Consider the following 69,382-nt stretch of genomic DNA (forward strand, 5'->3'; position numbering starts at 1 on the left):
AAGGTGAAAAAGAGCCATTAGACACTGGGGAGAAGAGAGAACCTTGGCAAGGGGGGTCATTACTATCTCTTAGCCCCACCCAGGGACACCTGGCTGAAGTGAGGCTACTGAGGGTCCTTCCTAGTGCCCTGAAAAGCCTCTCCTGAAGGCTCCTGTGCCTGGCCCGTGCCACACCACAGCTGCAATTTCTTCTCCCTTTCTGGAAAAGGAGTTCCATCCAGACAACTTCCCAGAAGAGACCCTGAGCAAGCTTTACACTCTGAGGCCTGGGAATAGACACCACACTTGTTCTTGTTAGTGCCCTTTATAGGTTCAAAATGGTTCATAATATTTATTTCCAAGGAGTTTTTCTTTGGTGGGGAGGGAGGGTGGATGGGGTGGTGCGAGTGGAGACTCACTTTTCACTTTATAACTTTTCTGGACTGTTTTATTTATTATTTTATAGAAAGCATTTATTCCTCTTATTTTTTTAAAGGACAGTTTAAGATTCTGGAACACAAACATGGTGCTGGCTGCCAGTGCTGATTTGATTAAATCAGGCACGCTTGCTAGGAATAGAGACATGAAGGGCTCAGATGAAAAGCTGGGAAAATGTTTGTTTTTGGTTTTTTTCCTGGATTCTTTTCAAAAAATGCAAAAATGTCCTCAGAACACAGCGTTTTCCTGAGTTTTCAGTCTTCGCTTTTCCATCTGATCTCTGCTGAGGCCAGCCCTTCTGGCCTAGGGCCTGCACAGGGCTCCCTGCCATCTTCTTCACCCAAGCAGCCTCCCTGCTGGCTGAGGCTGGTCTGTCTTCACCCTGCCCCTCACCAGCAGAGGTCCTATACACCCCTTCCCCAAACATAATATGGTATGGGGCTCAGGTCCAGCTTGACAGTGATGCCTGGGCTCTGGGAGAAACAGCTGTGAAGGACAGGCAGCCTGCCACTGGACTCTGCCAAGGCCCCTGTTACAAGGCCTCACTTAGGCTCTCCTGTCTGCACACCTTACCCGCCCTGTCCCTCACCACTCGTCCAGATGCTCCTGTCCTTCTGGCCCAGCCTCACCTCCACCAGGAAGCCTCCATAGATTGGATTCTTAAACACGCTGTTAACATTAGATAGACCCTCAGAGAAAAGCCCCTCAATTTTTAGATGTGGGAATGGATACTCACCATGGTGCAGTACTTGTCCTTGGTCTCAAAATGGGAGCTGGCTCCCTATAACATTTCTAGAGCTGAGGGTCAGCGCTGAAGGTGTTTTCTGACTTTTTCACGCATGCTAACTCTCATCTTCCCACCTGGGCCATGAGTTCCTAGAGACTGTGTCCAACAGGCCCCACGGCCTAGCCCAAAGCTGAGCGCACCACCCCAACTCACTTCTTGTCTCTGGATGGGCCTCATCCCCTGCACTCCCACCCAACCTCCTCTGCAAGGAGGGAATGTGGCTGTGTCCTTTCTGCTGGACACCATCCCTGTGTGGTGGCTCCTACAACTTGGACAAAGTGCCAAGGTGAGGTTCAGGAGGCCACCTGAAGCTGTAGGAACTGGCCTTGAGATTATGTGTTGGCTGAACGACTAGATGATTTCTCCCAGAATTACTGGGCTGACTTCCTGCAAAAAAGATTTGGGGTTCAGTACTGTACCCCTTTTAGACTCAGTAGACACCAAGCCCCAGTGCAGAGTGAGCTACATCACTGAAATCATAGCCACCATCCAAGGAACTGGTACTTGAGTCTGAGTCACCACAGGACAGAGGGGCTCTGGTGGCAGTTCTGCGTGCTGGCATATACACCCGGCCGAGGTGTACAAGTTTAACAAGCACCTCCAGACCCATGAAGAGATTTCATTTCCTTTACCAACGTCAGCCAGAAGAGGATTTGGGGGAGTGGGTGTGGGGGGCTGACTACCCTATCCACACTGATCCTTCCTTCCTTTTCTAAAATCTTAAAGACCTGGTCCTAGACCCCTCACCAAGGTTCACCATAAACAAATCCTGTCTCCACTAGCAGGCTGTAACTCTGCAGCCAGGTGCTTCTGTGTCCAACACTTCTGGCTCCCTAGTGCTTGGTGAAGGGCCTGATGCAGACCAGAAGTAATGTTTGAGAATAAATGCTGCATGCTGTAGGCCCTCCTCTCCTTTTTCTAGGAGGTACTGCCCAAACGCTAGGGCATGGGGAGTGGGGGCACCTGCATCACAGCGGCAGCCCCAGGCCCAGAAGCACCTTGCCTAGAAAGAGCCTGGACCACTGAGAGATGGGTATCTTCCATCTGGATAGAGTCCACCTGGATCTTTCTGAAAGATGTGTGTGGCTTCAGGAAAGCTTCAAGAGAAGCTGAGGCCTGGTGAGAGAGGGAGTGAGGAGGAGGGACTGAGGAGGGAGCTGACATTTACTGAGTGTCTACTACGCGCCAGGCTTACCATGCAATGATGCTATTGTGAAATTCTAGTCACCCTAGAACTGCCCACTGTGTCAAGCTGTCAGAAAAGAAGGTTCTGGGGCTGGCCCCGTGGCCGAGTGGTTAAGTTTGCGCGCTCCGCTGCAGGCGGCCCAGTGTTTCGTTGGTTCGAATCCTGGGTGCGGACATGGCACTGCTCATCAAACCACGCTGAGGCAGCGTCCCACATGCCACAACTAGAAGAACCCACAACTAAGAATATACAACTATGTACTGGGGGGCTTTGGGGAGAAAAAGGAAAAAATAAAATCTTAAAAAAAAAAAAGAAGAAAAAAGAAAAGAAGGTTCTACCAGCCTTTCTCCACCTGATTCTTGACAGAATTAAGCCCCACTGCTCTAAGGCATCCACTGTCTACAATGACTTGACTTCTCTCTTGTGCACCTAGAATGGTCCTGGTTACAGCCCATCCTTGAGAGAATGGAGAAAACAGTCACTCCAATCAGTTTCTGTGTTCTGTGGCTCAACTGCAAAGCCCTGGCTGAGAAAAGCTACAACACACCTCCTCATTCAACCTCCCAACCACCGTGTGAGGGAGAAAGCCCAGCTCCCTCGTGCAAAATCTCAGGGCTAGTGGCTGAGCCCCATTCTGATTCTAAGTCTGTGTCTGTCTCCAAAGACACGAGTGGTAAGCCTGAGAGGACAAGGCCTGGGTCCACTTTGTTCAGCAGGGCATCCCCAAGGTACACTGCCTGACAAACGTAAGGTGCTCTATCAACATGTGGTTGAATGAACGAACCCACTCTGGAGGGACGCTGAGAAGGGCACCGGGAGTGACCAGGATGATTGCTTCTGCTCGTTTCTTTATTTCTGGACTTCAGAGAAGTCCTTAGTGGAGAACACCCTTGGTGGGACACATGCAGAGAGGTTGCAAGTAAGGACTACACTGACTGGCCTGAATGAGGACCCTCAGCTTTTACTCCAAGTCATAAATGGAAGTCAACAGCAGCATCCTTCATTCCTGCTCACCAAGCATCAACTGGCTCGTAAGTGGGTCAAGTGGTTATTTAAAAGGATGGTGAGAGCTAAGTTTCACCTGCGAAGAAGTAACCTAAAACTCCCTGAGTGCCGAAAGGACTCAGACTGACTAATGCCCTTTACTGAATTTATAACAAATATAAAGCTCTTGAACTCACTTCTTCTCATTCAGCAGTGACAGTGTGAGGGACACACCAAGATGAAGAGGACACAGCTTTTGCCCTTCTGGAGTCCACAATCTGGGGTAGCTGAGATAGGTGCACACAGCACAAGAGCCGTGGGAGGAATGAAGACAGGAGGGGAGGGGAGGGGAGGCCTGGGGAGGGCTTCGAGGGAAGCAGGGTTCCAAGAGGAGGGGAGAAAGATGGGCAAAGACCCAGTCAGTAAGGCCCACCACAGCTCTGGGGCAGGGGGGCACTTCTGCGTAGCTGAGGTGAGAGGGACCTAAGAGAAAAGAGGCAGAGTTAGGTTCGAGCTCTGCCAGGAAGGGCCTTGAAAAACACACTTGTTTTCACTGGTTTAGCAATGTCTTCCCATGCATTTCACAGGTCCTGGCTGTGCTCGAGCTTTCTGTGACTCTTCCTTGTTTTCCCACCCTACTCTCCACCCAAGCTCCAAGCATGGGGTTTATTTCAGGCTCCAAGTAAACACATTAAATAAATACCTCATGGACTAAAAAACCCAGCCACGCTCTCCGGGGGGCAGAGAGTCACCAATACTTTGGAACTTCTGTGAAGTCCTATTTGCTTTGGAGACATGGCTATGTGTCATAGAACAAGAAAGGGCAATCAGCCCCAGACTGGCCAGTGGCAGGGTCTCACGTGCAAAAAGAGCACAGGTAACCTTGGTACTCTCTGACCCGGAATCTGAGAATCCATCCTAAGGAAATATGACAAAAATGTAAAAATCTGTATCTGCAAAGATATTCATTGCATCAGTATTTACAAGAGGAGAAAAAAGCAAGAAATGATTTAAATATCCAATGTCAGTGAGCTCAGTATGTTTTGGTGCACATCCCCTCGATGGCCTGAACAGCCATTAAAATCACACCTATGAACACAGGGCAGAATAGGGAAAAGGCTTTGTTACATGAATACCAAATGATGATTTTGTCAAAAGTACCCACATGAAAAGAGACTGGCAAGAAAACACATCAAAATAACAGTGGTTGCACAAGACTGGTAGCAATACGGATGATTTATTTTGTTTTCCAAATTTTCTATATTGTCCTTATGTTATCTTTACTTTAAAAACACACATACACATATATTTTTTTAAAAGAAAGTCTGAGAACCCACCAAATGAGCAAGGTGCACTCTTGGGCCTGCCGCCCTGCCACAGCAATGATGCACAGACCTGCCGGGAAAAGCGAGTCTGCACTAGCTGGCCTGGCGTTCAAGGCCCTCCATCACCCGGCACGAGCACTCTTTTCAGCACAGTCTGTCCTCAGTCAGACTGAGCCATTGCCATCTCCTTCCAGCTGCGTCTGTTTACTCCCTACACAAAACCATTCCACACCAAGTGTAGGGCCAGGGCATCAAGAAAAAGCCTTGGTCCCTGCACCCAACAAGCAAACACTACAGAGAACAAAACAGAAGCCAGGGCAAAAGTGATAGCCCAAGGGCCGGCCTGGTGGCGCAGTGGTGAAGCGCACACATTCCGCTTCAGTGGCCCGGGGTTCACTGGTCCGGATTCTGGGTGCAGACATGGCACCGCTTGGCAAGCCATGCTGTGGCAGGCGCCCCACATATAAAGTAGAGGAAGATGGGCACGGATGTTAGCTCAGGGCCAGTCTTCCTCAGCAAAGAGAGGAGGATTGGCAGCAGTTAGCTCAGGCTAATCTTCCTCAAAAAAACCCCCCCAAAACAAAAAAAAGACAGTGATAGCCCATGATCAGTGCTGTAACAAGGTGAGTGCTGTAACAGGGTGAGGGCAAATACAACGGGGTCACAGGGGAGGGAGGGACTAAGCTGTTGGGGAGAGTCAGGGAAGGCTTTACAGAGGCGGCATCTGAGTTGGATCTTAGGAGACGAAAGAAGTTCAGCGAGCCCTAAGGAGGGAGGCAAGAACAGCATTTGCAAAGACACAGCATCTTTAAAAAGAGCTTACATGTGTTCAGGGAACAGGAGAAGGTTCTGGGGGCTGTGGAGCAGTGTGTATAGAGAGGAGCCAGGAGTGCCAGGGAAGCAGCCTGAAGAGGAGGCCAGGCCAGCCTACAGGAGTTTGGACTTTACCTCAGGGGCATCGGAGGACAAGTAGAGATTGGGAGCAGGGAGTGCCAGGGTCATCTCTGCCAGCAGGGAGGAGAGTGCAATGTGCAAGGAAGGAGGATGGTGGGAAGACTGGCTGGGACACAACAGTCCACTGGGTGACAGTGCAGACTGAATTAAAGCATAACAGCTGGGGATGGAGAAGAGGGGATGGACTCGAGACCCTTCTCAGGTAGATGCCACAGGCTTGGCCACTCTCTGGTTGCTCAGGGTATGGAGTTACTGCAAGGCAAGAGAGAGGGGAAGGGAAGGGAAAGGAAGGAGTTGAGTGTCTGGGGTTGCTAGCTTGGCTAACAGGTGAACAGTGCCCCCACTGAGCAAGTGATCATGGGAGAAGAGAAACAGGTTTTTCAGGAGTGGGTGTGCAGGAGCAGGGAGAGGATCCAAGAAGAGCGCGCCTTGGAAATGCTGGTTTGAAGATCAGGAGACAGGTGAAAGCCAGAGTTCTAGATCTGGGATCGCTGGTATGTGGATGCTATTCTGAAGCCATAGAAGTGGAAGAAATTACTCAGAGTATACACTAAGAACAAAGTCAAGGACGGAACTCCAGGACCATCCCTAAATGTATGAGACAGCAAGTGAAACCAGGCTGAAGGAGGTGAGAGTTACCAGTGTTAAACAGGCCAAGGACAGAGAGCCTGGCTAAACGAACATGTGTGTCACAAGAAGCAGACATATCTCAGGCCCATGGCTCCCGAAGAGACCACAGGATCTAAAAGTGAGGAGGTGCCTGAGGCTGTGGGGGCGACAGTGTGCACAAGCGATTTTTGTTTCTTGGTGCTCCTTTACCTGAAATATCCTCTCTTCCCGGCGGCCAGGCTTTCTGCTTTCGGCCCAAGCCCCATCTACTACAAGACTCTGCCCTTCCTCCTCAGATCCCTCACAGCTCCTTTAGGCGAGTTTTAACTGCCTCTATCGTACCCACAGTCTTGTCATGATCAGCAAGCAGATCTGGCTTAGTCTCCTGCGTGGGCCCTCAGAGCAACAGGGCTCAGTGATGTGCACTAATGTGTCAGCATCTCAAAGGGGCACTTCTGGATACTCACACCTTGCTAATATGCATGGCACTCTTCTCTGAACGACTGGCAAGTACCCCTTGTTTGTCCTGGTTAAATATTACCATTTCTCCGAACACAGGATTATTCTACACCAAGTGGCTCCAAAGAAAACTTAACAGAAGGGTAGGGTCAAAGTTCACCTATGTCTCTGGCCAAGAACTTTCTAACACCCAGCTTGGCTCCAGGTGCCAACCATAAAGGCAGAGAGATACCCTCCCACCTGGGCAGCTGTCTGGAGTCAGTTAAACTGTATGAACATTGCCATTTTCAAATTTCTTGAGTCAATGCTCCTGTTCCACAGGGAAGTTCTACCACTTCCATCTGGTGGTTTTGAGAATTCCCAAAGTTACAGTCAAGCTGGAGCCGATCCTCTCTGAGAAATGGCAAAGTGCTTAGTGTCTGTTCAGGGAACTTCTTGTAACTTTGTTCATACCCACATCACGTTTCTGCCACCACTTTCTCCTCCCACAGGACAGAAATGTTTTAAATCCTTGGGAAGCAGCCAGGCCACTAAGATTATCTTGTAACTGCGAGGAGGCAACATGTGAGAGTGACATTGTGTAATCTGGCAACTCACAAACACTGAAAGGCTTTCTCTGTTCAGCACCACCAGCTAGTCCACTCCCCCTCCTCGAGATCGATGCTGCCTGCCTGGGTAATCCGGCAGAAAGGCCAAGGACAACAGCAGCCCCAGCATCTGCCTGGGTGATCTGCTTGTTAGTGGACAGCTGGAAAATAAAATGCACAGTACAATGCCAACCTATAGCCCTCTACCTCTTCATCACTCAACAAGACATAACGAGAAATGTTCGGGAGCAGACAGGTTGGAATCAGTGCAAAGCAGGGACCGACATACCCAAAGGGTACAAAGCAGATGCGCCATTGTTAACAGAACGATGAGGGTGTGCCAGTGGAGGTTGTGAAACTGCCAACACTTGGCTTGCAGTTTCCTGCTTCCTCTTAGGAGTTGGTAAAACCTCTGCTGCACTCTTGTGACTTAACTCTCTACTCACAGCTCTTACTGTGCAGGAAGTTTTCTAATAACCCCAATTATAACTATACACAAGGGAGAGGTCATAAAATCCCATGCCCACAGTGTGGGGTCGGGATGGGAGTGAGAGGTGGGTAAAGAACATGGGTAAGGAAGTCAACTTAAAGGCCCACTGGGAGTTTCAGGGGATATTACAAGAGTTAACAGAAAAAGGATTCCACAGTTGAAAAACTCTTAGAAATGCTAGATCAAATAAAGTTGAGCAAATGTCTTTATTGTAGGATTTCTCAGAACCTTTACCCAACAACAACCCTTTTCAATCTTCAAGAAAAATGGAGGGGATGGCCCCATGGCCAAGTGGTTAAGTTCGCACGCTCCACTTCGGCAGCCCAGGGTTTCGCCCGTTCGGATCCTGGGCATGGACATGGCACCACTCATCAGGCCATGTTGGGGTGGCGTCCCACAGGCCACAACTAGAAGGACCTACAGCTAAAAATACACAACTATCTACTGGGGGGGTTTGGGGGCAAAAAGGAAAAAAAATAAAATCTTTATAAAAAAAGAAAAATGGAACTTATTTGACCCCAGAACCTTGAGCAGCTTTCAAGACTGGTATTACTCAAAACATGTGCTGCTATAAAGTACTGTCTTTAAAAGCACAATACAATCTGCATTATTTCATCCCCACCCACTGGGAAAAGAAAAACTGGTTAGCTAATACTAATTTACTAGTTTCACCACTACCAGTACTCTCATTTCAAGAATGATGACAGTGGTGAAGTTACATTCTTTCCTCAGCTGACCTAAATAACCCCAAGGCAGTTTAAGACCAATATCTGAGCTTCAAAAACTTTTAAAACAGCACTGGCCTGGGACTGAGACCCAGGTCTGGGCCCCTTCCTGCTGCTAATTAGTTGGGGACTCTAGCATGTCCCATCCTCACTGGGGTCTTGGTTTCCTCATCTCTAAACTGAAGGGTTGGAATAGATTTCTGAGGATGTTCCTAGCTCTCATAGTCCACCATGGACTCGGAACACTACGTATATTTTCGTAACCCACCATGGAGTGACAGAAAAAACAACTCTGCTCTGAAGGCTGACTAGATGTGACAGTTTCTGAGCCTATCTCCTCCCTACCTGCTCTCTCCTGAGCTCTGTACCAACACCCTGGGTGAATGAAGCTGGGCTCACACCCAGTCACCCAATGTCCCAGCCCTGGCAGTCAGGGAAGCAGACAATACCATCACAAGGAGAGCGAGGGCAGTTTTCCAGAAGGAGCCTGGTGGCCTCAAGTCCAAAGCTCCTTCTCCACAGAAGTGTGTGCCAAGAGGAAAAACCCAGCCCAGGGTAGAGAGGAGGAAAATCGTAGGCAGCCAGCCCTCTTCTCCTCACACAGAATTCCCACCAGATGTTGCTGTTTACAGGACCACAGTTGCTTCCTGTCCTGCCATATCCTGGGGCTGCGTGATAGACAGACTCTCTTGCTTGAACGCAGAAATTACTTCTACCACAGTTTGCACAATCATTTCTGGGGCTGAAGATGTGGTTTAAGCCTTTCAAGCTGCTATTAATACAGGGCAGAACTCAGGCCAACTATCTTGCCCACTGCTGGCACTGGGGACAAGTTCTCTGCATCATTAGACAGCATACTGCCTATGACTTTCAGATAGGGGAAGACATTTCATTTCTGACTCTGACAGAATAAAAATTAAAAAGGCAAATCATCACAGAGCAGACACACCAAAAGGCTACTAGATCCTTACTAAAACTCAAACTCCAGTATTATACAGCAGTATTGTAAAAAGCAAAACAGTTACCAGAAGACACTGGCAGGAAGAAATTCAAACGTTTTTTCTTTACTCAACTACTAGAGATGACTGCATTACATAAGAGCCGAGGTCTTGCAAAGGTTCTGTCAAGAAGCATTAAGCTACAAGAAGAACGTCTGGAATTCCCTGTTGCAAAGAACAAACCACCAAAATTTGCCTTAGCCACTTGGCTAAGTCACTTTGACACCAAGAAAGCAGCAGACATTTTTCACTCTCCTGACAGCACATAATTGTTTCAGTTAAGTCTCCTTTGTCTTTGCTCTGACCCTTGAAGGGATTTAAGGTGGGAAAGCTAATGCTGTGAGACACAGGAAGGACCCCTCCAAGGACTTCCTCTGTACCTGCAGGAAACTTTGAAACTGTTAATGACCAAAAGAAAGTACAAATAGGATAAGTTCATGTGCCTGGTGACATCCTGACAGGGCAGAAACCTCGGGGCTCATAAATCACTAGTCAGCACAAGCAAGTTTCCCTAGAACTGGTTTCGAGCAGACATGAAACGAGAGGCACAGGAGCTTTGGAGCTAACAAGAGTCCCAGTCCTACATCAGGAAAAAGGAATACCCCTGTGCGCTCAGCTCAAAGGCAGAAAGGTCTTGGCTTTAAGTAGGAAGATTGTTTCTTTCTCGATCACTTGTTCCAAAGGTCAGGCCAGCTCATAAGTGACTGCACCTCAACTACCCTGCCACCACACACAGGCCCATCAGACCAACATTACCTGTGCTTCAAGACCCTCAGAGCCCCCTCACTTCTCTTCTCTTCCTAATCTGGGCTGTCCTGTCCGGCCAAAACCCAGTCCAAACTAGACCTATGACCAAGGAGTGGAATTCTTATCAAGGCCACTCTCTCAGCTTGGCTTACCTTCTCACCCTCTCCCAGCCTTCCTTTCCTGACAAATCTCAAGGACTCTCTTATAGTTTACAGGTCAGTTTGGCTGTTGGGTGGGTGGGTGGGGGGTGTCTTGGGATTTTCCCACATTTCTCCATCCCACCAGAGGCTTCCACTTCCTCATTATGTTGGGGTCACTCCCTCTCGTAAGGTGACTCAAGGCAGGTGTCTCCCCAAGACTGCGGGATGTGGTAGCCACACTTCCCCATCAGATGAAGTCGCTTCTCTCCCTGACACTACGGGATCTCCCTGACCGTACCTACTCCAGTCCCCTTCCCCAGCAGTGTCTAGTCAAAGGGGCTGCGTCCCAGGAGCTGGAAGATCCCGCTTCTTCCCAGGCTACAGAGCCCCGCCCCTCCGCAATTCCACCTGCTGCTAGTACCGCCCTCCAGACGCTACGATAGGCCAGCCCTCAGAGCTCGCTGTCCCATTGGACAGACAGCCCATCCCTCCTACGCCACGTCTCCCGGCTCTGGCGAAAGAGGCCCGGGCGGTGGCCCTCGGAACTAGAGAGAGCTGTGAGCTGGTAGCTCTACCTGGAAGGGGTTTACGTCCACTGGGTCCGCAAAGGGGTTGGTATCGAAGGTCGACATGGTGGTCGGGGGCCGAGGGGCGAGCTCCGCAAGCGCTTCTGCCTCCAGGCACCCAGAGCCAGCGGCACTCCTCGGACAGACCCTGGACTTCCGGGAGCTAGGCAGCCGTTCCAGCGCAGGCGCAATGCCCTCCCAGAGGGGCGGGGTCATGCGACGACACAGAGGCCCGCTCCGCCCCCCTTCCCACCCCACTGCAGAGCGGCGGTAGGCGTTTGGTTTCCATCCGCTTCTTCTATATTCCTGTGCTTCAAAGTGGAGGCGGCACAGAGGCACTAGGCAGCCAGAGATGGAGCCGGAGCTGGAGCCGTTCCCAAATGCCTCGGTCTGATAGCTTCCAGCTTTGTGTTGGAAACTCCCCAAAGTGGAACCAGAACTTAACCCCTTCACTTCTCTGGAGGGCAAGTTTGGAAGGTCGCACTGGTTCAGGAAGGGGCAGGACGGTGAGCCTACTTCGGCGGGAGTGGAAAATGGAGTTCCTAATCTGAGAGGACTTCGATCTAGGAAACGGTTCTGGTGGTAGGGGCCGAGGAGAGGGGTTCTTTTCGGAAGAACCGGCCGTGTAGCCGTCCCCTACACTAGCTGACCCCTGCATCTTTTAGGCCTCGCCCCCTGATGCCAAGTTTTATCGTTTTAGGGATGAGCACCCCTGAGCCCAAACAGGTTTAGGGCCTCAGCTGGGATTTGAATCTGGGCATCAAGCATTTATCAAGTGAACGAAGGAATTCAGCAATAGAGCCATCAGCCATGGGGAAGGTGGTTGATTCGCTCCCCACAAACACCTTATTTATTCATATCTCTCTGGCTTTGCTCATCTCCGCTGCCATCGAACCCAGCCACTGTCATTCCTTACCCTGGACTGGTATAGGGCTGCTAATTGTCCTATTGTTCATGTTGTAACCAGAAATCTATGTAAAGGGGACAAAATTATTGTGGGACTTTCGGTTTAAAATCGTTCAATTAGGGGCTGGCACGGTGGCGCAGCAGTTAAGTGCGCACATTCCGCTTCAGCGGCCCAGGGTTCCCCGGTTCGGATCCTGGGTGCGGACGTGGCACCGCTTGACAAGCCATGCTATGGTAGGTGTCCCACATGTAAAGTAGAGGGAGATGGGCATGGATGTTAGCTCAGGGCCAGTCTTCCTCAGCAAAAAGAAGAGGATTGGCAGATGTTAGCTCAGGGCTGAGCTTCCTCAAAATAAATAAATAAATAAAATGATCTGTTTATAAAAAAATAAAATCCTTCAATTATTTTTCCATAAAGGCCCATATTCTTAGTTTGGCCTTAAGGTCCTGCAGGATCGGCCCTCCACCCCCCACCCCCCCCCACACCTTCCCACCCCTTCCTGTGCCCCTGCATACCAGCCTTCCTAGTGGCTTTTCAGTTCCTCAAACTTCCCGTGTTCCCTCCTACCTCTTTGCACATGATGTTCCCTCTTTCTGATACACTGTTAGCCCATGCCCTCATCATCCCCTAGTTAACTCCTACCTATCCTTCAAATCCAAGCTCAGATGCCCCTTCCTCAGGAGTGGCCTCTCACCACTCTATAGGTTAGACCAGCCTCCCCTCCCCCAAACCCCGCTGCTCCCACCCCCCAAACTCTCATATTACCCTGTACTTTTCCTTCATAACACCTCTTGCAGATTGCAATTACACACTTGTACAGGGGGTTACTTGTTTATATCTGTCTCTCCCACTAGACTATAAGCTCCACAAAGGCATGGGTGGCACTAATATAGTACCAAGCACATAACAGGTATTTAGTAAATATTTATTGTTTCCCTCATCCATTTCCCTTACCTTCCTCTCCCCTGGGTAAATCTCAATGATCCTTTAGGGTCCAGCTCAACTTTTCTCCAGGAAATGTCCTCAAGTGGGAGGATGGGAAGGGATCCATGTTTGTGTCCCCTTAGCATCCACCTACCCCTAACCCCTCACAGCCACCATCAGAGGGCAATGTAAAGAAAAACTCTTGTGTTTCTCCTTTGCTACTCACACAGAATACTTCTGTGACCAGACATGTGGATTTTTTCCCCACACTAACCAATTCTCTGACAGTAGCTGGGTATCTCACATTCAATTCAGTTCTGATACTATCTACCTGGAGTTAGTGTCAGATCCTACAGGTTAAGTAAGGGCTCAGTCCCACAAGATTGCTCCCATCTCACATGCCAATTGAAAGCCCCAGGTTGTCACCTATACTTCTGTAAATCAGGGTCCCCCACGACCTCCTCCTCAGGTTCAATAATTTGCTAGAATGGCTCACAGAACTCAGGGAAACATGCTTACCCATTTATTGTATAATAAAGGATATGATAAACGATACAGATGAGCAGCCAAATGAACAGATACACAGGGTAAGGTCCGGGTCCTGAATACAGAAGCTTCTGTCCCCGTGGAGTTGGGGTGCACCACCCTTCCGACACGTGGATGTGTTCACCAATCTAGAAGCTCTCCAAACCCTGTAGTTCAGGGATTTTTATGAAGCCTTCATCACATAGGCATGATTGATTAACTCAATCTTCAGCCCCTCTCCCCTCCCAGGAGGATGGGGAGAGGGGCTGAAAGTTCCAACCTTCTAATCATAACTTGGCCCTTCTGGTGACCAAGCCCTTCCTGAAGCTATTGTAGAGGAGGAAGACATTTCCTCTTCCCAAATGTGGGTTCGTCTGGCCGGAGAATGAATTAAATTCACATGAGACAGAATAGCAAGAGAAAATTAAACAAAGTTTTATGAGGAACTATGGCCCGGGGCCTTTCTTCCCAAAGGAAGAAAGGGCACTGAAGAAGTGGGGTACACAGAGTGGTTATATACCCCCAAACAGGATATTTCACATATGATTGAAATGTCCCTCCCACAGTACTCACAAGATTGCCCTGTTGGCACAGCTCTTGATGGACACAGCAGGTAGTGGGTCTGCTATCTTGGTGGGTGTAGCAGGAGGCAAGTCTATTGTCTGGAGCTGGGAGGTCACAGGTGAACGCAGCAATCAGTTCCTAGCCTAAGGAAAGATGCTTAATCCTTAAAGAAATGCCAAAGTTGGGAGGAGGAGGGAAGTCAGTTACAGGAGGTTACCAGACAAGCACAATAAACAAATGCAGATTTAAGTCCTTGCCTTTGGCATTGATTAAGAGTTTCTAGAGAGAAGGTCATCTCCTCTCTTCTTCCTGGTACAGAGAGGGAGGCACCTTTTACAGATAGAGATTTACCTTACAAATGTAAATGTGTCCTAACAAAGGGCAAGTTCCATTCCTCAGAGCCTCCTTCCCTGTCCCAGTTTGTCAAAAGCAATCAGCCTCAAATAATTCTGATGCCAAAGAGACATATCTTGGGGTGGCCATTTCCAGGTCCCCACACTATCTAGGAGCCCATGAAGAGTTGCCTCATTATGGGGCCGGCCCCATGGCTGAGTGATTAAGTTCACGTGCTCTGCTTTGGCGGCCCAGGGTTTCGCCAGTTCGAATCCTGGGCGCAGACATGGCACCGCTCATCAAGCATCCCACGTGCTTGGGATCCCACATGCCACAACTAGAGGGACCCACAACTGAAAATACACAACTATGTACCGGGAAGCTTTGGGAGAAAAAGGAAAAGTAAAATCTTTAAAAAAAAAAAAAAAGAAGAGTTGCCTCATTCAAACAAAGATGCTCCTAGCATCTTTATTGCTTAGGAAATTACTAAGGTTTTAGGAACTCTGGCGAGGAGCTGGTTATTATATCCCAATATCATAGGCAGCATACAGAGATCTTTGCTGTCTGCAACCTGAGAGAACAGTACACATGACATGAGGCTGTCCTGCTTCCTCCTTGTCCACTCCAGCCTAGTACAGTGCTTGACTAGTGAAAACAGAATGGAACTTGATATCACCAATGTGCAGCCTGCCCACCCATCTGTCTCTGAAGACCCCTGGGATCTGTCTATTTTCCTATGAAAGAGACATCATGCATTTATTCACTCATTCACTTATTCACCAAGGGAGAAGGTATAGCAGATTGGACGCCTATGCCCTTGGACCAGTTCCTTCCCCTCTCCAAGGTATATTTTTCCCATCTCTAAAATGGGGCTAATGACAGTGCCTGCGTCATAGGGTTGTCTTGAGAATGAAGTGAGAGAATTCTTGAAAAGGGCTTAGCATAGTATCTAATGCATAACAGACAGTAAATTTTAGCTGCTATTATAGCCTGAGCCCTCAGGTGGGCACTGGCAAAAATGTGAAGCTGAATTAGACATCTAGTAGGGAAGAGAGAGAGGAAAGCAAATCATCACTAGATAATAAAGTGTGACCAGTTCTACTAGACATAGACAAGAGTTAAGGGTAAAAAATTCTAGATTTTCCAAACACCCTAGTTTCCCTTACAGATATATTTTTCTATGTGCAGGGAGGGTGGTGTGGGTTGTGGGCTCTGCCTATCCCAACTGTGAAAATTAATGAACAGAAACCTCATTTAAAATGGAGTTGGGGGGCCGGCCTGGTGGCACAGTGGTTAAGTTCGCACGTTATGCTTCTCGGTGGCCCGGGGTTCGCCGGTTCAGATCCTGGGTGCGGACATGGCACCACTTGGCAAAAGCCATGCTGTGGTAGGCGTCCCACATATAAAGTGGAGGAAGATGGGCATGGATGTTAGCTCAGGGCCAGGCTTCCTCAGCAAAAAGAGCAGGATGGGCAGTAGTTAGCCCAGGGCTAATCTTCCTCGGAAAAAAATGGAGTTGAGAGGCCAGAAAGGGGACCTCTCACACACCTACCACTCAAGGTCAACACAGACCTCAACAGGAAGAGACCTACCTTGCATCTCCAGTAGGAAGTGATCCTACTTTACTACCTCAGAAGGAGAAAGGAGATTTCTCCTTGCTCAGCAACAGCTCAGCCAACGAGTGACTGTCACAACTCAGCCAATGAAAAGCCGCTATACTGCAAACTCCCAGTCTCCTCCAATAGATTCTTCATTTATAACAGCACCTCCCAACTCCCCCTTCTCCCCTATAAAACAACATAGCTCTCCTTCGTTCTCCAGATTTGCATGTGGTTCATCATAGATTGCATGTTTCAAACTGCAATTCTTGGCTATTCCCAGATAAACTCATTTTGCTGGTAAAATAAATGGCTGTTTTATGTATTTTAGGTCAACACAACCACCTAAGTTCTTCCTTCCGTGTGCAGAGATATTATGAGGAAATGACTCTAACTCTGGCTTCAGTGGTGGTGGTAGTGGGAGGTACTCCAAGAGTCTCCTGTGCTTAAAGTAACCCCTCATTGTTCTCCCAGGAGGTTCACATGGCTAGAGGGGTGGGGATGAAGGGAAAGAGAGGATTCAGAGGTAGAAGGTATGTGACAGGTGCTGTTAGTCTGATTCTTGTGTTTTCCACTTTACTATTCTTTAGTGTATAGTGAAGCTTCCTTTGAAAAGCAGGCTGATTTATCTGAGCTAGGGGACCCCAGAGAACGTCACCCTCCACAGCTGGGTAGAACACTACAGAGAAAACAGTACCTCTCTCTCCCTGGGCATGTGTGGTAGAGGCTGTGGGAATCAGGGTGTGTGTGGGGGTGGGAGGGAAGGCATAGTCAGGACTGTAGCCCTTCACTCCAGGCTCCCTGGATCTTTGGTTGCTGTGCTCTTGGACCCCTCCAGCTGGTTACTCTCCTCCTATGCTGTTGACGGAAGAAGTCTGGGTGCCAGCCCGGTGGCACAGTGATTAAGTTCACATGTTCCACTTTGGGGGCCTGGGGTTCACCAGTTTGGATCCCAGATGCGGACCTATGCACCACTTGTCAAGCCATGCTGTGGCAGGCGTCCCACATATAAAGTGGAGGAAGATGGGCACAGATTTTACCTCAGAGCCAGTCTTCCTCAGCAAAAAAGAGGAGGATTGGTGGCAGATGTTGGCTCAGGGCTAATCTTCCTCAGTAAAAATAAAAAAAATAATAAAATGATACATAAAAGATAATAATAATAAAGAAGTCCGAATGTCAGAGCCTTTCTCTACAGGATACAGTAAAGTTACTCCACAGCCAAGGCCCAGCCCAGCCTTTGCCATGCAGGGCTTCTGGTGACTCTCCTGATTAATGTGTGTGTGACTTGTGAGCAGCTCAGCCTGGAGGAGGGGCTAGGGTTTTTTTTTAATAAAACCTTCGTTTTTTTTTTTTAAGATTGGCACCTGAGCTAACATCTGTTGCCAATCTTCTTTTTTTTCTTCTTCATCTCCCCAAAGCCCCCGAGTACATAGTTGTATATTCTAGTTGTGAGTGCCTCTGGCTGTGCTATGTGGGATGCTGCCTGATGAGCAGTGCCATGTCCGTGTCCAGGATGCGAACTGGTGAAGCCCTGGGCCACTGAAGCGGTACACATGAGCTTAACCACTCGGCCACGGGGCTGGCCCCAGGGCTGGGGTTTTGAGTCCTGCTGTACCTAGGCAGGGAGGATCAGAGGAGCATTGAGCACTGACTGCCTTCCTGAATCCCACATCATCCCATCCGACCCTCCAGCAAGCCTGTCATGTGGCATTATTATCCTCATTTTACAGAGGAAGAATCTGAAGCTCAGACAGATTAAGGGCCTTGCATGTGATATTTGTCATCATCGTCAAGCATCAGTGAGTCCCTGCTTAGATCACGGCAATTCTTTGCTCAAATCCGCTAATGACTGAGATACTCAGAGGAAAACCTGAAGTCCTCACAATAGCCTATAAAGTTCTGCCCACTGCCTTTCTTTTCTGATCACTTCACTTCCTCCTTGTCCTGCTCACTCTGGTCCAGCCACATTGGCTTCTTTGCTACTTCCTCCTGAATATGACAGACACATTCCCACGTTCCCACCTTAGGGTCTTTGCTCTAGCTGTTTCTTCTGCCCAGAACATTCTCTCCTCCTCACCTCCAAGTCTGTGCTCAAATTTCACCTTCTCAATAAGGCATACCTAGACAACCTTTTAAATTCTGCAAACTGCCTCCTACTCCTACCCATCCCCCTTACTTACAGTAGCACTTATCTTTCACCATGCTATATGATTTACTTATTTATTATACTTATTTGCCTGTCTTCCTTCCCCAGAATGTAAGCTCCAAAAGGCAAAGGGATTGTTATCTTGTTCTCTGATGTTATCTCCAGCCCTTAGAACAGACTGTGGCATTTACCACGTTCTCAATAAAATGTGTCCCGTTGAAGGAATGAATGAATGTATACTGACCCAGGATTGAGGGTTGGAAGCCTCTGGGTTCAGCAGGGTTCCTCCTGAACTCCTGAACTCCTGGAGGGTGGAAGAGGGACGCCGAACGTGGGGAGAGGCCCGGCCTTTGAGGAGGCGCTCGAGGAACTACATTTCCCATGAAGCTCTGGGCGTAGAGGGGCCGCGGGTGCTGCCGGGAAGGGCATACGTGCGAGAAGGCAGGTTCGGGGCCGCAAGGATGACCGCTCAGCAAGGTGAGTTGTTGGCTGGGGTGCTGGCCAGCGTGTGGGTGAGACGCGTCCTGGGATCTTTCCAGACTTGATAAGCCAGGTCGAACACACCCTTGGGGCTCCGAGGAAAGATGGATGAGCGCTGGGTAGAGAAAGGAGCACTTGCGACAGGGATTGAGCCGTTATTGCAGCCGGCGAAGGAGGTTCTTCAGGGGAGGGGGAGGCATGGAATAGATACCTCCTGTTCGCTCCCCCTCACCTCAGTGCATCTATCTGCCTCACGTCAGCAGAAGATGCCTACTGCCCGTTTTACAGATGGGAACATCAAGGCCTGCAGAGAAGAGTCTCAACTACCTACAAACTCCTTACTTGATTTTGTCCGCCAGCCAAAACCCTCAGCTGTGTCTAGTTTCCCTGGACAGTAGGGTCAGGTGTCAGGAGTGGAGTGGAAGCTGACCCTCTGTCTGTGCCCCCAGTTTTCCCACTTTCCTGTGTGGTGCAGCAGTATGCCTGGGGGAAGATGGGTTCCAACAGTGAAGTGGCTCGGCTGCTGGCCAGCAGTGACCCACTGGCCCGGATCTCAGAGGACAAGCCATATGCAGAGGTGAGACCTGGGCTGTATTTCACCCCACTTTACCAGCAGCTGAGACCAAGGGACGTCTCCACTCGGAGAGCCTGAGGCAAGTCATGTGGATCAGCTGGAAGAGGGGAGGCAGCAAAGAAGAGATCCTCTTGGCTCTTCTTATCAGTGCCTGATGATGAACCCAGATGGTGGCATCAAAAGAAGAGAGGTTTTGTCATAGTGGGCTGGGATTTCCAGTATCATTCTTCCCCCATGAACTGTCAGCACTTAGTGAATTTTAATTCAGCCCTCTTTGACAATTAAAATTTTTACTTTGACTTTTTTTTTTTTTTAGGAAGATTAGCCCTGAGGTAACTGTTGCCAGTCCTCCTTTTTTTTCTGAGGAAGACTGGCCCCAAGCTAACATCCGTGCCCATCCTCCTCTAACTTATATGTGGGACGCCTACCACAGCTTGGTCTGCCACACGGTGCCATGTCCGCACCCGGGATCCGACCCGACCCGGTTAACCCTGGGCTGCTGAAGCGGAACATGCTCACTTAACCGCTGTGCCACCAGGCCGGCCCCAACTTTTACATTTTTAATAACCTAAAATACATATTTCTCCTGCCCTTTAGTAGAGAAAAAACCCAAAGCATAGGAAGACTTTAGCTTCTACTTCTGAGACTGGAATAAATGACTATTAACCTTTCACAGAGCCATTTGAGAGTCAGAACTTTTCAGTGACCTTGACAGTGCAGGTGTCATTCTCCTCATTGGACAGATAAGGAAACTGAGACCCAGAGACAGGAAATAACTAGCCCAAGTTTAGAGGTAGAGCCTGGGTCTCCTGACTCTTGGTGTTCTGCGGTCTGCTGCCTCCCTATATGTGGGTGATGGCATGAGCATTTATACCCAGTCCTGGGAGGCCCATCTCAGGACTCAGCTGCCCCGTGAGGAGCATGGAGTGAGTAGGTTTGGGGCAGGCCAACTGGTACTGCTAGGTTTTCCCCCTTTCCGCCCAAGTTTCCTGTTTTTCCAGATGTGGATGGGGACCCATCCCCGGGGAGATGCCAAGATCCTTGACAACCGCATCTCACAGAAGACCCTAGGCCAGTGGATCGCTGAGAACCAGGACAGCTTGGGTTCAAAGGTCAAGGACATCTTTAATGGCAAGCTGCCCTTCCTCTTCAAAGTGCTCTCAGTTGAAACAGCTCTGTCCATCCAGGCACACCCTAACAAGGTACAGAATCAGACTGGGGCACAGAGGTCAGGGTAGAGAAGAGCTTCTGTCAAGGCCCTCCCACGATTTTTGCTGCTACATTTACCCTACCCATGCCAGGCTCCAGCCCAAAGCTAAATCCAGGCCTGACAACTCCCACTTTAGCTCTGCAAGGCCAGATGCTGGTGACACATGCTGGCAACTAAGTCTAAGTAGACAGGTGAACAGCCTGTGCCAGGGAAGCTTCTCCAGGCTCATTCCTGGGATCTTGTTCCTGGTTTCCTCTTACCCAGCCCAAGACCATTTATGTCTGCCATTTTCCCACCTGGCTCTGTAGGAGAGTTCACTTTCCAGGGCAGGGCAGGTACCCTAGCTGTTGCCTCAACTCCACCCCCGTAGTCTTTGCACACAAGTCTCTGAGTCACAGCCTAAGCATTTGTCTGTCAAAACTCTTCATTTCTAGATGAACAAACGAAGACCCAGAGAAGAATGGGGTTTACCCAAAGCCACACAGCTTGTTAGGGTCAGAGCTTGGCCTGGTGTTAGGGTTCCTTCATTCACAGTCCCGGTCTTTTAAAGTCTGCCCAGCTTTCCCCCAGATTTGGCCCATGTCCCTGCCCTGGGTTGGCTGAACCTCAAGTTTCCGCATTATGCTTTGCCTGGGTTCGTTGCCAGAGGTAAGAAGCCACTGCTGTCTGGTGACTGGGGAGGGTAGAAAGCAAGGGCGGGGTGGGACTTTCCAGCTAGGTGAGGGCTGCACCTTGACCATCCTCCTCTTTCCCTGGCCACCCCACAGGAACTGGCTGAGAAGCTGCACCTCCAGGCTCCACAGCACTACCCCGATGCCAACCATAAGCCAGAGATGGCCATTGCCCTTACCTCCTTCCAAGGCTTATGTGGCTTCCGGCCAGTTGAGGAGATTGTGACCTTTCTGACAAGTAAGGTTGGGCAAAATGCTGAGAGCATGCACACTGGGCCTAGAATGCATGGGGGACCCAGGCCAGAGCTGAACAGTGGCAGAGAACAGAGGCTGAATGCCACAGGAACTGAGGGGCTGGTTGGCCTTATGAATTCTTGGAGCCACTGGGTAGGCCTGTGAGACCAGGCTCAGGTACGGTTGCCGAAGTGGGGAGTGGTCAGTTTTCACTACAAAGTTTGCTTAGCATTGCCTGGCTCCATGGTTAGGGATGGGACGGGGAAGATTCCTCCAACTCCCCACTTCTGTGGGTTCCATCTTGCCATTCCTGATGTGGCCCTGGCCTGGCCTTTCTGCAGAAGTGCCTGAGTTCCAGTTTCTGATTGGAGATAATGCAGCAACACAGCTGAAGCAGAGCATGAGCTGTGACTCCCAGGCCACGGCGTCTGCTCTGCAGAGCTGTTTCTCTCACCTGATGAAGAGTGAGAAGAAGGTGGTAGTGGAGCAGCTCAACCTGTTGGTGAAGCGGATCTCCCAGCAAGGTGAGTATTGTCATAAGCCTGGGTGCAGTGCTCCCTCCTGGGCCCCCAGCACAGACACTAGGCTGTGGGGACAGGGTTCTCAACCCCTTTGCTCAAGTGGAACATTAAAATGGGCCTGACTTAGATGGCCTGTTAGCAACTTAGCATTTCTTTCCCAGTCTTTGTGGAGCAGGGCCCTAGGTTGAGTGCTGCTTCCTAACTTGTCATCTTCTCTAGATGGCTGGAAGCAGACTGGCCTAGAAGTCTCTTAGGATATCTTCCACACAGGCATTCTGAGACTTCTCCAGCCCTACCGCTGCTCCCCATGGATGGATTTGTACTTTGGGGCTAGAGAGCAGGAAGGGGACAAAGAGATTCCCCTCTCCTCCAAAGGGCTGATGCCCAGAATTCTCAATTATGAGATCTTTCCTTAAATACTTGCTCTGTGCCCAACCTTGTGCTAACTAAGGAAAGTTCAGGAAATGACTGTGATGGGTGTGGTCCTGTCCCCTTTGGGTTAGGGAGTCAATACAAGCAGCGTAAAACACAAGGCAGTGGACTCCCAGGTATGACCTTATGTGGCACATGGGGCCCCAGCCCTTTCTCCAGGCAACTCCAGAGCTCTTCTGGTTCTTTCTCTAGGCATTTCCCCTGCTACCTTTGAGGCACAAGGAACTATTTACTTTACCCAAGCATACTGTATGTTTTCTTTGCTTGCGTGTCTCTCCCTTTAGGGCTTCTTGCACTCATAGCAGAACCGATTACTCCTGCCCGGAGCTCCCATAACACCCTGTTTGTATGTCAGGTATAGCCCTTAGCACCTGTGAGTCTATATCATCAGGTACACACTTGTTAAAACTGGGGTTATCTCCAGGCCAGGGACCTGTCTCCTTGACCTTCGTGTCCTCGCAGTGCTTAGCACAGAGTAGGTATTCAGCAGTTGCTGTATGAAGATTCAAAACCACCCTCCAATCCAGACCAGCTAGTGTCTTCACTGTGGCACTGATACACTATGTTTCTACTTACAAACACCCTCCCCCCTTCTCTGCACACTGCAGAACACTCAGCGCACTGACCTCCCCTCCGACTTCCCATAAGCCTTCCTTCACCACTCTGGCCCAAGCTGAGCTCATCCTCCTCTGGTCAGTCTCCAGGACACATTTTGGCCATTGGAGCATTCTGCCTCATGCTACCTGGGGTGACCAACCACCTCAGTTTGCCTGGGACTGAGAGATTTTTTGAGACGTAGGCTTTCAGTGCTAAAAAAGAGAAAGGCCTGGGCTATCTGGGACAGTTGGTCACCCTACATGGAACTCTCAGATATCTCCCTAACTAGATTTTGAGTTCCTAGAATAGTGGTTCTCAACCAGGGGACATTGGCAATTGTCTGGAGACATTTTTGGTTGTCAAAACCTTGCTTAGGGGTGCTAATGGTATCTCATGGGTAAAGGCTAGGGATGTTGCTAAGCATCCAGTGCACAGGACAGTCCCCACAACAAAGAATTATCTGGCCTAAAATGTCAGTAGTGCTGAGATTGAGAAAGACTGTGCTAAAAGGACCACACTTTAGCCCTTTTAGTGCCTAGTATAGTGCTGGGCAGATAGACAGTCAAAATGGGAAAAATGGCACCTCTCTGGGCTGGAGTATCAGGAAGCCTGGCACCCAAAGGACTAGAGGTGTGGCTAGGACATGCTCACCAGTTTCCAGATTCATGTGGGCAGGGACTTCCTAAGAGCTCCCTGGGCAAGGTGGGGCTGTGAACACCACTGTGTGTTCCTAAGTGGCCTTGGGGTGTTCTGTGACCCTCAGTGGCTGCTGGAAACAATATGGAGGACATCTGCGGGGACCTCCTGCTGCAGCTGCACCAGCAGTATCCAGGTGATATTGGATGCTTTGCCATCTATTTCCTGAACCTGCTTACCCTGAAGCCAGGGGAGGCCATGTTTCTGGAGGCCAACGTTCCCCATGCCTACCTGAAAGGAGGTGAGCCACATTGCAGCAGTGAGCCCACTACCATCCCCTTGAGCCTTGTTTCCCCATTGGGACAAAAGTGGAGGAGGGTAGTCAAGCAGACCTTCTTTAAGCTCCCATCCAGCTCTGACATCCCAGGGTTCCTGGGGTCAGCAGGAAAGCAGCTAGTGGGGATGATGAATGCCAGCTTGGTGTTGTACACTGCTTGAATCTTCACACTAACTCCCCTCGTGATACTCTCATGATAAGTCCTGTCAGAACTACAATTTGAACCCAGGCTATACTGGATCAAGGCTGCTGTTCTCCCCAGCATCACACTGCCTTTGCATGTCTGTCCTATCTATCCAGAGATTTTTACATTAAAATACACGTTACCACAGAAGGGTGTCACATTTTGACTGTTGGCTATTTATCCACTTAGGGACAGGATTCTGTGGTAGAAGTGGAGAATACAGAATCTGGGGAGGGCTGGGGCTCCCCCAGGGGTTAACATGACTCCCCTGACAATAGTGGGTGATGTGTCACCTGTTTTCGGTATCTGATGTCTTTGGCTGGCTCTCCCAGAGACTGCAATTCACTCATTTTTACCTACTTCTGCAGGGGGTTCATGGCACTCAGGTTAGGAGGCCCAGCCCTGAAGAGTCAGATTCCAAGGTATCCTTATCCTTCATCAGCTTAGCACATAACTGTCTGTCCCCAGACTGCGTGGAGTGCATGGCATGTTCAGACAACACAGTGCGTGCTGGCCTGACACCTAAGTTCATCGATGTTCCAACCCTGTGTGAGATGCTCAGCTATACATCCAGCCCCAGCAAGGACAGGCTCTTTCTTCCAACACGGAGTCAGGAAGACCCCTACCTCTCTATTTATGATCCCCCAGTGCCAGACTTCACTGTTATGAAGATGGAGGTGAGTGGGGGGCCATGGTAGGTGTTGTGTGGCATGAAAAACCCTGGCAAAGGCTACAATTTGGAGTATACCTAGGGCTGGGTTTCCTTTCTGTCCAGCTCACTTCGTGGGGGATGGCCACAGGGCCTGCTCACTCCTCTCTGTAACAGGGACCAGATGTGGGCATCCATACCAACAAGAGCCTGAGAGGTGGCAGAGCACTCCCTCTCACTGTGCTTGGGGTTGTTGTGGGCCCTGTGAGCTACACTATCCTATTGTTTCTTTTTGCCCAGGTCCCTGGCTCCATCACTGAATACAAGGTCTTAGCGGTGGATTCTGCCAGCATCCTCCTAATGGTACAGGGGACAGTGACAGCCAGCACTCCCACAGCCCAGTCAACAATCCCCCTGCAGCGTGGCGGGGTGCTCTTCATTGGGGCCAATGAGAGTGTCTCATTGAAGCTCACTGTGCCTGAGGACCTGCTGATATTCCGTGCCTGCTGTTTACTGTAGAAGCCACAGCCTTCTGGCTCTCTTCTGCAAGTCACCCTAAATCCTAGTCAGCCACACCTCCGACCCAGGCCAAACCCCTTCCTGCTCTGGACTCTTTGGGTACACCCTGGAAGAGCTGGGGTAGAGGAGTGAGCTTGAAGGTATGACTCCTGAGCAGACCTAGGCTGATCCATCTTCTTCCTGGGAGGAGGGACCCATGTGAGGACTAAGGGCTGACACTCCCCCTTGTATTGTTGCCACACCTGAGCCAGGCTCTCCTCAACACAGGAGGCAGCAGCTCTGTTCCAGCCTATAGCATTAGGCAGGCTGGTGAAATCTATGATTAGCTCAGCATCAGTCACAGCAAGAGGGTAGGTAATTAATTTCTAAGAACAGGGTTCTGGCCCTGAGACTGCCCATTTCCTTAGGTGCAGAGGAGGAGAAAGGGTAAGCGTGTGGACTGATAAATTGTTCTTCATCACCCTCTTGTTCTGTCAAAGCAATTAAAGAACACTTGTGTAGAGGCTGTGGGGTAAAGAGCACTCAGCCTTTGGCATTCTAGTCTCTGAAGTGGGCTGAAAGATGCCTCCCTGGATGTTATCCAGCTTTTGCTTTATTCCTGCTTCACACAGCTTCCTCAAGTGGGCAGGGTGGACTCCAGAGCCCTTTTATGGGAAGGTGTGGGAGAGGCAGCTGGCTTCAGCCTCAGATGGAGAGCTTTCAGACAAGCCTTGGGCCCTCCAACCCTGCAGACAGTGAAAGGTGGGTCTAAAGATACTATGCATTGTCAGTGCAAGCTGCTTCTCTCCAGTGTTTCAGTTGGCTCTAGGGCACGGATCAGCAAGCTAAGGCCAGCAAGCTGGATCTGGCCACACCCATTTGTTTACATCCTGTCCGGCTGCTTTCAGACTATAATGGGAAAGTTGGATAGATGTGCCAGACTATGTGGCCTGCCAAGCCAAAAGTATTGACTGCCCTTCATAGAGAAAGTTTTGTCAAGCACTTCTCTAGAGCACATTCACTCATTCTAGATACAAGGAAGGACCCGGGGACAGGCCGATCCAATTCTCATTGTGAAGAGAAACCTAGCTACTTTTTCTAAACTGGCTGCGGAGTACCTAGGAGAGCATCTAGTCTCCCTTTTCCTACCCTCTTGAGGTGGGACACACCTCCAAAGGAGGCTGCACAGCTGTCTGCTTTGCCACTGAAGTTTCTGACTGGTAGTCTTAGATCCTGTCACCCCAGACTAAGCAGAGACCTAGGCTATTGGCTCCTTCCTGTGAGGTAAGGGTTTAGACTGGCACAAAAGGATCTTTCTGAGCTGCTGCCCACAGTAGACCCCCTGTACAATGTAATTCCTTCAAAAAAGTTCTGATCAATCTGTTCTGTTTTTATTGGCTTCCAAATTTTCTTCAGCTAAAAAATAAAATGACCTGGGAAGAAAGGGTCTGCTAAAGGGAACCCATTTTAAAGAGAAGTGATGTGCAAAGGTCTAGTCCATCTATGGTCTCCAATGAAGCAGGCCTGAAAATGAGGCCCATTGGGAATAGCAGAAAGGAGAGAATGTCCTAGGAGGAATGGTCACAGTTGGGGTTATTAGCCTATTTCTTCATTTCAGAATTCAGAAAGAACAGTGATTTTTGTCTAGGCCTTTCTTAAAAATCCTATTGCAACACAGAGACAGCTCTACTATCATGATTCTATTTATTCTTAGAAACTTACAGAGCTGTAGAAGCATAAGCCAAGAGTTCTGTACTCTGTAAATACCATACAGTGCCACTCCCACCTGTGAGGTAAGCCCAAATACACACCTCTCTCCCCACGGCGGTGTCACTTGCAGAACACCCAGCACTCTGAATTAAGGCAGTTTGGCTCTGGGCACTTTGGTGCCTTTTATTGGTGACATTTTAGGCCGTGGCCTGGGGCCCCAAACAACTATTTCTACCCTGCCTTGCTGCACAGTGTCCTCTGTTCCAGGTTCCTGCAACTTTTTCCACAAAGGTAATACCTCCCACATGGGGTCAACCAGCTCTGAACATCCTCTTCAGGGACAGCTGCAGCCAAATACACCACTGCTGATTTATAGCAACAACTACCCAGAGGGCCTTGGTCTTGGAGTCCTGCTGCCACCCTCCCCCCCCAGCAGCTGCCAAATGTTCAAGCTACTCTGCCTTAACTAACCCCCACAGAAATGTGGCCCCACAGTTAGCTTCCAGAGCCGCTTTCTGGCCCCCACTGGGTTTCCCACTACCACCACTTTTTTTTTTTTTTTACACTGTCCTGCTTCTGAACCCTTTCTTCATGTGCACTCTTCCACATCTGCAGAGACCAGAAAGGCCTGGATGTAATCTCTGTGGGTGGCCAGGGGCTTCAGAATGGAGATGTTCTCACTCCCTGCAGAACTCTCATTCTCATCCGATTCCAGAACAGAATAACTATCTGCCTCCCCTATTCCCCAGACCCCAACCTGAAGTACCTCTGGTCTCTGTTCCCTCTCGCTCCTGCTGTGATGCTGCTAGATTGTAGAATAAAAGTTAGCCACAGCCCCCTGGATACCGTATACTCCTCACAACTTTCTATGACTTGAGAAAAGCACCAAGATAGATGCCAATTGAGCAGTGAGAGGATTATCCTCATGAGGACAGTCGTATGACAAATAAGGCCTTTTTATCAATGTTTTTCAGTCTTCCAATCACCCCATGTGGTAGCGGAAGAGACTGTGCCATCCCTCATATATTCCTGGCAGTCATAGGACATCAAATGAAGCAAAAGACTGGCACTTTCCCATGTTAAGCCTACACCCCAATCCTGACTGCCATGCCCCTTAGGCTGGGAACTCTGTCCACTCCCATTCAGTCCTCACCACAATTCTGGCTGAGGCAAGAAAAAAAGGAACCATTGCAAAACTAAGTTCTAGAAGGAGGCCTGATATAGCAATAGATGTTATCTAGTGGTAATCACAGGGGAGATCATGCCTGTCTTTGCTGTTGTGTTCAGACTGGGGCCTGAGAGAGGCTGTGTTGCACCCAGAGGTTTACTATAAAGCCCAATGCTGAGTATACACCATGAGGCCCATGCAGTGGTCAGAGAAATCTGGAGGGCTGGATGGCATACAATGGACCACACTAGGATGAAGGAAGGCCTTCTGCAAAGGCAAATTATCTCCTCAGGCAGGGGCCTTGGGACCCGGCATAGGTCCCTCTTCCCCATCCTGTCTCTGGGCTTCCGTCTATGTCAAAGCCCACGTAACTGTGCCAGTGTACCTTTCACCCATTGCTAGTCAAGTTTAAAAAGCTAAACAAACAGGAAGGCACCTGACTGCTCCCTACAGCTCCCTCTGCTGGTAATCAAAAACTGCAGGCTTCTGGGTGAGCTCCAGTCCCTTCAGCCAACCTTTAGCTCAAAGAGCAGGTGGAGAACTAGCTAAGACCAAGGCGAAGAATGGTGACCAAGGAAAGACAAATAAATATGTACATAGTGGAGCAGTTTTTCTCTAACTAGGGATGGCCTGACCAGAGTCACTAAACCCACTCAGACTATTGGACCAGTTGGGGATGCCCTGCGTCCAGTGATTCTGGAACCTTGATCCTGGTGTACCATCAAGCAACCTGCTATACTCCCTGCCAAAGTCAGACAGGCACAACCAGATGAGAGCCAAAGGGCCCTGCTTTACGCTCTCTCAAAGGTCAAACATGTAACCCACGTTGGAGCTAGGAAGAGGAGAACACATGGAATTTCTTGAACTGGTCCCAAATAGTTAAATTAGCTTTCAAAGATTCCCAGCTGCAAGTCATAAAGTGCTATTTTCTGCCTCCATATAACACCATCCAGCATAGCCTGGGCACAAAAGCTCTCTTTTCCCCTCCCTAGAGTATGATAACAAATACCAGTCAAGAAGTCTGCAGGTGTTTTTCTTAGCCAACTTTGCCACTCACCATAAGATCCACAATTACCTCTGTTCTTGCCCTTATTAAAGTGGTTTCTCCAAAGTCTGCTCCAACAGCAGAGGAAAACTGCAGAATTCCACCCATCACCCCATGACCCAGATGGGGGCCTCTGGCCTGAGAAGCACCAGGTCACTGACCTTCCCAGAGGGTCAGTGCCTCCAGTGATTCTGGGGCTGACAGTAGTTCCCACTGCACTCTGTGAACTATGAATAATGGCCAACAGGGCTCTGCTGACATGGAGAGCAGGGCCCATCTTAGAGGGTTATGTCTACTGGAGGGTACAGGAGGAAGAGTCCCCAAGACAGCACCAGCAGCAGGAGCACGTTGAGGAGGCCATAGGCTTGGGGGGAATGAGATCCAAGTCCTCATCATCTGGAATCTCATCTAGGTGATACCCATCCTGGAGCAGCTGCCGGCTCACATCCTGGTTCACCTGCTAAGAGCAGGAGAAGAGAGAACTATAAGCCAGGCTGCAAAGCAAAAATAACTGCTACCCAAAAGGCAGACCCACATTCCCTTACCGGAGCTTCCTGTCTATGCTCCCTCCTTAGGCCAACCTGGAGGAACCAGGAGGAAGTAACACCTTTTCCTACCTGTGCCTCGTCCAGCAGTGAGGGGCAATCAGGGGCCTGAGCCAGTACTGTCCAGACTGCACTCCCAAGGGAGATGCTCTCACTAAAGAATCCTGAGGCGTCTGATGTAAATATCAGATCCTAGATTATGTTTGAAAGTCAATGCCCTGACCATTCCCTATGAAGGCTTAAGACTATGGGGCAATGATACAAGAACAATGGGGTAGAAGAGTAGAGGAATCTGGTTATAGTGGAATGGGGTGGGGAGAAGCTTTGTCTGCACTGCCAGTTAGATGTGCCATCCTTCGATGCCAGCAGAGCTCGTTCCCTACAAAGTGGACCCTGTCAGCCTGGCTTCATCAGTTCCACTGAGCAGAAGGAAAATGAGACTGGGAATAGTGTAGTACTTTCTCTGGCTCTTGGCTAATTTTTCTTCTCTTAGCTTTAACAATCTTAGACACCCAGATATTCAAGGAAGATACAGTTTATAAACTGCCTGGGGGCCAGCCCGGTAGCGCAGTGGTTAAGTTTGCATGTTCCGCTTCTCGGCAGCCCAGGGTTCGCCGGTTCGGATCCTGGGTGCAGACATGGCACCGCTTGGCAAAAAGCCATGCTGTGGTAGGCATCCCACGTATAAAGTAGAGGAAGACGAGCATGGATGTTAGCTCAGGGCCAGTCTTCCTCAGCAAAAAGAGGAGGATTGGCAGTAGTTAGCTCAGGGCTAATCTTCCTCAAAAAAATAAATAAATAAATAAAAAATAAACTGCCTCTACTCTCTTTGGCAGAAACTTAGGGGGTGGCCAAGAGTTTCCAAGAGAATAAGGAAGAAATACCACTGGTGTACAATCATGTCCCCAGCACTTCACCTCTGTCAAAGGCAGTAAGCTGCACATGTGAGAACTTTATGTCCCTTTGTTTCTGTCTGGGACAATCACTCTGGAAACATGTCCAAAAGGCCAGCCCAGGAGTATCTCAGTCTGAGTTCCCATAGATGGAACAACTGAAGGAACAGAAGTCGTTGGCCTGGAAGAAAGTAAGCTTGGTGGAGGATGGCTGGGGGAGGGACATGAATGCTGACCTGAGAGAAAGGACAATCAAAAGAAGGGAGACTACAATTACTGTGTGACACTGGAGGGCAGGCTTAGGACCACTGAGTCCAGGCTGCAGGAGACATTTCAAATTAATAATCAAGACTTCTCTAAGAGCTACCTGAAGAAGGAATTGTGCATGTGTGTGTATTTGCGGGAGGGCAAGCAGCAAGGCTTCTTGGAGGTAGTTGAGTACCTAATTATAAGAAGCATTCAAGCAAGCCGAAGCTAGTAAACACTTAGCTCAGATATATCAAGAGGATTCCTTTTCTCAGTAGTGACCTGGACTAGAAGGTTTGTGAGGCCATTTCCATCCCTAAGGTTCTGTGGTCTCCTGGATTTTCAACAGCCCTTCTCAGACACCTATACCTCTGTTGGGGGAAGAGGGCAGAGTAGAAGATTGGAGAACAGACCGGAAGTCTGGCACAGTGCCGTGCACACAGCAGGCACCAGACAAGCATTTGGCAGTGGCGGTGGCGCTGCCTGCAGCCTGGCCTTGCGCAGAAAGGCGCTCTGGACTTGCCTCTGCAGAGGAATACCCGGAAGAGTATCTGGATTCCAGCTCCCCATCACTAGGAGAAGAGGAAGACAGTCAGTTCAGGGGGATGCCTGTGGAGCACAGCTGCAAATGGCAAGGTGGAGAGCATGCAAGGGGTCTGGAGGACTTGTGAAGCAAAGGCCACACACCATAGAATTCAAGCCCAGTATCTGCTGTGAGTACAAACAGCTCCTTCAGTTCGCTCCAGCAGGGAAAGGGTCACCGTCACTAACAGTACAGACATGATAGGGCAGGATGACTCCCCCAGAGAAGGTTGGTATTCCAAATCCAAGAGCAACACGTTCACCTAGGAGTCTGCTAACCAAGCCATCCTGGGAAGGGATAGTGCTCTGAAGACAGCCCTGGAACATGCAGGAAGGGTCTTGGAAGAACAGGGAACAAGCAAAGGCACCAAGCTACCTGCAGTTTTACCCAAGTCATTCCCCAAGGGGTATTTCCAAGGAGAGCACTCACCTGTCAGAGTCGAGGGACACCAGGTTTTCATCTGGACTCTGACTAAGAGCAGTATAGCCCTTGTTAAACTTCACCGACCTGAGGGGAGATGGAGGAGAGACCAAGCATAGATGAAGCACCAGTATTTCACAGGGAAAGCCAAAGTCCTCTCCCTTATGGAAGAAGAAGCGACTGCACTACTCCTGACTTGCCTTCTCCCTGATCACACAGCCACCACTGCCTGCCGTGTACTATCTGGCATTCGCACTTCCTCGCACCACTCCCCCCCAACTGTTCCTGAGGAAAAGCCCCTCCCCCCACCTTACTTAACCAGAGAACAGAAACGGCAAGTCCCTTCACCTCTGAGTTTTACCTCTTATCTGTAAAAGAAGCACTGAAGAAGCTCCAATTCAGCCCTCAGAGTTTACCACTCTGTTAAAAAAAAAATAACAGCGCTGGCTGTTCCCACACTGCTCTCCATCCTCACTCCTGGGGACCCAGCTACTCTGCTCCTCCCTAACTTGGTCAGACAGTGATGGATCGCAGGCACCGACTAAACTCTCTCATTCCAAAGCGCTTTCCCTGAGACCATCACATCCTTAAAGGGAAGGAAAAGCTCGCTCCTCTTCCGGTTTTAAAATAGAGAACCTGACAGGCTGGCGTCATGGGATTCACCAGCCTTAACCGTGAGTACTGTCGCCCAGCCTGAGGACCAGGGCCTTCTCTGGAAAGTGCTTGCACAGGGGAGGTGGCGCCTGCTGGACCTTTTCCCGGAAGAATCGGGGCGCTTCGGCGAGGCCCCCAGCATGCCTTTTCTCCGCAGAACGGCCTTGGCCAGGTCCCGGTGCTTCTCTGGAAGTCAAAGGGCCCGGGTCAGCGGGGTCTTCCCCACTCGCCGTGGCTCCCAAACAGATTTTCGGGGGCGGGAGCGGGCTGCAGAGCCCCTCCGAGGTGGCCCAGAGGGGCTCCGGAGCCTGCCCCGGGACCCGGCAGCCCGCCCAGGCACAGACCCGCTATCGGGCCGCACTCACGCAGCTTGGCCTGAATGGAAGGCGCTCGCGTCACCATGTAGGGCCCCCGCTTCTCCACAGCCGCCGGGGTCCGCTCCCCCAGCCTGGGGACTCCGCTGCCCCTTCGCCCAGAGGGCGGACCCGCAGCTCCTGCCACGCGGGCCGGGGTCCCCCCGGGCCGGGCTGCAGGACTACACGCCCGCGCCGCGTGCACGCCGGGCTCCGCCGTCGCCATGGTCTGGCCCCGCCCCGCCGGGTCTGGGAGCCCCGCCTCATGGCTAACGAGCCGTCGGCCGGGGGTAGGCGGCCTCTCCTTGAGCAAGATGGCGGCGCGCAGGTGCGGGCCGCACTCTTCCGAGCTTTCCGACCCCGCCTCCTGTGGGGTTGGCCCAACTGTTCCGTCCTTCCGGGGGCTGGGTAGTTTCACTCCCTCCTTTCCGGCACACTGCGGTACTTGTAGTTGGCCTGATGCTGGGATGTGGAGGCCAGTTCTGTCTCTAGTTGAAACTGAGTATTGATATTTATGGCAGGCCGCGAGTGGGCGCCCGCGGGCCGGAGGCCGAGCCCTTTACGCCCTGGCACGCGCGCGCTCTCCGCAGTGTCTTCTCGCAGGTCATCTCGCCACAGCTGGAGCTCCCCAAGGACAAACCCGAGAAAGCCCGAGTCGAACCGAAAAGAGCTGTATGAGAAAGGGAGTTATTAGAGCCCTTCTCCAGAAAAGAAAACAGGCCTGAGAGAGAGGTTCTAGGACCTTCTGGAGGTCACACAACTAGAAACCTCCTGTGCTGATCCATCTAACGCCAAACCCGCGTTATATCCAACACCACGCGGTGCCTCAGACGTTTGACAAGGCCTGACCCTCCCTAGGCGTCAGTTTCCACATTTTAAAGTAGAACTGACGTCACTACCCGCCTTAGAGGGACAAATAAGGGAAAAGTAGGCCTTGAAAAGAAGGGTGAAAGTGCGAGGAGTCTGTTTGTGGCAGGGCACAGAGCTGTCACGGCTCTTGACTTCTCTGGCCCCAAGGGATGTGCTTGCTTGTGGCTAGCTGGAAGGAAACTCCAGATCCTCGAGGGAATTGCCAAATCTCACGAGGCTGTCCCAAGGCTAATTTATTGGCCTCCTCAGGGTAGGTCAACATTGTGCAACTTCTGAGCCCCCAGGACCACCCAATCAGTTGAATAGAACTATGCCTTAGGGAAGATAGGAGAAAAGAATTTAGGGCTGGAATTTTTGAAAAGTCAGAAGCACAAAGGAATGCTAACTGTTTTGGTAGATTCCACCCGTGTTTTTGACTTCTAGAAACAGCAGTTTCCTATGGCTCAACTTAATCTTCCCAATGAAGCCAGTTGTTACTGCTGTTATGCAAATAAAGACTTAGACTTGGTCAAATTCACCAGTTAAGTGGTAAACCTTGGAATCTGAACCCCAGCTCCCAGTGGACTCCAAAGAAATGGTTCTTCTGGTGGCTATGCTGCCTGTTAAACTGATGGGGACCCCACCAAGGACCAAAGAAAATGCCATCAAAACCCACTTGATGTCACAAAATCTTTTGTAGTGAAAAGAGTCTGAGTGCCCTCATCTATGCCCCTCCTGCGTCTCCCATCATTAGTTTTCAGTTAATTGCTATGTGATTGAACACGGACCCTGAATCCGGATTATTTGCTCTGCCACTTGCAGGAAAATTATTTAACCTCTTTATGTGTCAGTTTCTTTAGCTGAGAAATGGGGATAATAATAGTATGTATCTAATAGAATTGTGAAGTTAAACTGTAACGTGCTTGGAATGGCACCTGGCATATGGTAAGCACTCAAGAATGTACCCTTACAAAGCTTACACAGTGTTCTAAGGATTTAGTGTTTATTCTCTCACTTGGCTTTACACTCCCCAAGGGCAGACTGCCTTATTCATTTTGTATACGTTGTTTTTAGCACAAAGTCATAGTAATATGTATTTATTGAGTGGCTGTCCTATTTCTCCTCTTAACTTTTAGTTAATTTAGAATCATAGAACTTTGGGGCTGGGAGGGACCTTAGAGACTATATAGTCCAAATTCTTTTTTTTTTTTTTTTTGAGGAAGATCAGCCCTGAGCTAACATCCATGCCCATCTTCCTCTACTTTATATGTGGGACACCTGCCACAGCCTGGCTTGACAAATGGTGCGTATGTCCACACCCAGGATCCGAACCAGCGAACCCTGGGCCCCGGAAGTGGAATGTGGGAACGTAACTGCTGCGCCAGCAGGCCAGCCCCAAATTCATTTTATTAATGAAGAAATTGTGATTGCCCAACTGTCCTGACTTGGGTGTGGGCAGTTCTCTTTTCCACTGAAGATATTATGTTCACTAGGAACCTAAGAAAAATAAATTACTCTTCGCTCCCCAAAACAAACAACAAAGAATAAAATCTAGGTTGTGAGGGGCTGAGTCTCCAGGGCAAGAACTGCCACAGCACACAAGGCACAAAACCCCTCCTGCTCACCCCTGCTACTCAGATCCTAACACAGAATGACTGTGCTCACTCCCCTGATGGGCCTGGGGGTCCTCAGGTCCTCCATTCAGCGAAGGTTTATTCATCTCCTAATGTGTGGCAGGTGCTATGCTAGGCCCTGCAGATCTAATGATGAACAGGACAGATAAGGTCCCTCCTAGTACCTGATTCTCCGTCTTGTTTTATTCTTTGTTGTTTGGGGTAGGGGGTGGATTCTTGGCTGTTAAGAGCAAAGGCTCCCGCCCTGGCTTTCAGGTCTTCCTGCCCACATTGGGGAGTTATATCCTTTATCCTTGGCTTCAGGTCATGGAAATCCCACCCAGTCCCTAACTTTTCTTGGTCCTGGGATGCATGAATCATGATCAGTTGAGAATTCTGGTTCTGCTGTCCATTGGAGCCAAATTCCTTCATCTAGGCAGGTATCTGGGATTAGGCATAGGAAGGGATGGGGGACAGTGGTGAATTTTTCTTTTTTAAGCTTTATTAGCAGGCTTTTTTTGGTGAGGAAAATTGGCTCTGAGCTAACATCTGTTGCCAATCTTCTTCTCTTTTTTCTCCCCAGAGCCCCAGTACATAGTTGTATATCCTAGTTGTGAGTCCTTCTGGTTCTTCTATGTGGGATGCACCATAACATGACTTGATGAGCGGTGTGTAGGTCCGTGCCCAGGATCCACACAGGTGAACCCCGGGCCACTGAGGCGGAGTGCACGAACTTAACCACTATGCCACTGGCCAGCCCCTGAATTTTTTTTAATTGAGGTATAATTGTCATATAACATTATATTAGTTTCAGTGTACAACATAATGATTTGATATTTGTATACACTGTGAAATGATAACCAGAATAAGTCTAGTTAACATCCATCGCCATATACAGTTATAAAATTTTTTTTCTTGTGATGATTACTTGTAAGATCTACTCTCTTAGCAACTTTCAAATATGCAATACAGTATTAACTACAGTCACCATGTAGTACATTACATCCCTATGAGTTATTTATTTTATAGCTGGAAGTCTGTCCCATTTGATCCCTTTCACCCATTTCACCAATCCCCGACAACTGGCAACCGCCAATATGTTCTCTGTATCTATGAGCTTGTTTGTTTGTTTGTTTGTTTTGTTTTTTAGATTCCATATATAAGTGAGATCATACAGTATTTGTCTTTCTCTGTCTGGCATTTCATTTAGCATAATGTTCTCAAGGTCCATCCATGTTGTCACAAATGGCAAGATTTCATTCTTTTTTTATGGCTGAGTAGTATTCCATTGTGTGTATATATATCTTCTTTATCCATTCATCCATCAGTGGATACTTAGGTTGTTTCCATATCTTGGCTATTACAAATAATGCTGCAATGAACATGGGGGTGCAGATATCTTTTTGAGTTAGTGTTTTCATTTCCTTTGGATAAATACCCAGAAGTGGAATTGCTGGGTCATATGGTAGTTCTATTTTTAATTTTTTGAGGAACCTCCGTACTGTCTTCCATAGTGGCTGCACCAACAGTGCGAAAGGGTTCCCTTTTCTCTGCATCCTCGCCAACTCTTATTTCTTGTCTTTTTTATAATAGCCATTCTAACAGGTGTGAGGTGATTTCTCTCTGTGGTTTTGATTTGCATTTCTCTGATGATTAGTGATGTTGAGCATCTTTTCATGTGCCTATTGGCCATCTCTATGTCTTCTTTGGAAAAATGGTCATTAAGTAACTACCCATTTTTAAATCAAATTGGTTTTTTTGCTATCAAGTTGTATGAGTTCTTCATATATTTTGGATATTAACCCCTTATCAGATATATAATTTGCAAATATTTTCTCCCATTTGGTAGGATGCCTTTTCATTTTGTTGATTGTTTCCTTTGCTGTGCAGAAGCTTTAGTTTGATGTAGTCCTACTTGTTTATTTTTACTTGTGTTGTCTTTACTTTTGGAGTCAGGTCCAAAAAATCATCACCCAGACTGACATCAAGGAGCTTACTGCCTCTTTTCTTCCAGGAGTTTTATGGTTTCAAGTCTTACATTCAAGTCTTTAATCCATTTTGAGTTACTTTTTGTGTATGGTGTAAGATGTCAAATTTCATTGTTTTGAGTGTGGCTGTCCAGTTTTCCCAACACCATTTATTGAAGAGACTGTCCTTTCCTCATTGTATATTCTTGCCTCCTTTGTTGTAAATTAATTGACCGTATATGCGTGGGTTTATTTCTGGGCTGTCTATTCTGTTCCATTGATCTGTATGTCTGTTTTCATCCCAGTACTGTGCTATTTTGAGTACTGTAGCTTTGTAATACAGTTTGAAACCAGGGAGTGTGATGCCTCAACTTTGGTTCTTCTTTCTCAAGATTGTTTTGGCTATTCGGGGTCTTTTGTGGTTCCATGTAAATTTTAGGATTGTTTGTTCTATTTTTTGTGAAAAATGCCATTGGAATTCTGATGGGGATTGCATTGAATGTGTAGATTGCTTTGAATAGTATGGACATTTTAACAATATTAATTCTTCCAATCCATGAGCACAGATATCTTTCCATTTATTTGTGTCTTCTTCAGTTTCTTTCATCAGTCTTATAGTTTTCAGTGTGTAGGTCTTTCACCTCCTTGCTTAATTTTTTTTTAAAGATTGGCGCCTGAGCTAACATCTGTTGCCAATCTTTTTTTTTTTTCCTTTCTCTCCCCGAAGCCCCCCAGTACATAGTTGTATATTCTAGTTGTACGTCCACCTAGTTGTGCTTTGTGGGATGCTGCCTCACCATGGCTTGATGAGCAGTGCCATGGCCGTGCCCAGGATCTGAACCAGCAAAACCCTGGGATGCCGAAGCAGAGCATGTGAACTCAACCACTCAGCCACGGGGCCAGCCCCTTCTTGGTTAAATTTATTCCTAGGTATTTTATTTTATTTATTTATTTTTTGGTGAGGAAGATTGGCCCTGAGCTAACATCTGTTGCCAATCTTCCTCTTTTCTTTTCTCCCCAAAGCCCCAGTACATAGTTGTATATCCTAGTTGTAGGTCATTCTGGTTCTTCTGTGGGATGCCACCATAGCTTGGCTTGATGAGCGGTGTGTAGGTCTGTGCCCAGGATCCACACAGGTGAACCCTGGGCCGCTGAAGTGGAGCACATGAACTTAACTACTTGGGCCCGGGGCTGGCCCCTATTTTATTCTTTTTGATGCAACTGTAAATGGAATGGTTGTGTTTTTTTTTTTTTTTTTTGAGGAAGATTAGCCCTGAGCTAACATCTGCCAACAATCCTCCTCTTTTTGCTGAGGAAGACTGGCCCTGAGTTAACATCCATGCCCATCTTCCTCTACTTTATATGTGGTACCACAGCATGGCTTTTGCCAAGTGGTGCCATGTCCGCACCTGGGATCTGAACTGGCAAACCCCGGGCCGCCGAAGCAGAACATGCGAACTTAATTGCTGTGCCACTGGGTCGGCTCCTGGTATTGTTTTCTCAATAGCTCTAATAGTTAGTTGTTAGTATATAGAAATGGAACAGATTTTTGTATATTGATTTTGTATCCTGCAACTTTACTGAATTCGTTTATTAGTTCTAACAGTTTTCTGGTGGAGTCTTTAGGGTTTTCTATATATAATATCATGTCATCTGCAAATAGTGATCGTTTTACTTCTTCCTTTCCAATTTGTATGCCTTTTGTTTCTTTTTTCTTGCCTAACTGCTCTGGCTAAGACTTCCAATACTATGTTGAATGAAAGTGATGAGAGTGGGCATCCTTGTCTTGTACCTGATCTTAGAGGAAAAGCTTTCAGCTTTTCACCATTATGTTAGCTGTGGGTTGGCTGTATATGGCCTTTACTATGTTGAGGTACATTCCCTCTATACTCACTTTGTTCAGAGTTTTTATCATAAATGGATGTTGAATTTTGTCAAATACTTTTTCTGCATCATTTAGATGATCATATAGTTTTTATCCTTCATTTTGTTAATGTGGTGTATCATGTTGATTGATTTGTGAATGTTGAATCATCCTTGCATCCTTGGAATAAATTTTACTTGATCATGGTGTATAATCCTTTTAATGTGCTGTTGAATTTGATTTGCTAATATTTTGTTGAGGATTCTACATCTGTGTTCATCAGGGGTGAATATTTTATCATGCTACTTTCCTCTCAGGCTCTCTTTTCTCATCTCATCAGGTTTCAGACTCTAGCCTTCGACTTTTCCCATTGTTGGTAGAACAAAGATAACTGACAGATGAAACTCATTAATCTGCAGGTCTTTCTGGGCTCCGAGGTCACTGGCCCCACCTTCATCCAGATATTAATTCATGTCACCTCTCTCTGGGGAAGAGATATTTCCCAATCCTCACATGGCACTGTCATACACACTTCACATATGTATAAGGAAACTGAGGGTCACAGGGGTTAACTGATTTGCCTAAGGCCACAAAGTTGTAGAGGTGAGAGTTGAATCACCTGCCTCTAATGCCTGTCCTCCTTTTATACCAGTAAGCTGTGTCTTTTTTTTTTTTTTTTGGAGGAAGACTGGTTCTGAGCTAACATCCATGTTCATCTTCCTCTACTTTATATGTGGGACACTTGCCACAGCATGGCTTGCCAAGCAGTGCCATGTCCGCACCTGGGATCCGAACTGGTGAACCCTGGGCTGCCGAAGCGGAACATTTGAACTTAACCGCTGCGCCACCGTGGGCCAGCCCCATCAGTGTATTTTATTCTTGTATTTTTCTGTACTGTTTCATGAACATGTATTATCTTTATATTCAGGAAGATCAGTAAAGACATTTTTATTTGAAGGAAAAAAGGCCACCACCAAAACCTAAAAAAAAAAAAGTTTAAAGTCTTTCTTTATTGTGGTTGTGCTTAAAAATATATATACTTTGAGGTATTCCAAACTATTGGTTTACAGATGAAATGACATGATATCTGAGATTTGATTCAAAATATTTGGAGTTGGGGTGAATGAGGATGAAATGACATGATATCTGAGATTTGATTCAAAATATTTGGAGTTGGGGTGAATGAGGATATAGACGAAAAAGAGTGGCCAGGAGTTGATAATTCCTGAAGTAGAGTGATGAATATATGGGAATTTATAATGTTACTCTATCTTGTAAATGTTTGACATTTTCTTTAATAGTTACTCTCCCTTTCCCTTCTAAATATACCTGCTCCTGCAATTTCAGCCACCAGCTTATTTCACATCTGCCTCCAAATGGCCTTACTTAGAAATCTTACTTTTTGCTGTTTCGAACCTTAAATTCTTCTCTCTAGTCTCAATCTCTTTTCAGAGCTCTAGGCCTACTTTGCCCATTGATACCTGATATTTAACAGGTCCAGAATGAAACGCAATACACCTTCTCTACCCTGCATAAAGCCCCTCTTTTTGCTGACTCCTATTTTCCTAAGAATGGCACCATCACTCAAATCTGTAAAATGGGCCTTCCAAGAGTTCTCACTCCCTTTCACTTAATTACACCTCAAAAATGTGACTCTCAAAATTAATCTTTCTATTTCTGCTACCACCCTAATTCAAAATCTTAAGTTATAACTACAGTATATAACTTCCTAAATTGTGTCCCTACCTCCAGTTTCTCCAGGCTCTAATTCTGTCTCTGCCGTTCGCTGCTCTATCTTCAGTACCTGGCAAAATGCTTGGTATATAGTAGGTGTTCAATAATTGTTTGTAGCATGAAGACCATCATAGCACTTATTTCACCCTTGTAGATAGTTGTGAACCTATGTTCCCTCCTCAGGCTGCTCCCATAACCTTAAGAGCTGAAACCATTGTATTTTATTTATTTACTTATTTATTTATTGAGGAAGATTAGCCCTGAGCTAACTGCCACCAATCCTCTTCTTTTTGCTGAGGAAGACTGGCCCTGAGCTAACATCCGTGCCCATCTTCCTCTACTTTATATGTGGGATGCCTACCACAGCACGGCCTGCCAAGCGGTGCCATGTCCACACCCGGGATCTGAACCGGCGAACCCTGGGCTGCTGAAGCAGAACGTGCATACCCAACCGCTGTGCCACCGGGCCAGCCCTGAGATCAACTTTTTATAAAAGGTCATTTGTGTTAAAACCTTACCAAAACTGATTTTCTCCTTACGTGGTTTTAGGAGAGAAGACATCTCAGTTTCAACCTGATATCAATCCCGTTCCCTGACACTGCAGTCTGAACTGGCTAGACTAGAAGTCACTTAGACCTGGAACCTCTTTATCCAGTAGCTGGTTTCCAGTACTATGGGGCTTCTGAAGTAAGACAGGATTTGTGTATTTTATTAATTCTCTCAAGAAGTAAATCCATTTACTCAGTTCTTTAAGCAGAAAGTCTCCAAATCCACCAGGTAAATTCTTTTTGTCCAAGGCTAATCCTGCACTTCGAGGGAAGAACAGGCAGGGAAGGAAAGGGGCACTAACGAGCTGCCCACCACACAGCACGTCCTCAAGACTATCTCAGTGACGACTTTTAAACTTTATTTCACCGCTTTTAGGAAGGCACACAATTTGATCTATCCCCACAGACAACCAACCCCCTAAGCCTTTGGTGCTTGCTGGTCCCGTCAACAAGAAAATTCCATATACGTAACTTTTAGCCTTTAGCTAATTTACCAGCCAGTGCCCAAAGTTGTTTAATTAGCTGACTTTCACATCAGATGGTTCCCAGAGAACTAAAGCAGTTCTCTCAGCGCGTAAGGTGGCAACAATCGTGAAATCAACGGCCCTGTAACAGTTTATTTTCTGCTTTTCAATGTAAACACATCAACAATACCTAATTTCCGTTCAAACTCATTTCCCTTTTATTAAAGTCCAAGTTACCATTACATGGTTTGGTACTCAATAAAGGAAAACTTGTTCAAATAAGGTAATATGTTATCATCAGTATTTCCAGGTGACTGTTTACAATCAAGTAGCATTATCAATAAATCCTTGGGAAGCCCATCTGTAAGAGAAAAAAATGAAGAATCAGACAGGATACAAAAAGGAAGAAATCTTACTAAAACAACCTTTAGAGCAAGAGTCCAGGGAAATCACTGCCTCTGTGTAGCCTTTTCTGCTCTTACTTAATCTTGCCTAGAGTCAACTTACAGGGGACTAGCTGTGACTTTTTTGTTGTTTATACACCTGGTACTTACTAGAGTAGTCTTTTCCAATCAGGAAAGTATTGGGGAGTTGCCCTTTTAAAAAAATTTTAAAAGAAATATAATGCTGCTGCAACTAGAATATATCCAAAACACAAAGATCTTCTGAACTTCTTGGAATAATACTTGATAAAATGAAAATTAAGCCCAAATGTTTAGACAACCTTTTAAGAGTCCATTATGGAATATGAACCACAGACAAGAGCTTCAAAAATATAACTAGGAAATCTTCTATTCTCAATAGTTTTCTCCAAGTACTCACAGAAACTTTTAATAACACACACAAAAAAACTCTTTCCATTTATTACAAAGATGAGCTATCTGATTTTAGGGAGTTGGTGGCGATAGTGGTAGTATTGGGGTGGACAAAGATAAAATTAAGACTCCTGCTCCAAAGCAAGCTTTAAAAAGAGATCCCAAAAGTGGATTATAAACCTTAGGCATTTTCTGCTCAGTTTGTCAGCAGGAAGACTGAATATAATAGGGATTCTTTGAGTTCCAAGATTTTTTTTTTTTTTTAAAGATTGGCACCTGGGCTAACAACTGTTGCCAATCTTTTTTTTTTTTTCTGCTTTATCTCCCAAACCCCCCCCTGTACACAGTTGTATATCTTAGTTGCACATCCTTCTAGTTGTGGGATGTGGGACACCGCCTCAATGTGGCCTGACGAGCCACAACCCTGGGCTGCTGCACTGGAGCGCGCGAACTTAACCACTCGGCCACGGAGCCGGCCCCAAGTTCCAAGATTTTTGAATACATGTTTCAATATGTGTTCACTAATGATGTCTTAACCAGGCTCAGTGGTTCTTTATCTAGTGAGGGATTTGATATTAGCTCCGTAAATAATTTTAAGACCACTTTTATTGAAACTTTTATTGATAAGAGAGTATCTCCAGTTTTAAAAATAAACTCCCTCTTACTCTTATGAAACAAATCCTCTCTTTAAGCCTCATTATTTACCTCTGAGAAATAAGAGTATGGCCTTAGTAAATGCCTCAATACTAAAATGGTATATAGGACATGTGGCATAGTAAGGACAATGGACTCCGGAGCCAGATTGCCTGGGTTCAAATGTGGGTTTCACTACTAGTTGTATGACCTTGGACAAGGTGCCTCAGTTTCCTCATTAGTAAAACAGTAAAATGGGAATAATTATAACAATACTAACTACCTCACAGGACTGCTTATGAGGATTGAATGAGTTAATATTTATAGAGCACTTAAAACAGGCCTGACACACAGTAAGAGTATACACAATATGTGTTTGTTAAATAAAATAAAACTTTGAGTTACTGCTTATATTATTTTCTGTTTCACAAAGAATTTTCTGCACACTGCTCACCACATTAATCCTATGGCTGGTTTTATTACCTAATCTGTCCTTCCATAGAGAACAAGGTATCAAATACTTCTTTTTTTTTTGCAAGGAAAGATCCACTCTGAGCTAAGATCTGTTGCCAATCTTCCTCTTTTTTTTTCCTCCCCAAAGCCCCAGTACATGATTGTATATCCTAGTTGTAAGTCGTTCTAATTCTTCTATGTGAGCCACCACCAACAGCATGGCAAGTGACAGATGAGTGGTGTGGTTCTGCAACTAGGAAGTGAACCCAGGCTGCCAAATTGATGAGCGCTAAACGCTGAACTTTAACCACAAGGCTGTCAGGGCTGGCTCTCAAATAAGTTTTTATTATTAATGAGTACTTACTTGACTATTAAATTCTAACTTGGGCACACAAAAACAAAGCCATCAAATTAATAAAACTCTGCTATTAAAAATAAACAATATGAATAAAAGCAGGCATGATGAACACCTTGTATGCTGTGGATCACCTTTAGTTTGGGGGAGGTTAAAGGGCTGGAATTAAGGAAGGGTACACAGAGGGCTTCAACTCTATGTGAAACCAGTCATTTCTTGGGGGGGGGGGGTGGAACCAAAGCAAATATGGCAAAATAATATCTGAAAATCTGGGTGTGGTTGCACTTATTCTCTATGCTATTCTTTTTTTTTTCCTGCTGAGGAAGATTTGCCCTGAGCTAACATCTGTTGCCAATCTTCCTCTTTTTGTATGTCAGCTCCTGCAGCAGCATGGCCACTGACAGACGAGTGGTGTAGGTCTGGGTCCAGGAATTGAACCCAGGCCACCAAAGCAGAGCATGCTGAACTTAACCACTAGGCCACTGGCACTGGCTCTCTATCCTTGAAATACTGTATATAGATTTTTAATTAAGGAGGTTTTTACTTGCCTTTACACCAGTAAGAGAAGAATTATAACAACTAGAAATAACAATTCTAGCTCCTTAAATTTATCATCATTGGTACTCTCTAAACCTCTATGCTCGCAGCCTCTAACAAGGCCATTAAAAGGTCTTACTCTGAGAATACTGAAATGTCGCTCATTCATCTCTCTCTACATTCTTTCCTGCCTTATTCAGTAGTGAGTTGCTTACCCATGGGGTTTACACTTTGTCAAGGCCCAGTTCCTCTGGAGTGGAGATTCCCAGTTCATTTAAAGTTGGTCTAAGTTCCTGGATCACATAGGGGTATATTTCCTTATGAGGTCCTGCTTTGTCCTGACAGCAAAGAAAATATTCACATTTAGCTCTCTGAAAAGCCATCTCTATTACAATGAACTTGAAAATGCTTTTAATCAAATATACAGAGGATAGTGACAGAGAATACAAGTCACCTCTTCTTTTTAGGACTTTTATGGCTCGATGAGCAGCACACAGGTCTGTGCCTGGAATTCGAACCTGTGAACCCTGGGCAGCCAAAGTGGAGCCTGCAAGCCTAACCGCGACACCAGCAGGCCAGCCCCGAAGTCACCTACTTTAAGTTAACATATTTGTCCACTAAAGAGAACAACTTATGTAGGCACTATTCAAGGTAGGTTTTTAAGATACCTTGAGAATACCTAAGACAATTAAGACTAAATCCAGGGGAAAAAATAAATATTTTAAAGCCTTGAGTTACTGGAAAAGAAGGTGGTGATGACAGAATTTTGTGAAGGTAATTAAATGTGCCCAGCAGGCAACAGGAATAATTAAGTTAACACAAGAAGAGTTTTTAAATTTGTCTCTAATTTCAGACTCTAACTGAATTAGCTGCTGGTGCTGAACGGATTGATAGCCTACAGAACCCTTAATTATCGTATCTGTTGTAGAAAAAGTAATGTCACATGTTCCCTCTTACAGACTTTGAATCTCTTTCTTCTAGACCATAATATCTTTTCCTGGAGAGCTACGCTTAGAGAACACTTATTTCCAAGACAAGAGAGTTTTGACGAATACTCATTCACCATGACATATAATTTTATCTATACTGTCACAGGGTACCTCAGGGACAAACATTAAAAAGGCAAATGGATTAAGACAGCGCCAAGCTGCTGTTCTTCTGCCTTTAACAAATTCTAAGTCTTTTTAGTTCTATTTTTTTATTTATAAAATTCTTGTTTAAAATGCATTGTATTTATTTGTTCATTACAGAAAAATCAGAAACTATAATCAAATAACAAATAGCACAAAGGTAAATTGTAGTTAAACCTTTGTATATCCTTTTTTTTTTTAAGATTGGCCCTGAGCTAACATCTGTTGCCAATCTTTTTTTTCTCCTTCTACTTCCCAAAGCCCCCCAGTACGTAGTTGTATATTCTAGTTGTAGGTCCTTCTAGTTCTGCTATGTGGGACGCCACTTCAGCATGGTTTGATGAGTGGTGCTAGGTCCACACCCAGGATCCAAACCGGTGAAACCCTGGACTGTGGAAGTGGAGTGTGGGAAATTAACCACTCAGCCATGGGGCCAGCCCCTTGTAGATCCTTAATTATTTCTTTAAGATAAATTCTCAAATGGAATTGCTGAACAAAAGGATATCAAGCACAATTTTTAAGGCCTTGGATAAATTCTGCCAAACTGCCCTCCAGAAAGATTCTAACTGCAACGTACATTCCCTCTAAAAATGAAAACTGATTAAAAACCACAGAATATGCTGACACCTAATCAACGGCCCACCCACTTCCAGAACTTCTTTAGCATTATTATTTCACTGACCTTGACAACCTCTAGGATGCGAACTGCACTAGCAAAATCATTTAACCGTCTGCATGCCCGCAAAGCAGCATCAATGATTTTGGGTTCTGGAACCAGATCATAGCCAACAAGTGTATTCATCCCTGTCAAATTAAAAAGAGGGGCCATATCAACCTAGAATATCCTTACTTAAACTACAGTTTAATTATCTATATTTGTATTGAAACAGACATGTGATCTTGTCTGTTTAGGCCTCTATTATCTACAAAATGAGAGAATCTGCCTTTAACAAATTCTAGATGATAAGATCATAGTGGATCTTCCAGGGAATTAGTGGAAAGAAAGAAGTATGCAGTAGCATGCAGACTGAAGGGAAAAAAACCCAAAAGTTTTCTTAAATGCAAACACAATTTTCATAATAATTAGCTGGTTTGTTTTCAAACAAGAGGGCTGTTTTCAACTCATATCTTTAGATCTTAGTACAATGTATGTACTTTGGTTGCTTTAAAATAAATTTGATTGGAAAGTAATCTAAAAACACCCAGAGAAATGCTTAAGGAGAGTTAATGAAGCCCAAATGAGGACATTAAGGAGATATAGAGAAATATTAGCGCACAGACTCATAAACATTCAACCAAAAAAATGACTGGACATGATTACTTTAGGCTCTGCACAAAATGACACATCATAAAATTTAAGATTCTCTTAATGGGAAAGCAGAATTGCCATTCTTTTCATCACTTCTACTCAAGATTATTCAATAAGAATTTCCCTGGTTGCAGCAAAATTGAGTCATTACATTCCTGCAGAAAAGTTTGAAGCACTTAGGTTTCTTGCTTTTATTTATTTTAAAATATTTAAACAAAGGACACCAGTGACTACAATGCTAGAATACAGTCATAAAGACTGAACTCTTGGTCTGAGATAAGTTGCCTACACTTAAAAATAGTTATCTACTAGTCTAACTATCAGACTAGTTATCATTTTTTCTTTAAGATTTTTTCTTTCATTTTTCTCCCCAAAGCCCCCGGTACATAGTTGTATATTCTTCGTTGTGGGTCCTTCTAGTTGTAGCATGGGGGACGCTGCCTCAGCGTGGTTTGATGAACAGTGGCATGTCCGCGCCCAGGATTCGAACCAACAAAACACTGGGCCACCTGCAGTGGAGCGCGCGAACTTAACCACTCGGCCACGGGGCCAGCCCCAAGAGACTAGTTATCATTAATACTACTCACGTTAAATGTGCATCTGCAAATTTAGGAAAAACAAATTCTAGCTTACTTAGACTGGGCACTTATTCAGGGCAAGACAAATCATAACTGAGAATAAAAATAACAAAAAACCCAAATTATTACCAAGAAGGGAAGAGAACCAAATGACGACTTGTATAAATTATTTAAAAGGTACAAAACTGTTAACTCTTGCTCACCCTGATCTATCATGATAGCCGTGGTTTTCAATCAGGGGTGATTTTGTCCCCCAGGAGACATTTTTGGTTGTCACAACTTGGGGGAGCTTGTGGCATCTAATGCATAGAAGTTAAAGATGCTATCTAACATCCTACAATGCAAAGGACAGTGCTTGCAACAAAGAATTATCTGGCCCAAAATGTCAATAGTGCCTGCCTTAAAAGAAACACTATGGAAGTTATAAACTTTCTTAACTGCAAGTTGCAAGACAATACCCAGTTTACATGATACATGTTTTTAAAATAGTTGCTTTCAACAAAGTAGTGGAAGACTACAAAGCAGTTCATAATTCTATACCAAAATAGACAAATATGGCTATGTTCCAATTACCTTTACGCAATTCCCAGGCATCAATATCTGGCTTGTTGAAGTACGTCACCCAGCGAGCATCAAACTCCTCATCTGTCTCATGTGACCCATGGGAGTAGCAGCGAACCGACTGGACAGCTACAATGGAGAAAGAGCAATAACTTCAATATACAGAAGTAGCACTTGACACGTCTCGTCAGTATAAGGTTTTTGCTTGTTTTTTCTTTTTATTGCATTAAAATTACACACAAAATTTACCATGTTAACCATCTTTTAGTGTACAATTCAAAGGTATTAAATACATTTGATTTGTATCATTTTGAATCAATTATCTATGTCATGGTAGGAAAATTATTCAGCAGGTCAAATGAAACAAATCTTATGTATTGATATGAAAAAAATCTTAAAAATTAGGCAAAGAAAAACCAGTAGAACAAAAAGCACTATATATGTATGTTTATGCTTTCCTCCCATTAATGTGTAATGCTAGCTTGAAATTGTTAACAGTGGCTACCTTTGGAAGGAAAAACTTTACTTCTTCATACACTTCCATAATGTCTGAATTTTTGCAATAAGTAGAGTATTAATTCCTAATTTAAAATAATGTCAATTCTAAGTTCCTAAGTAAATTTATAAGATATATATTTTTTTTTTGAGGAAGGTTAGCCCTGAACTAACTGCTGCCAATTCTCCTCTTTTTGCTGAGGAAGACTGGCCCTGACATAACATCCATGCCCATCTTCCTCTACCTTATACGTGGGATGCCTGCCACAGCATGGCTTTTGCCAGGCAGTGCCATGTCCACACCCAGGATCCGAACTGGCAAACCCCAGGCCGCCGAGAAGTAGAATGTGCACACTTAACCGCTGCGCCACGGGGCCGGCCCCTATATTTTCTTGATAAAATTTTTTAAAAATCTTATGCCCTCCATTAAATTATATTTAAAAATAAATTACGGGGCCAGCTCAGTGGCGCATGGGTTAAGTTCACACGTTCTGCTTTGGTGGCCTGGGGTTTGCCAGTTCGGACCCCGGATGCGGACATGGCACCACGTGGCACACCATGCTATGGTAGGCATCCCACATATAAAGTGGAGGAAGATGGGCATGGAGGTTAGCTCAGGGCTAATCTTCCTCCAAAAAAAAATTAATTAAAAAAATTTACACATCCTGATAAAGCAATGTAATTTAAAAATTATTTTATCAAGCTACAGCCCCCTCCTTGCAAATTCTGATAAATCCCCTAAGGGAGAATATGCCCTCTGAGTTACATCCAATGAAAAAAACACTGCTTTCAGTGCTTAAGATTTCTAAGAAGTAAGATTTTTAAATATAACATTGTCAAGAAAACAGGACACACTTAGTGTTCTGCTCTCAATCAATATACCCTATGCAGGACCAAATGAAAAGCCTCTCCGTTGTTAGTTTCTGCCTGACAAATGGACACTGAATTGGGAGTTAGAAAATCTGGATTCTTTCTAAACAACCTCTGGGTAGGCGGGAAGGGGGAGAAGAAAATTTTCTCTTTGGGTTTCAAGAGGCAGCAGAGGGGCCAGCCCTGTGACCCAGTGGTTAAGTTCACACACACTGTTTCAGTGGCCCAGGGTTTTGCCAGTTCAGATCCTGGGTGCAGACATGGCACCACTCATCTGGCCATGTTGAGGTGGTGTCCCACATAGCACAACCAGAAGGACCTACAACTAGAATATACAACTATGTACTGGGGGGCTTTGGGGAGAAGAAGGGGGAAAAAAAAAAAAGATTGGCAACAGATGTTAGCTCAGGGCCAGTCTTAAAAAAAAAAGAGGCAGGGGGCCAGCCCCGTGGCCGAGTGGTTAAGTTCGTGTGCTCTGCTTCTACGGCCCAGGGTTTCGCCAGTTCGAATCCTGGTCGTGCACATGGCACTGCTCATCAAGCCATGCTGAGATGGCATGCCGCATGCCAAAACTAGAAGGACCCAGAACTAAAAAAAAATACACAACTATGTACCGGGGGCTTTGGGGAGAAAAAGGAAAAATAAAATCTTAAAAAAAAAAAAAAAAAAAAGAGGCAGCAGAGCCTAGTGGTCAGATACTTCTCAGCTTTTCACTGTCCCACTGTTTGACCCTGGAAAATTAACTCAAGTTTTATGTTCATTATCTCCAAAATGAGGATACCACTATCTTAGCAGATTATGATGATCAAAAATGGAAGCCAGGGGGCTGGCCTGGTGGCGCAGCAGTTAAGTGCGCATGTTCCGATTCAGTGGCCTGGGCTTTGCCGGTGTGGACATGGCACTGCTTGGCAAGCCATGCTGTGGTAGGCGTCCCACATATAAAGTAGAGGAAGATGGGCATGGATGTTAGCTCAGGGCCAGTCTTCCTCAGCAAAAAGAGGAGAATTGGCAGCAGTTAGCTCAGGGCTAATCTTCCTCCAAAAAAAAAAAAAAAAAAAAAAAAAGGAAGCCAGGTAATACTTTGCCCAGGGCTTAGCACCTTAAATACTCAGTAAATGCCAGCTATAAATTAATTTTATCTAAAAATGTCTTAGTTGATCTTCTATTTATGTTAATCATAATTTATAGAAATAAACATTCTTCAAATTGCATTTCCTGTTACATGAATTAGACAAGCTTAGTATAATTTCTAATTTTTTGGGGGGGACGGAGAGTGAGGAAGATTGTCCCTGAGCTAACATCTGTGCCAATCTTCCTCTATTTTATATGTGGGATGCCACCACAGCATGGCTTGATGAGCAGTGTGTAGGTCCATGCCCAGGATCCGAACCTGCAAACTCCAGGCCGCCAAAGCAGAGCACACAAACTTAACCACTCGGCCACAGGGCTGGCCCTCTAGTTATTTTTAAAGGCTTAACATATCAAAAAAACAGTAACTACTCAGAAACCTCCACTGCAGTTCTAAGAATACTCCAAAATCTAAATGTCAGGAATATCCTATACATCCTTAATGCAATAACTGGCAGGAGAAAGAGCAGAGAGAAAAAAAAAAAAAAAGAAAAGAGACAAAGATGGAAAACTGGCCAGTCCTGGAGATGGACTGTCACTGCTACATCAAGGACAAGAATTCTCACTTAAATTACTATTTGAGCCTATAGCAAAATACCTGCCAAAGTTGCAGAGGATCACAACACAAGTCCCAATTTTCTCAGAGACCTAAATTAGCTCCACAGTCCAGGCCCAGAACAAAGTGGGAGATGTACATAAATGGGCTGGAATTGGACACCCTTTAATCTCTATGACAAGAAAAAAGAATGGATCCCTAGATCTAAACGAACTTAGTAAATGCAAACATTTAAACAAAACTATGTGGGTATTTAATAACTCGTAAGGACTAATATTCATTTAATATATTGGGAAGCATAGATCACAACAACCCTCTAACCCACTGTTAGCAAAAACTTATAAGCTACCTTTTTCAAATATTAAAGTTACCCTTAGCTGAATATTTAAAGTGCAAATGTAAAATGCTACAACTTTGGAAGACTGTTTAGCAGCTTAACAAGTTAAACACATACCTATTATACTATGCAGTAATTTCACTTCAAAGTATTTACCCAAGAAAAGGGAAATAAATGTATTCCCTCCCCAGAGGTAATTATTAAGTGCACCTTTCCTATCACCCAGAAAAGTGTTTCATGATAACCAATTCCTTTTGCTCACTGCTGGGCATGGATTTCACCAGGTGACTGGTAGCTGGACTTTGTTTTCTAAGTGAAAAAGATGACCAGCAACTGCAAATCCTAGTCAAGGACATCAATGGATCACCTTCAATGATTTGTTCACCTTCCTTCTAGGAGTCCCAAATTATAAACTGGTTGCACTCCAAAAAAACCTAATATGAAACAACTATTTAGAATACCAAGCATGCACCCCTTACAGGAGGGCAAAAACAGACTTTCCCTCATGGTTTAAATTATATTGCTAATTCCAGGAATGGGTAGAATAGGATCTATTCTCCTAGCTGTGAACATGTCCCCCATATGCTTAATGTTTTGATTCTTAGGTAAACTAGATAGGCATTCTTTCCCTCTCCCCACCAACCCAACTTAAGTACAGTGTACAGCATTTCCACCTAGTTTTAAGGCTTGCAGGGCAACCTATCTTGGAAAACAACTGCTCAGAGCTTTTATAGAACCTAAAGTTTCCAGAGCAGGAAAAAGGAAGCAGCTGTAAAAAACAGGGACACACCTACGACCTCAAACTAAAAAGCAGAAACTGCTTTTTGGCATTCAATTAAGCACTCTATTAAAAAAAAAAGCTAACATATTTAGAAAATTAAGAGGCTCATTAATCTCTCTGGTTTAAGTTTAGTTAAATCAGATAGCTTTCCATCTAATAACTGATCAGCTCAGACAAAGCCCAAAGAATGGTCATTTTGGTGGTAGTAATGCTAGGAGTAAGAGAAAGAAACAAATAATGTGAAGGGCACATGAACAAGCTCAAAGGCAGGGTTGTTGAGGTCCAAGGCTTAGAGCATCCCTACACCTTGGGGCCCAAAGGCTGGAAATTTAGAAATGTGGAAGTGGTGCAGAAAAGAAGGTTGGAAGGTAATAAAAAGTGCTACTTAAATTCAGCCGTGCACCAAGAAAGGGAAAGAGAAAACTCCCACCCTTCCAGGTTGTATAGGTTTTGAGGGCTGACTAGAGAATCTAACCAATATTCAAAACATTTTAGGGGCCGGCCCCGTGGCCGAGTGGTTAAGTCTGGGCACTGCGCTTCGGTGGCCCAGGGTTTCGCCAGTTTGGCTCCTGGGTGCGGGCATGGCACCGCTCGTCAGGCCATGCTGAGGCGGTGTCCCACATGCCACAACCAGAGGGACCCACAACTGAAAATACACAACTATGTACCAGGAGACTTTGGGGAGAAAAAGGAAAAATAAAATCTTAAAAAAAAAACACCAAAACATTTTAATTATCCAATTTCAGCAGTTATTGGAAAAAATTCTGTTTCAAGTTGGAGGCTTCTTTACAGACCAAATATGGAATTTGAGTTACTACTCAACTAGAGCAAACTTGAGGCCCCTCAGGTTAACCCTTCTGGAGCTCTCTTTCAAGTATACTCTCATCTGACCTTGGACAGCCTCATCCAAGAACCTTAATCCTTTCTGACTCACAAGTGCATAAAATCTCTTCAGTTTCATACTGATAACAAACCTCAACCTATAATATACAAAAGTGAAAGGCACTATAATAAAGCAAATACGTACTAAGCATTTGTGCCAGGCAAGGTGCTAAGAGTTACATTATCTCATTTAAACCTCACAACTACCAAATATTATCCTGATTTTAGAGATGAGGCAACTGAGTCTTAAGGTTAACATGTCCAAGGTCACAGCTAGAAAGGAGCTGACATAAATGTAACCAATACTGCCTCCTTGTGGCAAATATTTAGGTCTATGGGACAAACACCTAAGATACAGCTTTTTGTTTATGAACTATACTCAAGAGGAATAGAATGCCTAGGAGATAAAACACTATGTCCAAACTTACTAAGAAAAGAGGAACTCCTTAATCTACAGTTTGCCAAAAACCTCTGCCATTTCCAAACCTGCCACAAAATGCAGCTCTTCTTTTGAAGGGGACCTAAGAAACCTCCCCAAAACGTATCTGTATGAAAAAATTAAAGCAGTATTTGCTGATTTAGCACTTAGATAAGGAAAGAAACAAAAAAACGTAAAATCTGACAAACATCAGGATGCGCCGAAAATAACTATAACTAAGAAACAGAAAATGGTTCCATCACTAATAAAGGAGTCCGTTTCCCAGGACGGGCCTCAGTTTCTTCTTCTATAAGGTGGTCTCCATGGTCTTCGAAGTGTATGCCAGCCTCGCCCTTCTATGATAAAGTCTACATTGAATGAAGCAAAACACACTCCTTAGGTTCTCAAGTGTCTAATTAAAACACGCAAAATAGTCAAGAGAACAACCTTACTGGTTTTGAGTTTCTGAGCTCATGTGTTTAAATATGCATGCTTAGGGGCTAAATTTCATAATGTAGCATATACTAACACCATGGACCACGATCAAAGAGCAGCTACAATAATTAAAAGTGCAGTGCTGGGCACAAAGCCTCCTGGAATACATATAAGACAAAATAAGAGACAGGAATCAGCAACACACTTCATAATCAAGCCATCAGGCTTCTAATCCGAAGCAAAAAAGAACCCTTCCCCATGTTTGCAGAACCCAGTATTTCCGGGTCTGTGGTACCCAATCTTCGAAAAGAGTAATGTTCTCATCATAAGACCTATCAATTCAGACTCTCTTCCAGACCCCCGCAAACAAGCACACACATCTATCTATGGTAAACGTGGAAGAATTAGAACGCGGCACAACAGTCTCTAAAAATGACAGCACGGTCTGTGAAAATGACACACAAAACGCCAACCAGGAAATGCATGATAACAAAGTATACTGTGTCCCACACGGAAGCATATTGTATTTTCGGAAGGCGCTGGGGGCGGCGGTGCCCGGGTCCCCGGAGGGGCCACCCTGCTCCTACACTGAGCAGCGCGCCCTGTGGCTCAATGTCACCTTCGCCGAAGCGCGGCGGGCTGGTGGCGGACGCTCCCAGTCAGGTGGCCGCAGGGGTCAGTGCCAGGGCAGGGCCACGGCCCGGGACCCGAACGGGTCCGGTAGGCGCCTGAGGTGGGCTGTCCCCTCCGCGGCGCCCACAGCTGGTCCACACCTGACCAGTCCGCGGTGCCCGCACCAGGAAGTCGCGCTGCGGAGGGCCCCCGGGTCACGTCCTCCAGTCCTCCACAACTGAAGGCAGCGGAGAGAGCGGCCAGTGGTCACCGGGTTCGGCCCCCCGCCCGCAGAGCAGGGACTAGGCCGCGGGGCGAACCAACTCTCGAGTGGCGGCGGGGGCCCAGGTCACCGCAAGGACACGCGGGCGCGGGCAATGGCAGGCGGGGGCCTTACCGGCGGCGGGGCCGGGGGCCGGGGCGGAGTGCAGGAGGCCTCGACGGCTGGCCCGGGCAGCTGCGGCTGCTGCTACCGCGCAGCGGCGAAGAGGGGCGCCCAGCATGACGGCGACGGCGGCAAGCAGGCTAAGGCTCAGTGGAAGCCGAGTGTGAGCTCACGGGCCGCTCCGGAGCGCGCGGGGTCGGACTCACGCACCGACGCACAGCGGGCGCAGCGTAAGGTCCCGCCCACTGCGGCGCTCGCGCCTCGGCGGGAGGGGGCCAACATGCTGCCGCGGGCGGACTACGGCGGCGCGATAAGGACAAACCACTTTGGCGCCGCCCCACGCCGGGAATCGGGTCTCGTGGATTGCAGCAGCCATTATGGAGCGAGCATGGGAGGAAATCGAGCGGCCAGCAGTGGACGGTACCGTGGTTTAAGTACGCTTCCGGAGGCAACTCCATCACCTACCTCAAAGTGGGAACGACTATAATAATAATGACAATTTAATAAAAATACCTTCTTTGCTTACACACAGCCTCCCCCATACCCCACCCCTTTGACGCTTAAAATAGGAGAACTAATGGGAAAACAACTGCTACATGTAAGGAACCTTATTAGTAACTATTCTTATATTACAAAACTACAAGTGAAACCGGTATACAGTTAGCCATTGTCAACGAAAATAATCCATAACCAATCTATAAATGAAAATTTGGGAGAGTTTATTCTGAGCTGAAATCTGAGGACCATGGCCCGGGGCCTTTCTTCCCGAAGGAAGAAAGGGCACCAAAGAAGTGAGGTATACAGAGTGGTTATATACCCCCAAACAGGATATTTCACATATGATTGAAATGTCCTTCCCACAATAGTCACAGGATTGCCCTGTCAGCACAGCGCTTGGTGGACACAGCAGGGAGTGGTCTGCTATCTCGGAGGGCCAGAGGGCCGTAGCAGGAGGCAAGTCTATTGTCTTGAGCTGGGTGGTCACAGGTGAACACAGCAATCAGTTCCTAGCCTAAGGAAAGATGCTTAATCCTTAAAGAAATGCCAACGTTGGGAGGGGGAGGGAAGTCAGTTACAGGAGGTTACCAGACAAGCACAATAAAATGTAGATTTAAGTCCTTGCCTTTGGCATTGATTAAGAGTTTCTAGAGAGAAGGTCATCTCCTTTCTTCTTGGTACAGAGAGGGAGGCACCTTTACAGATAGAAATTTCCTTTACAATGTAAATGTCTCCTTAAAAAAGGGCAAGCCAAGTTCTACTTTTCATTTGCTTTCCTGTCTGCAAAGAAACCAGCCTCAAATAATCATGCCAAAGAGACATATCTTGGGGTGGCCATTTCCAGGTCCCCACATCCTCATCAGTTGTAGGTCCTTCTGGTTGTGCTGTGTGGGACACAGCCTCAACATGGCTTGATGAGCGGTGTCATGTCCATGCCTGGGATCTGAACTGCAAAACCCTGGGCTCCTGAAGCAGGGTGCCTGAACTTAACCACTCAGCCTCGGGCTGGCCCCCCACCCATTATTAACTGTGATGCTTAGGCAATATACTATCCTACTCCCACTAGGTTCCTCTAGGTAACATCTCCCTAGTGCCTGGGTCACCATGGTAATGGGTGTTTTAGCTGTTTTTCAGGAATTAGGACCCCCTTGTCTAGTTCAGGCCACCTGAGGCCACCAACCAATCAACTAGACCTGTGAAGGTGTGTGATAAATGACCTTTTTGAGGTCAACAGACTAAACACTCCACGCTCAGATCATGCTAACACCACCATCTTGTGAACATGCATCCTGTGAAGAGCCGTGAAGCTTTACTAGGCTTGTGCAGATCATCAGTTACCTCACTTCTTACCTCCAGTCATCTATCCCCACACTTCAGACCACCTTGCCCACTACCCCATAAATATCCCTGATTCTCCATTTTGGGGGAGGCAGATTTGAGGCTAATTCTCCCACTTTCTTATGTGGCTGCCTTGTGATTTAAACCCTCTCTCTGCTGCAACCTTGTCATTTTGGTGATTGACTTCCTCGGCGACCAGCAAAAACAAACCTGGTTCGGTAACACAAGAATTGAAAAATGAGTCCAACTGCTTCTCTTTACAGATAGAAAACAGGCTCAGAAATTAGGTTGCTTGGGCTGGCCCGGTGGCGCAGCAGTTAAGCGCGCATGTTCCGCTTAGGCGGCCCAGGGTTTGCTGGTTCAAATCCCGGGTGTGGACAAGGCACCACTTGGCAAGCCATGCTGTGGTAGGCGTCCTACATATAAAATAGAGGAAGAAGAGCATGGATGTTAGCTCAGGGCCAGTCTTCCTCAGCAAAAAGAAGAGGTTTGGTGGTGGATGTTAGCTCAGGGCTAGTCTTCCTCAAAAAAAAAAGAGGAAATTAGGTTACTTGCTGGCAATCAAGGCTCTTTTCACCAAATCCCCAGTTGTGAGGACTCACTTGGATGTTTCTGACCAAACTCCTGGCCCCATTTCCTACAAGAGGGCTCCTATAAGCAACTGCTCTGAAATGAGGTTAAATTCCAAGACTTAACATCTAATCTGGCCTCACCGAACTACATCATGTCTTTGAGCTCCTGGGCAGTGGGGCCACTTTCCCCAGGCCCGAATTATCTTGCTGCCACCCAGAGTTAACGAGACAGTCTGTTTTGTCTTGGTATCCCTCATTCTCTATCCCTGGACTCACTGAGGAGAGAAAAGATGGACATTCAGCCTCCTCTTTTGCACTCCAGGCCCTCTCTTCTGGGTGTCAGCATCTGCCCTTCTCCTTTTCCTCCCTAGAAGTGTGGCTTTAGAGATTATGAGCCCGGCTAGGAAAAGGATAAAAATGCTTTTCTTTTCAAGCATCTGACCTCACCTCCTCCCAACAACCTAACTAAAGGACACCTGGGGAAGCTTTGACCTCTGTATTTCAACTAAGACTCATCAAACTTCCAAGAGCTGGAAGCCCAGGGTGTCAGGGCTCCTGTAATTAAGTACTGGGATATATTGCAACTGAATTCCAACTAGTCTCTCTGCTATCCGTCTCTCCACTTTTCCTACAGTGCCTTAGATTGGCTACTAGAGTGTTCGTGTTGTTGTTTTTTAATACAGTTATGATCATTTATTATCCCAGCTAAACCTCATGACAACTTTGTGAGATAAGCATTTATCCCATTTTATGGATGAAGGAACAGACTCAAAGGACACTTGCCTAAGAATCACACAGCTAATAAACAGTAGTGCTTAGATTTGAGCCCAGGTTTGTCTAATTCCAGAAATTGTTTTCTTTCCCCATCACCCCTGAAGGTAGGCTTTGCTGGCTTCTCAGTGAATTCTGAGTCCCCTGCTACTTGCGGGCAGTTCTCAGCCTTTATCACCTGTATTAGTTTTCTATTGCTGCAAAAAATTTACCACAAACTAAGCAACCTAAAACAACACTCATTTATTATTTCTCAGTGTCTGCAGGTCAGAAGTTCACGCATGGACTCTACTGGTTCTCTACTCAGGGTTTCACAAGACTGAAATCAAGATGTTGGCCAGGTCTGTGGTCTCATCTGGAGCTCAAAGTCCTCTTCCAAGCTTGTTCAGGTTGCTGGCAGAATTCAGTTCTTTGCCGTTGTAGGACTGAGTCCCCATTTTTTCTTGCTAGCTGTTAGTCAAGGACCACTCTCAGATCCTAGAGGCCACCTCCTGGGCCTTACCACATGGCCCCCTCCATAGGCCCTCTCACAATCCCACAGCTTATTTCTTCAAGCTAGCAGGAGAGTGTCTCTATGACACTTCACCCTTTTAAAGACTTCATCTGATCAGGCACAGATCAGGCATATCCAAGGTAACCTCTCTTCTGATTGACTCAAAGTAAATGGATTAGTAGCCTAATCTTGGGAATGATATCCCATCAAATTCACAGATTCCGCCCTGATTATACAAGACATGTACACCAGGGGGCATGAATCCTGGAGACCATCTCTGAATCCCCCCTACCACATCACTTACGGGGGCCACTGCTTGTTCCCAGGTCTGCCTCCAGTTGTGGCCCCAACCTCCAGGCCATTCTGCTGCTTCTGGTGGGTGTTCCCTCCCTGATGAGTTCAGACCAGACATCCTGGATCTTGCCCAAGGCCATCAAGGTCTTTTGTCTCTTCTTACCATCTTCTGCCCCGAAATGCTTTTCTGTCCCTCTGGAGAAGCAGTAGCTGGACTTCAGATGCCTCACGGATCATCATCAATAGTCCATCAGCCTATGGGCTTCCTGTTGCAGCCCAGAGCCTTCATCCTGGAGCAGTTGTGATGAGGCATTTCCTCTGATGTCTGCAGAGGGGAGGGATGATGTTACTGAGGAACTTGTGAGGAAAAGGACACTGTTTCACCATGTGAATGTCTAGTAAAGGGAAGTTCACATTCAAGAAAAGCTCTTATCTTCTCTGGTGGAAATGAAACATGCATCAGGAAAACAACGAATCCTGCCATTTCAAGGCTGGAAGTGGCCCTTGAGGCCATTAGTCTGACCCTACATTGCTTCCATTTCCTCAGGTCCCTACTCACCTTCAATGATGGTGATGTCACTACTAGACTGCTTTGAAAATGGGGATGAACAAGATATGGCACCTGAGAGAATGACATTCTTGCTGCTGTTGAATTATAGCTCTGCCATATGCCCTTAGGCGAGTTACTCCAATTTCCTGAACCATAGTTTCCTCTTCTATAAAATGGGAACAATAGTGGAACCTATCTAATAGGTCATTGGGAAGATTACATAAGATAATGCATGTAAAACACTGTGTCCTGGCTGGCATACAGTAAGGGTTCAATAAATGGTAACTGTTACTCTGTAGAACAAGTATTTTCCTCTTGTAAAATCATAGAAATTCTTTTCCTAGGGCAGGGTAGGTTGTGAGATGGGGACAAAGCATGGAGGTGGGGTAGACAAACACACCATATGGATCACTTGAGAATCAGGGAGAAGGGTGGCAGAAGGAAACAGTCTTCAAAGGTAATCCTGTGGGGCCACCATCCAACAGAGATAGGAGGGCTCTGATGATACTTTTTCGTAGTTTATTTATATTTATTATGTAATTTCCTAAATTATTATTTTTATGATCAGAAAATCATTAAAGGATATAATTTTGTATTGAAATATAACACATACTAAAATTCACCCTTTTGAAGTATACAATTCAGTGATTTTTAGTATATTCACCATGTTGTATAAGCGTTATCACTAGTTCCAGAACATTTTCATCACCCTAAAAAGAAACCCCACACCCAACGGCACCCACCAACCCCACTAGCCCTAGGCAACCACTAATCTAGTTTCTGTTTCTATGGATTTGCCTATTCTGGACATTTCATATAAATAGAATTAAATGACGTGTTCTTTCTGTCTGGTATCTTTCACTTAGCATAATGTTTTCAAGGTTCATCCTCATTGTAACATGACTCATTACTTCATTTTTCATGGCAGAATCATACTCCATTAAATGGAGTTACTTAATGGAGTATAATTAAATAATTTCTCTTACCTTTCATCAGTTTATGGACATTTGGGTTGTTTCCACTTTTTAGCTATTCTGAATAAGGCTGCTTAAACATTTGTGTATGTGTTTTTGTGTGGACATATTTTTCTTTATTTTTTTTTTTAAAGATTTAATTTTTTTCCTTTTTCTCCCCAAAGCCCCCCAGTACATAGTTGTATATTCTTTGTTGTGAGTCCTTCTAGTTGTGGCATGTGGGACGCTGCCTCAGCGTGGTTTGATGAGCAGTGCCATGTCCGTGCCCAGGATTTGAACCAACAAAACACTGGGCTGCCTGCAGCGGAGCTCGCATACTTAAGCACTCGGCCACGGGGCCAGCCCCTGTGTGGACATATTTTTCAGTTCTTTTGGATATATATCTAAGAGTATTATACGGGTCATATGGTAACTCTATGTTTAACTTTTTGAGGAACTGCTGAACTGTTCCAAAGCAGCCTGCACCATTTTCCCTTCCGGCCAGCAATGTACACATGTTCCAATTTTTCCACATCCTTATAATTTTTTTTAACAAAAAAAGCTGAGGGCTGGCCCGGTGGCGCAGCAGTTAAATGCACACGTTCTGCTTCGGCGGCCCAGGAGTCACCAGTTCAGATCCCGGGTGCAGACATGGCACCGCTTGGCAGGCCATGCTGTGGCAGGCGTCCCACATATAAAGTAGAGGAAGATGGGCACGATGTTAGCTCAGGGCCAGTCTTCCTCAGCAAAAAGAGGAGGGTTGGCAGCAGTTAGCTCAGGGCTAATCTTCCTCAAAAACAAAACCAAACAAATCTATGGTGACCTTGAGCTTCTTCAAAGAGTAGTTAGAACTCAAGGGCCCAGATGGGAAGAGAAGCTGTGGTGCAGATAGGTTGGGCCACTGTCCATGGACTGGACCGTTAAGGACTTCGATGTGGCATCAGAACAGTTCAGAAATCTGGCTCAGCCAGTCTTTATTCACTCAGTCAACAGTTCTCTGTGGGCTTCCTCTGTGTCAAGAGCTGGGTAGGGAACAAGGCAGGCAGGATCCATTCAATCATGGCTTCTGCTTTATTGGGGTGACTGACAACCAGAGGATCACATTGAGGGTACAATTACAAACTAAAATCTGTGCTCTGAGAAGAAGAAGCCTGGTGTCACCAAGGAGACTCTCCTATGGCTGTATTTCCTTCCTTCCTCCCTCCCTCCCTTCCTTCCTCTTCACTTCCTCCTTTCCACCCTCTCCTCCTTTCTTCCCTCCCCTCCTTTTTTCAATTACCCCTCTCTCTGGGAGACAGGGAGGTATTTCAACATCACAGTGAAATAGAGGGGACTAGAGTCCCTAGTGACTAAGGTGGGCTTAGCAATGACCAAACTGCAAAACTAATGGGGCGTAATGGGGTGGGGGTTGGGAGACTGAGAGAGGGGGATGAGGGAGGTGTGTGAGTGGGTGGGACTTTATTTGACCCAGGTCGTCCCCCTACTGTGCAGTGAACATGCCCTGGCACGTTTGTGGCCAAGGGACAACAGCTCCTAAAGTTTTTACCAATTTGAAGCTGTGGACACTCTCCCCCGCCCCCTGCAATCCCTCTATTGTTTGGCCCTTACATAACATATCCCCTGGGATGCCAGGAAGGCAGGCCAAGTCCTGGCCAGGCTAAGGTTAATGCTACAAGGAGAAGCTCTCCTCTGTCCTGGCTGTAATGGCAGTGAAATCCTACCCAGTCTGGGGAGCTCTCAAATCTGTCCGCACTACCACTGTCCCATCTCTTATCTCTCTTTAGCCTCTGAGATGCAGTCAGGCCCCTTCCAAACCACCTCCCACCAACACAGGTGTCAGAGGGATCCTTTTCAAACACCAGTCAGCCTGGGGCACTCCCTGGCTTCCATTGGCCCCCCACTTCCTTCAGGGAGGCTCCATGTAACCTGGCTCCCACCTGGTACTCCAGTCCCACCTGCCTCTCACCACGTATCTTTCAGACACTTATGGTTCCCATAACAGCAGATGTAGAATCACCTTCTGTGGTCTGCCTGGAATTCCCTGTCCAGTCTTGTCTAGCTGTAACTCCTTCTGGTCCTTGGGGAACCAGCCCCATCAGCACCTCTGGGTATTAAGTGCCCCTTCTTAGAGCTCCCGCCTTTGCCCACTATCATTATATTGTGCTGTAACTTTCTTTTCTTTCTTTCCACTAGACTGGGACATCATTGAGGCAGGAAAAATGTCTAATTACACTGTGATTCTTCCCCCCAGCTCCACCCTGTGCCTACATTAGGACTTGGCACAACAACAAAGTCCCTCAAGGCCCAGCTGGAGGTCCACTGCTCGTCTGACCACAAGCTCTGGCCTTGGATTATATACATTTATTTTCCCAAATGGATTTTTTTTTTCCTGAAGATTTGCCCTGAGCTAACATCCATGCCAGTCTTCCTCTATTTTTTATTATGTGGGCTACCAGCATAGCATGGCTAACAGAGCAGTATATGCCTGCGCCTAGGAACCAAACCTGGGCTGCCAAAGCAGAGCACGCTGAACTTAACCACTAGACCACAGGGGCCAGCCTCCAAATGGATTTTATTGTGTGATCTGACAGCTTTGTGGGTGTGAGCCTTCACTGCCACTCCTAGCCTGCATGTGCCCAAAGGCAGGGCCCAGGAAGCTCCTGGATAGAGGCGACAGGAGAGATGGGGTCTCTCAGGGGGGCTTCCCACTCCCTCCCATTCTGCTACTAGTCAGCTCCCAAAGTGGGCATCTCTGAGGGGCTCCCCTAGCCACTCTCCTCCTTATTCCAGCACTTCTCAGGTTTTCACCTCAGCCTTGGGATGGGGGTGTACAGGTACAGCTATCGTCTTCCTGTGGAGCCTGCTCCTGGGTCAGCAGGGCCAGAGGATCAGTAAGGCAGGGGTGGGGTGCTCACGGGTGCTGGGTTCCATTAGCATCCAAGAGCACCTATCAAAAGAATGGGAACTGACCCTGCTGGGGTGGAGTGGGGGTGCAGAAAAGAAAGCCAGTTTCAAAACCTGCTTTCTGGCATGGGAAGCAGAAACTCAGCCCACCGTGGGGGCAAGTTAATACTCTGAAGGTGAGGAAACAACATGCCCCTCTCCTCCCCATGTTGCAGAATGAGTTTATAGGCTGGAAAGGGACTTACCTGACTCAAGCCATCAAGGGAAAGCCTCTGCCTGCATAGTCCTCGTGAACCAGCAATCAGGACTTCAGACACTAACGGCCTTGGAAGGTTGGCCCTTTTCCAGAATCAAGACCAGTCTCCTTTAAGCTTCTACCATGCAGGACCTCTTCCAAGTTTTATCATTTACTTTACATATGGAAACCCAGGACAGGCCCAGAGCACGTTACTTGTCCGAAGAGTTTACATTCTCTTTATTCTTCTTGGGCTGCCCCTGCGAGGGTCAGAGAAGCACACTCAAAAACCCTTGGTTCTCCCCAGGGACTCATCAAGAACAAGAAATTGAGGAGCATGATCAGTGTCAGATTCTGGATGACAGGGCTCACTGATCAAAAGCTTAAGCAGACAAGGGGGTGGGGGACAACTCCCTGAAGGGCCCCTCCTGTCAGCTGCAGAAACCTACTCTTGTCACCAGCAGAATTTATTTCAGGGTTCTGCCAGCAAAGTGACTTACATTTTTCCCTATCTCCTTTCCAGGGGTGCTGTCGAGTTGCATGGGGTGGGCTCTGCTTCTGAGATCCTGGAGCTATGTGCCCCTCCTTCACTCGCTAGAGTTCTTCCAGCACACAGCACTTCCCCCTACTCCCCCCAGTTGACTTGGAGCTGGGCAGCGAGGCTTATGAGGCTGTTATCTTTCCACAGACAGCTGTGCAGGGCTGCAGGCAGCAGCTTATCAGGGAGCCTGCAGTGATTCACAGCCCAAGTCCCAGCTTCTCTGCTGAATAGTAATTTCCAGCAGTGGATTTGTGCTCAGTCTCTCTCCTCCCCTCTCCAAGGGTGTGCTGTCCTTTCTGAAAGAAAGCAGTGAAGGGGAGATCCTACCATGGGGCTCAGGGGGTGGGGTTGTGCCAGCCTTCTGAATAAGGCTGTCTATTGGCAGGAGGCTGCAGGTTTAGGGACCCCAGTGGGGTCTGCCACCCTTGACAGTGACCCTCAGCAGAGTTCATCAATGCTCGGCTTCCTTCCCCTCCCAGAAAAGCAATGTGCTGCTCCATTTCCCTTAGAGGTAGTGCACAAGGGGACAAAGGCACCCTTTGGGCCACAAGCCCCTGAGGCTAGAACCAGCCAGCAAGGGCTGGGAGATAGGGAAAAGCCAGGAACCAGCCAACGTGTCCCTTGCACCATTTTGAAGCTCTCCAATCTTTGTGCCTGACCCTGAAGACACCAAAAGCTAAGGATTCCAAGCTGGAGAGGACTGAGACACAAGGGGGCAGGCCGGAGCAGTCTCTGCACAGTGGTTAGGAAAAAACCTGGGGAAAGAGCCATTTTTGCATTTGTTTTATTGGAAGCAAGACTCTAGCTGTGGGGCTCAGGGGAGCAGGCATGGAGACTTCTGTCCTGGGTCTCTCCCTCTGAGCCAGCCGGGGGTAGGGGGCTTGTTAAAAGAGCTAGAGGCCATGGAGATGCCCCTGCCACGATTTCAGGATGCTCCTTAAAAGTAGAGGAAGGAAAACTAGAAAGGGAACTGTGTTCTGGAGCGAGGGGCAGAATAGGGCCCCCCCACAACTCAGATTCCCCTCTCCTCAAGCAGTTTCTCAGCCCTTGCCCTCTGCTGCTAGTGGTGGGGGTGATTACAAGAGCTCTCCTGGGCTTCCACACTCAGAGGCCCCCACCTGAATGCTGGGTACCTTTAACCCTCGGGGTCCCTGAGCAAGGCTCGAGTCCCCCTGCCCACCATTCCCTCCTGAAGAAGGTCCCAGTATGGCTCAAAAAAGCTGAAGGTGGAGTTCTGCGTCTTCAGGCAACACAGGTGGAGGAGCAACCAGCCCAGGAAGCTTCCTTGGGGTCCCTCTCTTGTCGCCTTGGGGTCCATGCTGCCAGTCTGAGGAGTTGTGTCCAGGTTGTGGGCTCCAGAGTACCGAGGCCTGAAAGGCTGAAGGTGCGTCTCAAGGTCCATCTAGGTGGCCCAGAGCCGGGAATTCTCAGGCTGTCTAGTCCTCTTGCGCGGCACCTGGCTCAGGTTGTGATCGCTTCGCGGAGCCTTCTCCAGCCGCAGGTTCCCCTAGGCTCCTCTTGGATGTGGGCGCGGATGGCTGGGAAGAGGGGCCAGCATGGGGGTTAGGGGGCTGGTAGCCCGGTTGGCGCGGATCCAGTGCATCCTTGGAAAGTAGGATGGCGAGGCTGGGCACGTTCTTAACTACACTGAGACTGGTAGCTGGGTCGCCAGGCTTCTGACTCGGCGAGGGCCCAGGTGGCTGGCTCTGCCACACCTCGCGCACACTCCGGTAGCGCAGCCGCGTGACCTGGTGCAGGCCCGCCAGGCGGCGCTTGAGGATCTCCGCGCACGTGACGGTCTTGGTGGTGGCCCGACCGCAGCCGCTGAAGACGATGGCGCGCGTGGCTGGCTGCGCCATGCTGGCGGTGGCGAAGGCCAGCAGGTTCCGGATCTTGCTGCCCTCTTTGACCCGCATGTGCACCGCTCCCGGCGCCAGGTCCGCGAAGGGGCCAGAGCCCGGGCCGCCCCCATCGGCCCCGCCCCCCACCGGCGCCTCCTCGGAGCGCACCTTACGGAAGTTCTCCATGCGCCGTCGTTGCCAGGACCGCGGGGACGCGAGCTTCGCCATGGGGCCGCCTCAACCCCGGGGCTGCATGGCCGCCAGTCGCGTCCGGCAAGGGCCGGGAAGGGGTAAAGATGCAGGAGACGCGTGGACGCTGGCAGGCGGGCTAGGACGGCGCGATCCTTGTCTCCCACTTCTCCCCAGTGGGCGCTGCTCTACTCCGCGCTCTCGGCACCCTGAGCTCCGCACCTTCAGCGGAGGCCCCGCCTGGGAGCCTGGGAGCCCCCGCCCCTTCCGCCAGGCCCCGCCCTTAACTCGGCCCAGCCTGCCCGGGTCCCAGCCTCGCCATCCTCTCGGATTCAGTCGGGTCCTCAGCTACGGGGGCGTGGGAGCGGTGCACACGCTGGGGCGCAAGGGCAACGCCAGGCCGTGGGTTGTCAAGCGAAGTTCCCTTATGATCTCCATCAGTCGTCTCCGAGCCAACCCTCATAAACGGGCAACCTAAATAAGAACTGCGTTTGTGATGCAAATGCCGCCACAAGTCGGGTCCCCGAGCACTTCCGCGTTCAAATTGAAGGCTACTCCTTGTCCCCTCCCAAGGAGAGATTTCTAAGTAGGCTGCTGGGGCCTCTTTCCTCCAATCCTCCAGAGAACTCCCCTACTCTGTCCCTTCCGCTCCCGAGCCAGTATTCTCGCCTCAAGGACAGCCTGTGCACGGTCAGCAGAGTGCGGGAGGCGCTGGCTCCGGCTGCGCTCCGCGCCTACCCTCGGACGACTATTCACGGCGTGGTCCTCGCAGGGCAGCCAAAAACCGAGATGTCAGCCTCGGTGCGCCTGACCGGAGCTGGAGGCTCCTGGACCCCCGTACACCCCTGCGTGTGGGGAGTGAGGCTCTGCGTCAAGCTGTTCCCTGAGGTGAATGGGAAAAGGAGACCCCTTCTCCAGGGGAGTTAAGCTCCCTCCACCCATGCCTGAAAGCACACCATTAGAGCTGCATGCTTTAGGGTGAGCCGAGCATGCTTCCCTGCTAACGTGAGTCCCTTCTTCCCAAGTGGAATTCGTTGTCAGTCAGCCTTGGCCCCCTGAGACTCAGTGGGATCCTTTTTTTCAAAAAGGAGACGATGAAGGCAGGTTTTGAGAGAGAGAATGGCGGAAGGTGGGAAGTTGAAGCTTTGGGGGTATTATGAAGCTACTGGGTGCCCCTCTCAGGGAACTCCAAGGGATGAGGAAAGTGGCCCTGGATCTCCTCCCAAGAGAGATGAGCAGTGAAGGGAGGGGTGAGGTTGGGATTGAAGGACTGCTGATGAGAGGGAGGGGGTTTGAGAAGGAGCTGGCCCCTCTTTAGAACTGCCCTGGGGCATTGCCCTTCATCCTTCCACCCCTCTCACACACACGCACAGTCAGAAACGAGAGAGTGGGGCGCCTGATCCAGATGGGGCAGACTAGAACTGGGTGTAGCGGGGAGGCGCACGGAGAGCTGCCTTGGGCGGGAAACTCTGAAAGTGCTGGGGGCATACCAGTGCTTGGGGGTGCTGGGCCCCACTCATGAGACAGGGCTGTCACGGTCCCCCTCTCCATCTTCAGGCTCTTCTCGCCTCCTCAGCATCTTGTATCTTCTAGTTCTCGGCCCTTGCTGTTCAGAACCTGGGGCTGACCCCATTACCGCCCCTTGGGAGTTGCTGGAACAGGTGGATCTTTGCGCCCCAACGTATGAGCGACCGCCCCTTCTCCGATCTCTTGCTCGCGCGTTGGGATTAAGGGCCCTCGAGGTCGCAGTCCACCCCAAATATGGACTTTAGCCGCTGCCCTTCTCCCGCGGGCCCCCTGAGGAACAGCCATAGAAGCTGGAGGTACAGCGGCCTTGAGAAGACACAAAGATTGTCTGCAGCGCGTAGTGGGGCGCGGGGAACCTCAGGCTCTGCAAGACCCAGGCAGTTGTGGGACTTAAAGGTGGCAGTTTCGGCTAGGCCCGAGAAAAAGTGCCTGAATGGCTGGAATCTACGGTAGAATAGGCTGGTTAGGGAAGAAGCGAGCTCTCCATCCAAGGGGGGGATGCAAGCCTAGGCTGAACGTTCACTTGGAGGGGATATAAGCAGGAGTCTGTAGTTTGGAGGCAAAGGCCTAGAAGATCCAGGTTTGGCGAGGGTAGGGTAAGGATGGGGCTGTTCTGCGTCCGCTTGGGTTGGCCCTCGAAGGCACCTACCCTCAACCCTCCTCCAACTGCCGCCAGCGGTAAAAGACTCGGATTCACTTCGCTCCCCAGTCAGTGAAGGGAGAGCGTGGAAAAGGCCTGCATGCCCTCCCGCCGATTCCCTCCCTTTCCCCCCTCCCTCTGCAGCACTTAAAATGTAAATGTACTTCGTGATTAGCCGCCGGGTCGCTAATTACCGCTGTAGCCATTCATTACACTGTCAGCGCGCGTCGTAGCCCGCCGGCTGTGCACCCCTGCCGGGCCGCGGAGTGGCAGGGCTGGCTGGGAGGGTGGGGGGAACGCGTGGATGGGGGGTACTGAGAATGAGGGTAATGAGGTTGGCTGGGAGAAAGTGGAGGCGGGAGAGGGGCGGGTACGGCAGAAAACCGGGTGGGCGGTGAAGTACCGGGGCGGGGCAGGGAGGGGGCAGAAATGCCGGAGGCAGCTAGGAATGCGGGCGGAGGAGAGAGAGAAAATGCCAGGGGAAGGGGGCGGTGTGAGGGAGGAAACCCGGTTGAGTGGGGAGACGGGAGAATACCCGGGGAGGCAGCGAGGAACCCCGGCGCCCGGGCGGACGCGGCTGGGAGGGGAGTGGAGGGCTCAACTCTGCGAAGGTGAGTAAATACCTTGGAGCATCTGTGGCGAACACCCTGCGACGGTTAGAAGCGTGGAAAGGCAGTCAAGATTTTCTGTTAAAAGAGCCGGATGCCGGCTATACCCACAGTAGGACCGCAAGTATTCTTTAAAAGGGGGCGAGTCTATTTCCGTGTGTGCGTGTTTATAGATGCAAATATATTTTTTAAATATCTGCAAGAAAACAGCACACTGTCTCTTACCTCTGAGGCCACATCCAGTTTCTGTGGGCGTCCTTAAGAAAAGAACTACTAAATATGAATCCAAAATTAAGCAGAGTCTTGGAACAACCTGTGTACTGAGGTACTGACCTTGAAGCCCGAGCTTCATTAGCTTCTTTTTGCCTCTGTGACCTTGGGCATTTTATGCCTTGGTTTTCTCAGCCATAAAATGGGGCTAACATCAGAACCTACCTCATAAAGTGGTTGTGAGACACATAACAATCTTAGAAACTTGGCTGGTAAGTTCTCAGGAAATATTGACTAA

General features: G+C 47.6%; 5 protein-coding genes across 7 annotated transcripts in view; 1 reads left to right on the top strand and 4 right to left on the bottom strand.

Annotated features, from left to right (window-relative positions):
• LOC124235589 (secretory carrier-associated membrane protein 2) overlaps nucleotides 1–11,202 on the bottom strand; it is a 21,790-nt gene extending 10,588 nt beyond the window's left edge. Inside the window, exon 1 of the mRNA XM_046653824.1 lies at nucleotides 10,984–11,202. Coding sequence (XP_046509780.1) covers nucleotides 10,984–11,190 — 207 coding nt within the window. The 5' untranslated portion in view covers nucleotides 11,191–11,202. The remainder of the gene's footprint in view (nucleotides 1–10,983) is intronic.
• A 7,189-nt stretch (nucleotides 11,203–18,391) lies between these two features.
• Nucleotides 18,392–27,227, top strand: LOC124235490 (mannose-6-phosphate isomerase). 2 transcript variants are annotated; one of them, XM_046653594.1, is made up of 8 exons: nucleotides 18,392–18,448; nucleotides 18,901–19,028; nucleotides 20,027–20,227; nucleotides 21,003–21,144; nucleotides 21,482–21,664; nucleotides 23,454–23,627; nucleotides 24,316–24,524; nucleotides 24,797–27,227. In XM_046653594.1, the coding sequence occupies exons 1-8, from the start codon at nucleotides 18,433–18,435 to the stop codon at nucleotides 25,013–25,015; spliced, it is 1,272 nt and encodes a 423-aa protein (XP_046509550.1). In that variant the 5' UTR covers nucleotides 18,392–18,432; the 3' UTR covers nucleotides 25,016–27,227. The 2 variants fall into 2 exon arrangements, with proteins under 2 accessions (XP_046509550.1, XP_046509551.1); XM_046653595.1 differs by lacking the exon at nucleotides 18,392–18,448 and having other exon boundaries at nucleotides 18,972–19,104.
• On the bottom strand, nucleotides 26,682–32,892 carry LOC124235491 (protein FAM219B). 2 transcript variants are annotated; one of them, XM_046653597.1, is made up of 5 exons: nucleotides 32,624–32,892; nucleotides 32,357–32,444; nucleotides 31,614–31,691; nucleotides 31,125–31,173; nucleotides 26,682–29,374 (listed from the first exon to the last, which is right to left on the bottom strand). In XM_046653597.1, the coding sequence occupies exons 1-5, from the start codon at nucleotides 32,835–32,837 to the stop codon at nucleotides 29,210–29,212; spliced, it is 594 nt and encodes a 197-aa protein (XP_046509553.1). In that variant the 5' UTR covers nucleotides 32,838–32,892; the 3' UTR covers nucleotides 26,682–29,209. The 2 variants fall into 2 exon arrangements, with proteins under 2 accessions (XP_046509553.1, XP_046509552.1); XM_046653596.1 differs by having other exon boundaries at nucleotides 26,682–29,377; nucleotides 32,624–32,889.
• Nucleotides 32,893–41,844: 8,952 nt separating this feature from the next.
• LOC124233255 (cytochrome c oxidase subunit 5A, mitochondrial) lies at nucleotides 41,845–55,151 on the bottom strand. The gene is made up of 5 exons (XM_046650423.1): nucleotides 54,933–55,151; nucleotides 48,034–48,150; nucleotides 46,256–46,377; nucleotides 44,659–44,781; nucleotides 41,845–42,011 (listed from the first exon to the last, which is right to left on the bottom strand). Exons 1-4 carry the CDS (start codon nucleotides 55,036–55,038, stop codon nucleotides 44,668–44,670), a joined length of 459 nt encoding a protein of 152 aa, XP_046506379.1. The 5' UTR covers nucleotides 55,039–55,151; the 3' UTR covers nucleotides 41,845–42,011; nucleotides 44,659–44,667.
• Nucleotides 55,152–64,836: 9,685 nt separating this feature from the next.
• Nucleotides 64,837–66,370, bottom strand: LOC124234693 (ribonuclease P protein subunit p25). The gene has a single exon (XM_046652050.1). It carries the CDS (start codon nucleotides 66,136–66,138, stop codon nucleotides 65,506–65,508), a length of 633 nt encoding a protein of 210 aa, XP_046508006.1. The 5' UTR covers nucleotides 66,139–66,370; the 3' UTR covers nucleotides 64,837–65,505.
• Nucleotides 66,371–69,382: the final 3,012 nt, after the last annotated feature.

This window comes from Equus quagga, chromosome 2, assembly GCF_021613505.1.
Source record: "Equus quagga isolate Etosha38 chromosome 2, UCLA_HA_Equagga_1.0, whole genome shotgun sequence".
In the NCBI taxonomy this organism is placed as follows: Eukaryota; Metazoa; Chordata; class Mammalia; order Perissodactyla; family Equidae; genus Equus; species Equus quagga.

What these genes read in the sequence shown, in the direction of transcription:
- LOC124235490 (XM_046653594.1), top strand. An exon ending in GATTGTGACCTTTCTGACAA is followed by an intron (nt 21,145 to 21,481) that starts GTAAGGTTGGGC and finishes GCCTTTCTGCAG; the next exon opens with AAGTGCCTGAGTTCCAGTTT. An exon ending in GAAGCGGATCTCCCAGCAAG is followed by an intron (nt 21,665 to 23,453) that starts GTGAGTATTGTC and finishes TGTGACCCTCAG; the next exon opens with TGGCTGCTGGAAACAATATG.
- LOC124235491 (XM_046653596.1), bottom strand. Translation starts at nt 32,837, where the DNA reads ATGGCGACGGCGGAGCCCGGCGTGCACGCGGCGCGGGCGTGTAGTCCT. An exon ending in CCCGATTCTTCCGGGAAAAG is followed by an intron (nt 31,692 to 32,356) that starts GTCCAGCAGGCG and finishes ATCTCCCCTCAG; the next exon opens with GTCGGTGAAGTTTAACAAGG. An exon ending in GTGTCCCTCGACTCTGACAG is followed by an intron (nt 31,174 to 31,613) that starts GTGAGTGCTCTC and finishes CTCTTCTCCTAG; the next exon opens with TGATGGGGAGCTGGAATCCA.
- LOC124233255 (XM_046650423.1), bottom strand. Translation starts at nt 55,038, where the DNA reads ATGCTGGGCGCCCCTCTTCGCCGCTGCGCGGTAGCAGCAGCCGCAGCT. An exon ending in TGCCTGGGAATTGCGTAAAG is followed by an intron (nt 46,378 to 48,033) that starts GTAATTGGAACA and finishes TTAATTTGACAG; the next exon opens with GGATGAATACACTTGTTGGC. An exon ending in GCATCCTAGAGGTTGTCAAG is followed by an intron (nt 44,782 to 46,255) that starts GTCAGTGAAATA and finishes CTTTGCTGTCAG; the next exon opens with GACAAAGCAGGACCTCATAA.
- LOC124234693 (XM_046652050.1), bottom strand. Translation starts at nt 66,138, where the DNA reads ATGGCGAAGCTCGCGTCCCCGCGGTCCTGGCAACGACGGCGCATGGAG.